This window comes from Populus alba, chromosome 2 (genome assembly GCF_005239225.2).
Source record: "Populus alba chromosome 2, ASM523922v2, whole genome shotgun sequence".
NCBI classification, from domain to species: Eukaryota; Viridiplantae; Streptophyta; class Magnoliopsida; order Malpighiales; family Salicaceae; genus Populus; species Populus alba.
The window spans coordinates 10,586,835-10,647,782 of NC_133285.1; the positions used below are offsets into that span (position 1 = coordinate 10,586,835).

Genomic DNA, 60,948 nt, shown 5'->3' on the forward strand with positions numbered 1-60,948 from the left:
AAAACAATTACAACACAACATCAAGAACACTTCTACACAAATAAACAAAGCCTTAGATGTGTTAATTGAGTAACACATTTCAATTTACTCATTGAGTTTTCATTTATAAAAATTATATTTTAGCATTTAAAAATTATTTTTCAAATATTTAAGGAATTCAATAGAAATTAGAATAAATAAATAAATATAAAAAATATTCTCATGATAGTAAATTTTAGTAATTAATAATTAAATATTAATCATACTCGAACCATAATTTAATTTTTTTATTTTAAATAAAGGTTTTCTGTTTTGTTTAAAATAATCAGGTTTTATTTTTATTTCTTAAAATTGGAAGAATGTTTTAGTTTAATTGCTTTCTTTCTTGTTTTTTTTTTTTTTGTTAATTTGAAACATTGAGTTCTTTTTCTTATGTTCTATTATTTTATTTTCTTTCAATTTTTTCTTATTTCAGCTTATTCTATAATATCGAGAATGATTTATAATATTAAAAAAGTAAAATATATTCAGAAAATGTGAAAAAATTACAAAAGATGTGTGTGGAATCATAAGTGATGTTATTGATAATTGTTAACGCCATTCCTAACGGAGGGCTAGTGATAAATAAACGGCTAATGTAAAGAGATCCAATCGACCCTTATATTAGATGAGGTACCGGTTCAAGCATAATTTATAAAAATCAACGGGTTGTAATTAAGTTTTTAATCAGATTTTATCAAGTCAATTTATCAGATCAGCCAAGTTTTTTCTTTTTCTTTTTTTTTCTTCAATTCAGTCCCATTCTAGCCGAGGGTTTCGAATCCTAGATCGATCCGTTGGACCAGCCCTATAAACAACTGTTGAGATTAAAGCATGTTTCATTCATAAAGAAACTAACAAAATCAGTAACCCTATAAACAAGTGTTGAGATTAAATAGACAAATATGTTCAACCTCGTAGCTAAAAATATTAGAAATGGCAATAGATCATATTAGGGTATGGTGTAAAACCCGTGTTAAATTTTTTAACCAAAAAACCAATAGTACAAAGAAAATTTTATAGTTATAGATGAAAATCATCATTTTGTTAGTTAAATTCTTGGATGAAATTAAAAAAAAAAAAAATTACCACACGAGAAAATACCAACAATCAGAGATTGGATAGAAATAACATGTTGAACATAAAGCAATGTTATTTTTGTAAATAAAAAAATAACACTCTCCTTGGTGGAGTTTTCGGGCAAATAAAATGATTTTTATACCTTTAAAAGTAAAAAATCATTTAACTCCAGTCATGGCTTTTTTAGGCATTTTACTTTTTTAATACACATTAAAATTACGAGTTTGACCTTGGAGTTAAAAAATTAAGCCATTGACATAGGGATATTAGTGCCTTTTCATTTTAGTTTTTTTTTTTTTTTTTTTGTAATTGTTGATTTGGTTAAAGGTGATAAAGTAATTTATTATTTAATTATTATTTTTTAAATTAAAAAAATTATTGGTGTGTTTGAGGCTTCGCCCATTTTGAGTGGCACATGCGACACCTCCTAGTGGTTGAAAATATACTTCCGTCGTCTCATTTTTTTCTTCGCCATGTTCTCTTTTTTTATGGGTGACACATGGCATCTAAAAATGGCAAGTTTATCGCTGCTAATCCCTTAATTGTTTTTCCTTTCATTTATCTCTCCTACTCCTAAAAAACTAAATCTAGCTCTTATTATTGTTGGTGTTTCAAAATCCATCATTTTTATTTTTATTTTTAGTCATTGTCTCTTTTATTAAACTTTTATTTGTTTTCAATTTAATCTTTCAATTTTAATTTGTATATATAATGTATTTTTATTTAATTCTTCTACTTTTGATTTTTTTTTCATTGGATTTTTTGTTAAATTTTTTATAGTTTTTAATTTTATCCTTCAAATTTAGTTTATGATTTTTTTTCATTAATAATAATATTAATTTTAGTCCGGTCCTTCTTCATTTTATTTTTTTTGTTTTTTTTATCAAAGTTTTCATGGTTTTTAATTTTATCTTTCCAAACAAGTTTATGATGATGATGATGATGATGATGATAATAACAATAACAGGGATAATGATAGGGTAGTGATGGTAATGATAATATAATGATAATGATACTAACAATATTATTATTAATACTAATAATAATGATAATAATGTCAATAATAGTGATAATAATAATAATTTATTATGGTAATAATAATAATGATGATGATGATGATGATAATAAAACCAATAATAATACTAATAAAACTACTAGCAGTGATGACTGATGATAATTGTAGTGTTAATAGTAGTTTTTTCTATGATAATAATAATAGTGGTAATGATGATAATAATAATAATAATAATAATAATAATAACAAATAATAATATTAGTAGAGATAATAATAGTGATAATAATAGTTTATTAAGATAGTGATGATGATGATGATAACACCAATAATAATAATAATACTATTACTATTAATAATTACGATGATGATATTACTTATTAATAATAGTAGTAATATTGATAGTTGTAATGATAATAATAATAGTAGTAGTAGTAGTAGTAGTAATAATAATAATAATAATAATGACAAGAGTGATAATGATAATGATGGTGATAATAGTGATAATACATCATTCAACATTAGATTTACTGAGGGATCGAGTTTCATTATTTTCTTATGTATGATTTATAGTCTAATAACCCGGGTTACAGGTTTAAAAGGTTGATGTGGCTCAACGTTCACTTTTATTTTTTGCATTATTTTTTTATTTTTAATTTTATCATTCAACATTAATTTTTTTTAAAATAAAAACCAGCTTATCCAGCTTTTTCTTAACCCAATTAAATAAATCAATTCACATTAAATCAGCTTTTACATAATTTCACTAGAAACGTCAAGAAATTTCAAGATATATTTTCTTGAAAATTCCTCACGCTCACGCTCTTAATGTTTTTTTTTTTATATATATTATTATTATTATAAAAAAGAAACTGGTTCGGCCCATGAACCAACAGACTAGTATAAAATATGGTACAAAGAAAACAAAAAACAAATTACAGGGAATAAGTCTAAGTAAAAGCAAAAGTGGAAATTCATGGGTGAAACATTCTCGAATGCCGTTTTAGTCATGGAGAGATTAGAAATAAAGTATGTTTTGACGTTTAATTAAGATGCTCCTATATATAGTCCAAGCACTAGAATTCTTATTGGTTCGATAATGGAGACCTGGTCTCAATAAAAAAATGTTTAGCCTTCGTCCTTGGCAAGACTTCCTGCTGGCAAGCCAACAAGAGCCGTCCTCGTACCTTAATAAAACCAATCAAGATCCGTGTGGTGAATTATACATACAATTAGAAATGTGTGCTTTATTTAACTGTTTATATAAATAATGAATTACATTAATATATTTGTTTAGTTAATTTTTTTTATTTCATTAACATGTTGTTCAGACTAGCATGTGTATATACTTTGACTAATTTTATGAATTCTAAAATTAATAATATATAAACCTTTTAATAACCTTAAAAATACTTAAATTTATCAAGGAGTAAATACAAGATCAATAAATTAAATTATCCCTTAAGTTAATAATTTTTTTATTAATATAAATATTTGGACTAGTTTGTGCGCATTCAACTAATTCTATAGACCCTGAAGTTAACGATCATGTAAACCTCTAGTGGTTATCATATTAATAATTACACGACTCGAATATAAAACTATAAAAAAACAAACTCTTAGATCCATAAGCTTTTATGACAAAATATATTATATTAATAATTTTATACCATAGCTCAGTGATTAATACACAAGTGTAATGTCAACATCGTAGCCTTTGAAAACAAATTTGATTTTGTTTCTTTTTAAAGACACCTTATTAAAAGCAAGGAAAAAAAAAAAATCCAGTTGCGTGAGTCTGTCTCATGACCATGCACCTCAGCTTTTTGGCATATAGTTTTTTTTATTGGTAATTTTGTTTTTTGTTTTGTAATTTTTTTTATTTTTTTAATATTGATTTTTTATTAAATTTATCATTTAATATTAGTTTAATTATTAATTAATTTTTATATTTTTTATTATATAATAAAATAAAAAAATTTAATTTAACGTACTAAAGTTTATAAATCAAATTATCAGGTTAACGAGTTTATGAAAGTAAATATAACCTTTTTTTTACTTTGAATGTATCTAGTTGATAAGATCGCTTCGAATCAAATCTCGTATAATTTCTAGAAAAAGGATGATGTTGAATTTTTTTGAATTATCTAAATGATAATATCAAAAGTTTTTAATTCTAAAAATTATAAATTCAACTTGCTTGCAGCGAAATGGATAAACTTGACAGGATAAAAATCAGAAATGGGGGCCTCAACGTTTGTCCCGTCTTTTTTTATAATATCCGTTTAGTTTGGTATTTTTTTAAGAAAAGAAAAAAGAAAAGAAAAGGAAAGGAGGTGCAGGGTGTGGGCGTCAAGGAACCAGATTTATGGAATGAGAGGAGAAACGAAGAGCATCTTATCATCTACCTGTTTAAGCAAACAAACTCAAGTGACACGTATGTGACAGGATGCATCATGCAACCGCGTACACGTGGCTGTCGGTTCATGACGGTGCTATTTTCTGGATGCCACTGGCAAGCTGGGACTCATTGCGGTGACGTGACCTTAATTGTGCCAGCCTCTTTCGGCGGTCAAAACTCATTGAGTTTTTTTTGGATTTTATTTTTTTAAAAAATATTTCGATGGATATTTTATAACTAAATAGAATAAGAAACTATTATAAAAAAAATTGAATAAAAATATTCTACTTTTCAATATTGACACAAAACTCATTGAGGGGTGATTGTATATCCGGAAAATTATTTTTTAAATTTTTTTATATTTATTTATTATTAAAAAAATTGATTCATAGAAAATACTTTACAGTCAAAGAAAAATTTGACTTGATTTTTAAAAATTTATTTTTCCTTTTATTTTGGATGAAAAATATTTTTCAAAAATTGTGAAAAAATTTAAAAATATCATATTATTGGTTGATTATATCAAATTTGAATCTCAAACTTTTAATTGATATATTATATCGAAAGTTTGAATTTTTTTTTTAAAATTTTATCCCTTAAAATTTGATTTAATTTAATTTTTATATTAATTTTGGTCCTCATTCTTTTGATTGTTACTTATTTTATTTCAAATAATTTATGAAATTATAATTATTATTATTTTAATTTCATTATCTTTTAATTTTTTTTATTTGTTAGATTTGATATTACATTATTTTGATTGTTATTTATTTTATTTGAGATAATTTATAAAATTATATTTTTTTTCAATTTCATTCTCATTTAACTTTTTAATTTGTAAGATTTGTTTCATTATTTTAATAAATTTGAAAAAAATTAAAATATTAATAAGCTATTTTCCAGCTTATTTTCTATAACACTACCAAATATCAAAAAATAATTCGTTTCCAAGAAAACCACTTTCAAAAAAAAAAAACTATTTTTCCAGCAAACAAACGGGCCTCGAGTTTTTTTTAGATTTATTTTTTTCTAAAATATTTCAATGGATTAAAATAAGAAACTATAATAAAAAAAATTGAATAAAAATATCATATTTTTCAATATTTACACAAAACTACGTGATATATTTTTTCGCATATGAGTTCACTGTAAGAAATTAAAAAAATTCATATTGTAAAAAAAAAAAACTCCAAAAAAAGTAAACAAACCCATTATTATATCAAAAAGGTAAACATATCATAACAATTATGAATAAAACACACGTTGATCAAAACTCATCAATGGATTTGTTTTTAGATTTAAATATTTTTAAAATATTTTATCAGTAATTTCATAAGTAGTTAAAATAAAAAACTATATAAAAAATATAATTTGAATTAAATGAAAATCCAAATATTCTATGAAAAGATAGTGTAATAAATAAGAGAAAGAAAAGCAACATGAGAAAACAAAACATATCAAAGAGAGAGAGTACTGATGAAAAAAAATTAAAGAAAGAAAATACGGTGAAAGGATGTTGATGGATTTGATTATGAGACGTGAAGAATAAGAAAATAGAAGGATAGAGATAATGGAAAGAAAATAAGAGACATGAGAGGAAAAAAAATATTAATTTGTTTTAAAATATTTTCTGTGAAATTACTAAAAAAACATATTTTTTGTTTTTGCTGCTAATTTCGTCACTAATTAGTGACAGGACCATTAATTCTTTTAATAATTAGCGGCGGAAAGTCCCTTTCATTGATTCTGTTTAGTTCGTCACTAAAAAACCAATTTTATGATTGTGACGTTATGGTGTCCATTTCAGTCTACATTTGTAGAAAAACACTGTTGTCATGTGTTTGCTTATGATATAAATACACATTACAGTTTATAGAATCCATGGACATATGTGGTTAAATTGCAAGACAACCAAAAGTAACTTCAAGTTGCCTTTTGTGCTAAGTTGCAAACTATGTTTATAAACACAATAAACAAAGACGCCGATGAAGAAGAACATGTTTAGAGCACAGTGGAGAGCAGCTCCCTCAGCTCCCCACCGGCCTTCTCCGTTTCCACCACCAACCACTACTCTTTTCCTTTTCCTTCATCTTCTGCATTCTTTAATGTTCACATGAATAGTGAAGAGCAGCTCACCGCAAATCTTTACTGTTTTCACCGCTAGCCACTGCTCTTCCCCTTCCCCTTTTCCTTCTCCTTCATCTTCTGCATTCTTCATTGTCTGAAGAAGAAGAACAGAAACAGAGCACAATGAAGAGTTGCTCACCACTGGCCTCTGCCATTTCCATCATTAACCACTACTCTTCCTCTTCCCCTTCTCCTTCGTCTTCTGCATGCTCCACTATTCACATTGTATGTTCACATTGCATGTGAACAGTAGGGAGTGTCTCCATTGTTCATGGCTGGATTAGGTTCGACCCCAACATAAATGCCTGGTATTTGGGTCTGACCCTATAAAATAAAAAAAAATCCAAAAAAACTCTCAGATATTGTGTTTTATTTGAAAAACTAGTGTTTAACATTATTCAATGACACTAAATAATTATATTAGAAGGAGATCGCATAATGATGTAGCATTTGCAGAATTTGATCGCAATCTCAATTTTTTTCCTGTTGATATTTTACCTGATGTTATTGCAAGCTTAGGAAGCCATGAAAATTGTAGTCCTTGTCGGATGGACTTCGTACGTGATGAAATTGCAAATAGTTTAATGGAACAATAAAAAATACTTTATATAAAGCATTATTTATTTCATGATGTAATAGCAATAGTTAAATGTACAATATTTCAATAAAAAAAAACCATCAATATTAATATATGTTTTTTTAGTTATTTTATAACCTCAATTTGAAAAGTATTTTTAACCAAACATATTAAACAATTTCTTTTTCAACCTTAATTTCAACTATAATTTTAACCAAACATATATTTTTCCAGACCAACCTCAACTAAAAGTATTTTTAAAACCACCATATATTTTTAAAATATTTTTATAACCACAACCACAGTAACTACCACAATAACAAACACACTCCTAGATAGGAGAAGAAATGGTGCTCAACAAGTACAAATAATGGTTTTTTACGTTGAAATAGATGTTTTTTTAAATATTTTGTTAATTAAAAATAAATTAAAATAGTTTTTTTATTTTTTTATTTTTTTTTTTACATAAACACATCAAAATAATATGAAAATATCAAAAAAATATTAATTTAAAACAAATAAAAATAAAATTATTAAAAAAAAAACTTTTAAAACACAAAAATTAAAAATTTCATAACTGTGCTGGATAATTTACTTAATATTTTTTTCATTAGGATGCTCGCATTTCTGAAATAACAAATTTTATAATTTCTTTTACTTTAACAATAAGAAAATATTCATACTAATTTTCACATATTAGATTTAACTTTCTCATTGATTGATTGAATCTTAGTCATATAGTTCACTGTTGAGATGTTACATGTCTGTATTATATATATATATATATATATATATACAACAAATTACATTTGTGTAGCCTACAATGAAGGTGTATACTATAATAGAGAATGCTATTTTTTAAAATATTTTTTATTTAAAATATTTTATTTTTAATATTTGTATATCAAAATTATTAAAAATTATTAATTTAATATTTTTTTCATATCAAACACTCTTTTAAAATCCACCCAAATAGAAATACAGTGTCAAACAATCTTTGACATTTGGCCTATAATGTGCATGTGTCCAATAAGCTACTTGTTTAAGCCTAGAAAGATATGATAATTCTTAATAGTAATAGCAATACACAAGATTCTTGTCTCACACTATGCTGATATCGGATCAAATCTTTTTGAATGTAAAAAATATCTAGGTACTAATGATGTTTTTTTCTAGTAGAAAAAAATTAAATTATATAAGGGTTGACTCGATGTAATCTAGTCAATTTGATGGGTACAAAGACAACTCAGATATCCGATAAAAAAATAATTTGACTGAACAAATTAAAAAATACATATATATTTTTTAAATATTAAAATGAAAATATATTGAATTAACCCGGGTTACCATACTAAACTTGCAACCATGGTCAAAAGACCATGTTAACCTCACAAAAAACAAATCAAAATAAGATGTGAAGTCTGATTTCCAATTAACTCATTATTGAAGGATAAAATTTAAAAAAAAATTAGAAAAAAAGACCTTGGTAAACTTGGTTTAACTTGTCATACCTATAACTCGAGTTATAAGACCAAAAAAACCTCATAGAAATCAAATAAAAATAAATTCTCAATTAATCCAATATTTAACAATTAAATTAAAAAATACAGTTAGAAAAAAAAAAAAAAGGAAAACAACTCAGATCAACCTGGGTTAACATGCCAAACTCGTGATCCAAGTTATAAGACTAGGATAATCTCATAAAAAAAATAAAACTATTCAAGTTAATTCGGGTTAACCTATTAAATTCACTATTTAAGTTATGAGGCTGAGATGATATCATAAAAAGCAAATTGAAATAAGTTATGAAGAACAATTCTCAACCAACTCAAAATTGAAGGATGAAATTGAAAAAAAATCAATTTAAAAAAAAAAACTCAAATCAACCTAGGTTAACTTGTCAAATATATGACTTGGGTCATGAGACTGAGATAACCACATAAAAGTAAACCAAAACAAATAATGAAACCCAATCCCTAACAAACAAAATGTTGAAGAATAATATCAAAATTAAAAAAGAGTTAGCCCGCTAAACTCATGACTGGATTATGAGACTCGAATAATCTATATAAAACAAAACAAAATAAATCATGAAGCTTAATTTCATTAAAAAAAAATGTTGAAGTATGAAATCAAAATTGGAAAGAAACATATATATATTAAAAATACTTTTAAAATAAATAGTGTTTTGTGAGGCAATGCACGCTAAAAACACCTCTTTTTAAATGTTTTGTTAATGTTAATAGTAAGAAGAAAAAAATCACATTTCAATTAGACTGGCTTGTATTGTGGAAAAAAAAGGAGATGAAATGAAAATCATGAAATAACAAAATCATTTCTTGCTATTTATATACAATTTTTTTTATTTTTTAAAATTTATTTTTAATATTAATAACATAGTTTAATTTTTGAATTTGCACATGGGCTACAAGCACTAGGTTTGCATGGCTGTTCGCTTATGCAACTTGGCCTGAATTCATATAAAAAAGAACAAATTTTTTAATTTTTTTTTAAGAATTTTTTGTTTGGATCTTTCAAAATGAGTTGTTATTATTATTATTAATTAAATACAACTGATATAAACAATTAAAATAATTTATATATTTTTTAAATATCTTCTTAACAAAATACTCAGAAAGGCGAATAAAAAAAATTATCTTTTTATATGAAATATTACCCTAAAATTGAGAAAATTAAAATTTCATTTAATATTTTAATAAGACAAAAAATTATTTACATGATTTCTAAGCTAATTGGTTTCAAAGGAAAATGAAGCTTGCAATCTTGAACTTGATTTTAGAAAATTATATTAAATTATCTTACAAAAAAAATACTAAATGAAAGTTAAAGCCTAAATTAATTAGCAATATAATCATACAATATAATATCTAGAACAGGTAAACGATATTTTACGAAAAAGAATAAAGTTTAGAAATCTTTTACTTATTTTTGAAAAACCAATTTTATACAAAGTTATGATAAGAATTATTTTTATATTAAAGATATTTTAGCTCCAAAACACTTTTATTGATAATCAATTGGATGCTATCCTCGAAACAAGACATTGAAATCTCATCCATATTTTACTAAGCAGACATAGATGAATTCAAAGAAAACAAAATATATATAGTTTTAGTATGATTTTTTTAACTTGTTTTTCTTTCTTTTAGATTTTTTTAAAGTAATAGAAATAACTACCATGTAAATGTATTTGGAAGTATTGTTCAGGTTACTTTTCAAAATGTTTTTTACTCGAAATTTTTTTAAAAAAATTTTTAAAATGTAAAAATAAACACGAAAGTTACCTTTATTATAATGATAGAGGAACATTTAAACTTCATTTTTTTGAAAGTTGAAGAAAAGATGAGGCCTCGTGGGATTATGAATGCTACTAAAATTTGATTGATTTTTTTTTTCTTGTGTACTATAGAAGAAGACTTATAATTAGAGGGAAAAAAAAATCATTCCTCTCCAAATCCTAGTTTTTCTCAAAAGAAATGGTCTGATCTAACACGAAGAAGGCCCTTTCCAATGGTATTATAAGTAATAATGAGTATATTAGTAATTATATAACAACTTGGAAAATAAAAAAAATAGCAACCTGCTATTAAAACCTACAAAAAGTGAGGAATAGTACGATCAAGGAGGAGATTTGATCTAGGGCAGAAATCTTGGTTTTATTTTATCAATTTAAGATGTGTATTTTCTATCTCTACCTTTTAATTGAGTTTTTGCATGCATATTATGGTTATTAAAAAAAGGTTTAGGGATTATAGTTTTATGATATTTGATTTTTAATCATTTTTAAGGAGTGTATGTTATTCTAATGAAATCTTGATTGATGAGAAATCATTGAAAGTTATTTTATATGTCTTTTGGTAGATTAATTTGAAGTAATAATGAAATAATGGAATTAAAAAAAAAATTATGAGTTGTGATTTTAGGCCATTGAAATCTAGTATTCTAGTAAGTGTTATGGTTGGAACTTGGTACCTAGGTGTGGTGTGTCATGGGTTCTTTGATTTAATAGGCTATTGACCCAAATCAAAGTTTGGGATTAAAAGTTGTGATTTTTCAAAGTAAGTCACTTGAATTTGTAATGTTTTTAAAGCCCACTCTCGTTAAAGTGGAGAGTGCAAAGTTTGTTGTTTCAATTTTTGAGCTTTTTTAATATTGTTTTGATAATTCTTATGAATTTATGAGAAATTGTTTCTAATTAGTGAAATTTAGTAGTTAATAAAATGTTTTGGAGATTGAAAAGCTTTTATAGTTTGGTTTTAATATTTTTAATATACTAAATTTATTTTTATTTAGAATTTGAATACATGGAAGGTGGTTTCATAAAGAACTTGATTTTCATATGAATTAGTTTATTTACTTAATAAATTATTTTCTAAAAATATCTGCAATTAATAACACTTCTACTTTAATTATTCTTAGAATAATGCTGCTATACTTGAAATAAAAAAGTTTCTTATCCTTTTAGAAATATAAAAAAATACAGAAAAACCCATAATCAACTCGAAATAAAAAATCTTTCAGAGCTTAAATGTGATTTTAGATATTTTCAAGGTAATAAAACACATAATCCTAACTTCTCTCATCATATAAACTTATTTGACACATAATCAATTGTTTTAGGGGTTGGAATCGTTTCAAACGACAACTTTCTTTCTCTAAGCTAAAATCCAGCGACTCTCTCTCCCCTCCACTGAAAAAGAACTAAAAGAGAGAAAAATAAAGTATGATATCAAAATGTAATTTTTAAAAAATTATAAGGACCAATTACCTGATAATTTAAAAAGATGTGGGGACTCAAATAAACTTTTCAAATAAATTACAAAGCTTGTTATTTATGCTACTCGCGTTTTACACTTAAGCCATCTTTATTTCAATTCAACTCTCACAAAAAAAAAAAAAACATGTAATTGAGCTTTAATTTGGGCTCAATTATACAAAAATAAAATTTGATGATCAAATTAAATTTTTTTAAATATTTTACTGTTACGATCAACATTGAATTGTGAGAAGAAGAAGAATAAAAAAAGCTTTTATATATAATATTAATTGTCCATCCAAATTCGCGCAATTTTCTTTCTTTAATGTTTCTTTTTCACTTAGCAAACTTTATTATTATTTTTTAATTCAAGGTCGATCCCTTTTATTTTCTCCACTTGGCTCACTTTTTAAGGTTTTTTTTTTTTTAGTTTTTAAAAGTGTTTGGAAATATTATGTTACTGTACAATTTAGTAATAAATTTGGGTCATATAAAAAAAATAACAAGCAACAAAACAAGAAAATTAAAAGAAAAAAAATTCATAAAAACTCAATGTTAAAGGTTAAAGTTGAAAAAAAAATTAAATAAATAATATTTTTTTTTTAAATAAAGTTGTTAAATCAAATTGAGTCCATAACTTGATAATGAATTTGATAGATTAATTATGATTGATTAACAATTAAATAAAAAATAATTTTAAAAAATAAAGTTATTAAACTCAATTAAGTTCATGATCTAGATTGTGAGTTTGGTAGATTAATTTGGATTAATTGACAATTAAATAGCTTAATTTTGTGAATGTTTATTTTTTATTATATAATTAAATAAAAAATTAGCTTATAATTTTTTTTTTATTAAACCTAATGGAGTTTTATATATATATATATATTACATTTTATTAATGTTCAAAAACAATTTTAGTTTAACCCGCATCATAGCGCGGTAACCTAGTTAATGTTTTCCGTCTGTTGTGTGATGAAAAAAATCATAATTGAAGTAAAATTCGATCTCCTTTCCCCTTGGTGTAAAGTTCAAATAATGTGTTTAAGCTTCCTTTCTATCTTAAAAAGTGATGGAGATTAGGTGCTTCATTTTGTTTTGTTTTTTTCTTTATTGTTTCAACAATTAACTTTTGAGTTTACTTAATTTAGATTTTTATTGAGTGTTCACAATGTGTTTCACCTTTAAGATATATGTGGATGTGAGTAAGAGGAAAAGTCTATACTTGTTGATCTATGTTTTCTTTTCTCCAGGTTTAGGTCAAAAATTGCTGGCAGAGCCGACAAAAGTTTAATTAGGAAAAGTCTATACATGTTGATATATGTTTTCTTTTATGCAAGGCTATTGCGTATGGCATCTTCATCAAATCTAAAAAGTTTGGATTTAATATGGTTATAAAATAAAAATTTTCTGTATCTGATTTGACCGTTAAATCTAAAAGTTTATAAAAATTAAAAAATTTTAAATTTTTTTATTAAAAATTATATTTAAAATACTATGTTTTAAATATTTTTTTTAAATAAAAACAATTTATAAAAAAAATTAATTATGATTTTTATACAAGATACTCCAAAGATAGTTTAAATATTTTTTTTTATAAAAAATAAAAACAATTTATAAAAAATTTAATTAGAATTTTTGTTTAGGATACTCTAAGGATAATTTATTTATTTTTATAAAAAATAAAAAAAGTTATAAAAAAAATTATTTATGATTTCTGTTTATGATACTTTAAGGATGTTTTTTTTATATAAAAATAAAAACAAAATATAAAAAAATTATTTAGAATACTTCAATGGTAGTTTACTTTTTTTTTTTTAAATAAAAAATAAAAAAAATTAATTCAAATTTCTATTTAGGATACTCCAAGTATAGTTATAATGTTTTTTTTTAATAAAAAATAAAAAAATTATATATAAAAAAATTATTTAGGATTTATGTTTAGAATAACTCAATGATAGTTTATTTTTTTTATATAAAAAAATAAAAAAATATTTATAAAAAAAAATTATTTAGAAAACTTCAAGAGTAGTTTAAATATTGTTTTATGAAAAATAAAAAAAATTAATTATAAATTTTATTTAGGATACTTTAAGGATAATTTAAATATTTTTTTTAATAAAAAATATAAAAAGCTTAATTAGCATTTCTACTTTGGATATTTTAAAGTAGTTTGAATATTTTTTTTTGTAAACAATAAAAATAATTTATTAGAATTTTACTATAGGTTAATTTTTTTTTAATGAAAAATAAAAAATATATAAACATTAATTAGAATTTCTATTTATAATACTTTAAGAATAGTTTAAATACTTTTTTTTTTTATATATATATAAAAAATAATTAAATAGACATGACAATCTGACTCAAGACTCTTGAATTTGATATGAACCTACCAGATCCAAATTGCTTAGTGTTGTATAACTATCAAACTCAAAAAACTTAAAATATTTTCTACACTCTTAATATTTTTTTATCATATGAATTTTTTTTTTTATATTAACCTGCTATGGAGAACATTCCAATATACTAGTTTACATTAATTCATGTTGTTTTACATGTAAAATATTTAGGGCAAAAAAAACAAAAAAAAAATTATATGCTGGATTGAAGTGGCATATAGTTGCAATTGTTTTTTAATATATATATATATATATTTTAGAAATATAATAAAATAAAATTTTTTTTATAATTGTTTTTTAATATAAATACAACAGAACAATTTTTTTTCTTTTTTTTTCTTGTATACTTCAGATATAAAAATGCAACCGATAATCTTTCAAAAAAAAAAAAAAAGAGAAATGCATCACACAATCATACAAGAAAAAGGTATAGAAATTAAGAAAAATCATGACGTGTCAACATAATCAAATGATAAATATATTCATATAATCTTCAAGAGTTCAAGTATTCCATAATTGAATAAACAATTGGGCAAAACTTATCACAATTTTCATTTTTCTATTTTTAAATTACACATTACAAATTTGATCAGGATTTTAACATCAGTTGTTCAGGTACCAGCCCGGAATGCAACAAAATTTGCTTATGCACCAAGACAAATAAAAACGATCTGATGCAACTCACAAGAAAAACCTCCTCCGGCTGGTGTCCATTTCCGGCTGAAATTCAAATGAGAAGAAATATGAACAGTTTCTTAATCTCACAAAATTTGGAGGGAAAAAAAGTGTCAACAAATCAAATCAATATATATACCAAGCAGAAAACATTCAAAAGCTACCTTGTGAACCCATTCATATTCACCACCTTTGGTATCAAATGTTCCATGTTGCAGACTTCTCAACTTCAGTGTAAATCTAGGACCACACTCCTGCATGTTTAGAGGAAAACTATTAGCAAACAGACTACCAAGATAATAGGGGTTCCAGACAGATTTTTGGGTAAAATTGAGACCCATAACTAAGATGGAGCATCCAAATGTAGTTGAAATTATCAAGGGCCTAGCTAAAGTTCCAGATTTGATGTTTCACTAGTGCCCTAAGGCAGAATATTAAGATTACAAGGTTTGACTCAGTTCATAGAGTTTATCAACAAGAAGAGAAAAAGAAAAGTATATCTTATGATCCTGTTAGAAAGGATATCAACTCCACAACAACGAATGCGAACAACAAATTTGATAGGGAAACATAACCTGAAGGCGTGCAATCACTTTCTGTTGAGAGATCTTCTCACCCTTGCCATCTTTTCCTTTTTTACCTTTTGAATCACTCTGCTTACTCTCTTTGGTTTCAAAGATGTAACTGTGCACATAATAGTTGGAAAACTCTATCAGAAAGGTGTTTATAGAAAAGAAAAGATTACCCACAGGTTTATTCTTGGCAAAATTTAATGAATCCAAAGCATACCGGTGATGCCGGAAGAATATATAATCACGTTGATTGTGAAAGGTTACAACTCTTCGACCCCGGAAATTCGGTTCTTGCGGGAAAAGTGACTGTATTATTCTGGATGGTACATATGAACACAAGAACGTTTTATTAAGAAGAAAACCAGCGTGTAAGAAGTCAACAAAGAAAATGACACATAGAAAAACTGTGAGATCATACAAACCACACTGAAAACATGGATAAGTTATAGAAAACAAGAGCATTATCATTTTTGTGGGAAGATAGCACAACATATGATCACACAGCTTATCCCAACTCATTGTTCCGGTCAACTATAGTGAGGAAAATTTAGATGTTTTCTAACATGCAACATGAAGAAAATTTAATACCTCCCAGCACGATGTCCCAGACGAGTTGTAAAGTTAGTCAAGACCAGTTCGGGCTCATGACTGGTGGGATTTCCATGATTCTGCAAGCAACACAAGGCAGCAAAGGTAAGAAGTTACCCTTCTAGAAACTACATCAGACAAAACTGAAATCACACTCTATACCCCGTAAGATAAAATCAGCTTATTCTAATCCATTGAAACCTAATTAGATAACATTTCTAAAACCACATTTCTCTCTTCATTGATCGATTTCTCTTTGATTAGATATTATTGCTCCAATAAAACAGGCCATGTCCACTTAAAGACCAGACAGATTAGATTTCATTGATGAGAAATTAGATACAGTTTGTTGATGCAGAATCATTGAGGACTGTAACTTTCTTTAGTAAATGAATAGAATCAATTAATTTTCGAATAGAAGGTAACATTGCATTAAATAAAAGTTATATATCAATATCCACAAGGTCAGCCATAAACCTTGATATCCTTGCGTAGAACAAGCCGTGAGAGTTTGAAATGGGCAGTAGGGCCATCAGGCAAGCCAATGATCAAGAGAGCATCTACAAACAGTGAAAAAGTGTTAAGATTCTGATAGACAATCGCAGTCACTCAAGGTTTTATCCATTGATAAATGAAATCTATTTCCAACTTAATATTTATTGGAATAGGAAATCACAGTAAGAACATGCATATCCTAAGCAATTTGGCACGTGTTCTGTATTGAAAACTAAGAAGTACCCCTCACCTGGTTCCCTGCGGTTGGTGTGAACAACTATAAGAGAAGTAAAATCCTGCTTCTTTGCATATTCTACAATCTACAAGAATGTTATGCACATCTTAATAAGAGATGAAGCACTACTGGTAAGCATCTTATATTAGAAAGAGTGAGGGAAGGAAAACCAATAAAAGCACCTTTTTCAGGTCATAAGTTCCTCTCTTGTAATAATGTGCATTTGGGATCACTTGAAGTAGTTCTGATATGAATGCCGGTCCCCTCTGTAGACCGAAAATGACATGTAAAGGCAATTCAACCATATCACAAGTGAGGGAGAGATTTAAATCGGCTTCAAAATAATATTTCATCTTCCATGGCTATTCAATGACAAAAACAAATTAAAAAGAGATTACGAACTTTACATAGAGTTTAAAACGGAAGTGATCAATATCTTCGGAGTCCCGTTCACGTTTTAAGATGGAGCTAAATTCATCAGCATCATTGCCAGCGAATAGCTATAAACCAAGAGAATTAAAACATCAGCTTCAAGAAGCATTTGCTATTTTGGCCATGAGTAGAAATATCTGATTCAATCGCAGAGCATGAGCTATGAGTTAGTACCTCATCGTCGTCCAGGCTTGCATACAGTCTCGTCATTCCTCTCTAGCTATTTTCAATGGGCGTGGAATCTCCTTGCAGGAGGCTGCACAATAACCACACTACACCAAATCAATTCTGACTAAAAAAGAACAAAAACCCTAACGCGATATTTCAATTGGGAACCTGACCTCCTCACCGACTCGGAGAGCTCAGCTTCTCTTCGGCGTCTCGGGCTTTAAGCTTCTTGCGTTTCTCGACTTTCTTTTCATGCTTGAGTTTGGCGTGTACAGCAGATCTCTTCTCCTTGATCTTATCATCTGACGGGGTATTCTCTCCTTTTCCCCATCTCCATCTCTTCTCTTCCTCCTTTTCTGTCTACCCACTCTGCATCGCTGCCATATTCTTCATCGCCTCGCCTCCTTCGCTCTTCCTTCTCTTCCCCCCCATTTTTTTGCTATGTTTATTCGCTTTATAATCGATACAACAGTTCATACACCGTAGAAGAAGAAGGAGAAGTCAGTGAAACTAGGGTTTTTGAATCGTGCAGGGTTAGAGAATGAGATTTGTTTATGGGCCGAGAGGCAAGCCGTCAATGCGTAGGCCTTTCTTATGTAGAAGAAAAGACGACATGTAATTTGGTTGGGGTAAACGACTGCTGAACTAAATGACTATTCGTTGTTCCCTTTTAAAAACACGTGTCAGTCAAGAATATAAAGCAGAGTTCCCTGTTGGGCGTTCAAGGATGCCTGCTGTCTTATCATTCTAATCTTTCAATCATCTAGTAGATTTTTTATTGGTTCCAATTGCTTACAATTTTTATCAAATTAAGAAAATATTTTTAATTATTAATTATTTTTTCATCACATTTATTCTTATAATTCTTATTTAATGAGAACACTCAAAGGAAAATATTTTTCATTCATTCGAAAAAGAAGTTAACAGAAAAGAATAATTATACTAGATCTTTTTAAAAATATAATTGAAATAATAACTTTTTGAATAAATTTGATAGCTCCATGCATACGTGATTAGATATCTTGATACACAAATATGTCTCAATTTTTCAGTTTTAATCTTGTTAAATATCATAATGTTTTTTTAATATTTTATTAATAAATATAATTTTAATTATATTATTAACCAACTATATCATCTTTTAGTTTACAATTAATTTTTTTAGTGATATGTAAGTACTATCTACTTATTTGTGTCATCCTTTTAATTACACAAGTGGAAATTGAAGTATAAATTGTAAGCATCATTTAATTTTTATTTAAATATGAGTACATGGAAATTGGGGAAGAAGTTAAAACTCAGCTAAAATGAAAATACCAGGCAATGACTTCTCTATAAATTCAAATGGCGCTCGTTCATGGCAACTCGAAAACTTTTTTGCCCTCCAATTCACTGCACTGCCTTGAATAAACCAGCCTCCTTCCACCAAAGAATTCACTTAGAGAGAGCATTTATTTATGGATTACTCCTTGAAATTGTTGCTGGCATCTGTGCTTCGCCTCGTCACGGTGCTCCTCTTCCCCGCTAGGTGGCTTGCTTCTCTCCACAATCCCCTGCTTCAATTGCTTACCCCAAAGTAGAATGTACAGACCTAGTATAACCAGGACAGAACCCAGGACACTGTTCGTTAAAATGAAAGAATGTTAGGAACAGTAAATAATCTGCTGTAAAGTAAAAGCATAATTACATGCATGAAAGGAAACAACCTTTCCCAGATAAATTTGTTCGTGGGGATGGAGAAATCAAACATGGCAGCAAAATCTGTGTGAAAAGGGGGTGAATGCTGATGTGAACACAGGACCATAGCTTTCGTTTTCCATGCGCAGAGCACTGCAGATGACAAGTACCAAAGAACATAGCAAAGAGCTTCAGATCCTATAAAGTGATTCCCTGTAATGAAACAAAATGAAACGGTAATGTTTCAAGCCTCCTGTAAACATGAAACACCAACGAAGCACCACATTTAATCGCATTGAAAAGGACTACCAACGGAGAATAGACTTACGTGGAGAGCTCCATAAAGGACGCTTAAAAATCCATCCAATTCGTGATTGTTCTCAAGAATCCTCACATGGGAAAAAGATCCTTTCAATCTCTTAATACTCAAGATAGCAGACTGGAATCGCGCCCAAGAAGGACATAAGGCAGCGGTGCAATAGCACCTAGAACAATCTCTTATTGGAAATAGGGTAACTTTTTATGGCCAAATTCTATATCTTGAATGTATGGAAACAACAAAAATGACAACATTGAAAGCAGCAATTGCAATGAGAACAGTATCGGGAACGAAGAACAAACTCACCCTTTGTCTCGTCCGCTGAGATCAGTAGTGGGTCAGAAATGGTTATATGGCATGTGATTTTGTTTGAGTATTGAATGTGAATTTGTTATGGGATTCACTTATATGAAAGATTACCATGGCAGAGCTATACTCTCCACCATGTCATATACTAGTGCACCTAACACCTTTGTTGGTGGGCACCTGGGGCCTTGCTTGTCAGGCTGCGGCTTTTTGTCGTCGCTATGACTGGGCAAAGGTTTTATAAGACCACAGGTATACACACGAGAATATCATTTTTTCGAGTCAGAAAACTGCAGTACTACTACACTGCCCTTTTGCTGCGCGAGCGCCGAAAATTTAGTGCTAGCTCATGAGAACGTGTACAGAGGAGCCGCCTGTGTTGAGGAATGCCACCGGCGAAGGTACAGATATATCTACTCAAGGTCCTTGAGGAATAATATTTGTTGAGAGTTAACCTGATAGACATCAACAATTCTCAGAGAATCAGAGTCTCTAGATACAAATCTGGAATTGTAGTTATCATATTGCACGCTCATAAGCATCAGAGACCATCTTGAAGCAAATTACAAGTATCATGGTTTAGACTATACCCGAAAGGGCACCGAGGAAGAGGTTGGCAGAAGATGAGAAAGCTGTTAGCACTAGGCTGCTTTTCTGCAATCAAACTAGCTATATACAGACCCTTGTAAGAACTCTCTGTACAGTCAAAGAAGCTCATGGTCGCGGATAGCTCCAAACGTTGGTGAGAAATATTTCAATGATAGGAGCAACAGAGAAGAAATAACTAAGTTGAAAACGTACCAAAATCAGGTGCTCACAGCTAGGACTCTAAAATCAAAGCAAGAAAAAATAATTAGCGCAGGCAGCAAGAGAACCTCACCTTTCCCAGTAGTAAGGAAAAGCAGGCGGCCCAAAGTTAAATGTAGCAGAAGATTTGATAGTCCCGGTATCCGTAGCACAATATAACCATAGATTAGCTGTTCGTGTCCTCTGACCTCCAGAATCTTTTTCAACAGCAACACATTACACTTTTGCGAAGTGCAAAAATTAAACGACCATTATCCCAACAGAAGGGCATCCATTATGGTGCCTACCGTATCGCACTCATATGCTACCTGTCTTTCTCTACGCAGTGCAGTATAAAAACTAAAATTATATATTTTTGGAGGAAGGCAGTAGTTGAAAGAGACAGTTAGTTCCTCCGACCTAAAGAGATGCCAGGGAGTGTGGTGCAATATGGTGTGTTTATACAGGACTGAGAGAACTTCACTATATAGTATATATACTAGGATGCGATCACCACTTCCCACGAGGGGAATTAAAGCATGATTACAAATAATAGTTTACGCGAGGACCGACTTTCCATTTCTTTAATCAGTATCTCATACTTACACACACAATATCTTTATGAGCACAAGATAAGGGATAAGAATATTATCCTTGTTTTTTTGGTTTTTTATAAGTCGGTGAAACAAGAAATCAATGCTAGCTAATATTAAGCATCAAGTAAGAACCAGACCTCATAATTTGTCAATACGACCTCCATTAAGCTATATATTGGGGTTAATTATATAGGCAGAATGACCATATATGTTTGCAGTAAGCTCTCAACTGTGTGCACTTAGCGCTTCTTCTGCTATTACGAGCATAAGGTAGCGATTATAAAATTCAGTAAGCAGATAACCATCTTTTGAAAGTTAGGTAGCTCAGAATAGTGATCGCAAAGACTGATCCACTTTCTGCTAAGTTATCATAATACTTCGCGAGAACCAAGATCACCTGCTCAATTCTCTGGTCAAGCTTGGTTAGAAATGGGTGGGAAGAATCAATGTGTCAAATGTTAAAGTAATAATTTAGTGGCCAAAATTAAATAATGGTGGTGCTTTGTAGCTGTTAATTGTTCCAAAAGCCACTGTCTTTCTTTTCCCTCGTCGTGTCAGCGTCATTTTAGAAAGCTGGTGAGAATTTGAGAAAGATTTTGCTATATTGCACATCAACAGAGATTCAATGTACAAAAAAAAAATTCACGGACAAGATGTCTCCGCAGATAGTAAGCGGCAGATGCGGATTAATATTATTTTTTTCCATTGGGTAATTTTATCGTGAATATTTACCTGGATAGTTAGGAGTTTTCCAATCTGGCTAATAACCCGGTTGATATATAAATAGAACAATCCGTTGGTATATTACCTGGGGTGGAGCCGAAATCTGCAAATTCAGTTAAAAAGAAACAAAAAAAAAAGGCAAGTTGTGCTCGATGACATGTCAAAGCTTGTTTATTGTGGATAAGTTTTACTGATGGAAAACATTAGTGGAGAATTCCACAGGCATACGAGGTTAGGTCACTATAAAGGTAGAACAATGTCAAAAGGAAAACTGGTACTCAATTATATTTACTAAATGGAGTCGAACTCGCAATATAAATAATCCTGTTCCAGGAAACAATTACGATCGGGTAACTACATTTAATATATGACAGAGGCATCCACTCACGCCGACCCTCTCCTTCCCTATTTCTCTCCTTCTCAACCCGCCCCCTCAACAATTACAAACCCAAGCTCACCTCCCCTCAATTAACATCCCCTATCATCTCAACACAAACTTTTCTAGGTACTCGAAATCTGAGTTTGATTTATTAAGAATTTAATTTTAGTAACATAAAATCTATGCTATTTTTTATTTTTATTTTAATAGAATTTTTAAAAGTTAGTTTTAACATTATTGAATGTTTTTTTTTAGTATATGATTATTTATTGTTTGGTGTTTATCACATTTAATTTATTGTTTTTTTCTAAGCATGTATTAAGGCATTTATAAATTATTGGTATAGCTATGTTTTGTTTGTTAGGGATTTATATATGATATGTAAATATTGTTGAAAACTTTATGTTGGGGGATTACCAACAAATTAAAGTGTGTCTCGTGATGAAAATAAAAAGTAATGGGCGTTGTTGTAAAGACAGGTTTGTTTTATTTTTTCTAGGCACATTTTATTTTGATTTGGTAATATCCAGATAAGTTAATCCGGGCGTATAAATTTAGGTATGTACAAATAAAAATAAATATTGATATCAATATGAAGTAACGTAAGATAAGGAAGTTTTGACATAAGGCTATGGAGGCAAATAATCTGAACCAATATTTTTGCAAATCCTATTTAACTTAAAGAGTATCACCCGTTTAATTTAATACCAATTTTAATCATCTACTTTTTGATACGCAGGGTTCGGATGATAGAATTCACAGATGATTGTTCTATCCGGAGTGGACAGAGATTCCACAAAGACATCAAGGGAAATTGCCAGATGAAATAGGAATTTATTTGGTCGACCTGAGGGGATTTAAATTTTATGTAATTTTCTACAAACATATTATTCCCGAAGGTAAATAATTCAGAGGAAGGTACATTAATTAGGATAGATGTCCACTAGGTAGAAGAGGGCCAATGGTGATAAAACACTAAAAAAAATTTCTTCATCATTAGATGATTGGTAATGGACTGCTCCTATCTCTAATACCTCCACCAAAGAAAGGTATAAGGAGGCATACTATTACATCCGGTAAAGGGGTTTCATAGAGGAAATTACTTGGTGTTTGGGTAATATGCCCCATCTATAAAACTATTTATTGTGGTGTTGTCGTCACGGAGACAATGGCTAAGAAGGATATAGAGAGTTCAATTCCAAGATGCTACCAACATTCCTGGAGTATTGTAAATGACAACAATAATTTACCATTGAATACGATTTTGCGATCGCGGTGGAGAAATTGCACTCAAGGTAAATAAACACTCAACTGAGAGGTCATCCAGGGGAAGGAGACACCTAATGCCAATCCGACGCGAACCAAGGTTTTTTAAAGCCTCTCCGCTGAGAAGATTATGAGAACTCTATGTTGGGCGATGGACCTGGCCACAAAATCACATCAAATTAATCGGATTATTTGCATATGGTGTATTCCCCATCAAGAGTCGAGGAAATTATAAGGATTGAACTTGTGAAGGCACTGGAACATGTAAAATTGAGTATGGGGAATTTGGTAGAATGGACTGATGTAACCACCCATCCTCCTTACACTTATGAAAGAGTGAGTAACTCGACAAGACGAACTTTCCTATGTCTGCTTAAGTTTCATGATGGAAACCCTCGGGTTAGCGATATCCCAGAAAATTAACTAGGTGTGTGTCGTGGTAATTTGGTTATTGTATTACCTTGAAATATCTAAGTTGACCGATTGGCGAGTAGATATGGGGCAATATATTACTATATAGCAGGACAGCACACACGCTCATATGGAAACTAGTTCGATGAAAGATTCTGTGTAGCATAATAATAAGAGAAAACACATATAGAATACTTTACCCAAAATACAGACGTATAGAATTACTACATATAAGTTATTCAAGTCAATCAAAATTTTGTTAAGAAAGCACAGACCATCGGCACACCGAATTCCAACAAAGTAGCAGCCATACAGAGATGGACCTGGAGTGGATGCATGTACTTCCTCTTATAAAATACGACAGGGGATATCGAACGCTGAGAAACAACTTTAATGCTGTAACTCCTCACCCTGTTTCAAAGTTGAATCCAAAGAACTGGTCTCAGATTATCATGTTGCAAATTAATGTCATAATTGTGCGGAGATTTCAAAATCTATTTGGGTTCATTTCTGCTCCCGGCAAACGGAGCCCGCCTTATAATTCTTGTTAGCTAGGGCTCAGTATACACCTCATAGTTTACAACACTGTCACTGCAGGGATGTATAATGTGATCCGCCGAAGTTTCTGTTTTTTTCGGATCCAAAAGTCATAGGCTTGGTCCCTAAAAAAATAGTGCTCGGGGCCCCAAAATGCTTGTCTTCAAAACTATTAATTTTAATGAGTTGGGCGTAGTTATTAGGTTTCTAATACTGCTTTGACTTATGATGTATCGAGAGCAAATTAAAATTTTCTTATGAAATGGTAGCTTTAAATGTGGGGGCTATCAATAGATTATTTCCAGTTTATGAAAATGGTTTTCTAGTTAGAGCACACGCATGGAAAACTAGCATATGATTTCCAGTTTATGAAATGGTTTCTAGTTAGAGCACGCATGGAAAACTAGCATTCTCTATTACTGCATGGAAGTAACAACAAGGCTTTCACGTTAACAAACGAAGGTAAAATCATCTTTTTTTAATTTGCTACCGGGTAGGGTTTCTTGCCAACAAATTCACAAAAGGACATAATGATCAACAAAGGAAGTAAAGATATTTAATTTTTAGTTGGCAGAGTAAAAAAGAACATTCAATGCACCCTATTAGTATCTAGATTACAAAAGGGTGTGTCAGATCAGAAAAAGTAGGTGTGAATGAGTTTTATAATTACACAATTGGGGGTATCGGAATCTAGATGAACATGGTGTCAGAGTACGATGAAATTGGTGTGGTTGGTTTTTTTTTAAATTCAATCTTTCTAAATAGAAGTTTTCCCCTAGTTTTGGTTTGAAAACCCTTATCACACTAGGTAAAGTGAAGTATAGTTTCCAATGAGCTTTTTCTATTTGGAAAACCAATCTCTCTTCGGGCATAACCTTTACGTCATGCATATACGAAAAAGAACGTGTTTTAAAAAATATTTTCAACACGGTCATGGACGTGAAGGGGAAGACAAATGTCACAACATCAAAGCTAGACATGGCCATATAAACATGTTGTTTTGGTAACCATAAAAATATGTAAGTGTGGTTTTTTGATTGGTCACGGGTTCGCAAAGCCTAGAGCAGCTTCGCTTTAAAGAAAATGCATAGCTTACTAAGTCTACCAATGGCTTAAGAGTTTGCATTTTGCTGATGAACATGCCTTGAAAATATACCAAGGTTTTGGTTAATCTAAAAAAATACAGATGCATGGAATGAGAGCCATGACTGCCACATGTTTATCAAAACCATTCATTTTATTATCTTATTGTGATTTATTACAAAGAAGATATGGGATGCACTTACAGAGATTAGTCATTTCTTAAGGATATATGCTTTAAGCAAGTTGTAGACGCATCACATTAAGCGCGCTTGAAAACAAATATCGTCGAGACAATATGCAAATTTAAGATGATATCCCCCTCTATTATTTTTTTTGACTTGATGGAGCATCTAACCATACATTTATCGTATGACGAAAAAGTTGGAGGCCCAGGTCCAGTATAGATAGATGTATCCATTTTTGAGAGGTTAGATATTATAGATTTTTTTAAATTTAAAATGTATTTAATTCAATGCAGGTAACATGCTCAATTTTTTTTAAAAAAGTTAAGAACAAGGTGCAATGTTGGAGGCTTCGATATGTGATGCTATATTATTGAGGAGATCTCAACATTTATCTCGTACTATTTCGAGCCTCATTTGAGAACAAGAATCAATCGCGCTTCCATGACATGATGGTGGTGGTGAAGTGTCTTACTGGTGAGAACATTGTCATATATTCTCTAATCTTGATGACCCATACCTAAAAGTGTTATAAGGGGAATATATTTGTCTGAAATATAATTTAAAAAACCACATAATTATATGTTATTTAATTTTGATGAACTGAGACCTTTTATTTAGTAAATATATATATATATTACTTTAAACTTTGTTATAAATGGACTATTTATCTATTGTAATATCACAAACTCATGCAATTTTGAAAACCTTATAGGTAACATTGATAATATTTATTGTCTAGGAACTCGAAGCTGACTGATCCCAAATCTTTCGATTACAAGATGAAACAATTTATTCACGTGGTTTCAACACATATAAGTACTATCATAAACTCATTATTTATCATGGTACTTAATTTTGTTACATAATTCTCATTTACTGTTCATTGTTGTACTTGATTGTACAATGGTTTATTAAATGAGAAATGAATGCTAATGTTTTTCATTGTCTTTACTAAGCTAGATCCTAAAAGAAAGTGAAGCTGCTACAACGTGTATTTTGTAAATGAATATGTGTTTCATACTAAAGAATACGAGCATGAAAGAAATACATATAATAGTGGTGTTTGTGTTAAGGGATCAACTTGTAATGATTTTGAAGTTGACTATTATGGTAAATTAGAAGAGGTCGCTTGAATTGCAATATCATACGAACAATAATAGAGTGTTTTTTATTCAAATGCTATTGGTATGACACCACTGATAGAGGAATCAGAGTAGATCCCCACTATAGTTTGATTGAAATTAACTCAAAAGCCAGACTCCTTAATGTAAGTGATGTCTTTGTTTTCGCCAAATAATGCCAGTAAGTTTATTACACATATACCCATTCCTTTAAAAAGGATCGATTAAGAGTTGATTGGTTATCCGTTTTAAAAATGAAACCCATGGGTTGTGTCGAGGTTGTTCAAGATGAGAATGAACACACAAGTGTGGGAGATGATGTTTTTCAAGTTAGTGAGTTGGTTAAACCATATCAAGTTGCTTCATTGCTTGAATTAGAAGAAAAATTAAATTTTTGCATCTTCGATAGTAGTTTTGTTTGATGTTTAATGAGTTGAATGTTAATTTCTAAGATCCAGCGAACAAGCATTAAGTTGATGAAGATGAAAGATGATATCAACAATGAAGATTGCGATGGAGCTGATTGATGATTCAATTGAAGAAGAAGAGAGAAAGATAATTCTAACTAACTATCAGAGTATGAAAGTGTTAAGGAATTTTTTATCATGTAATCATTTATGGATGAATTCTATACAAATAAGTAATTATTTTTTATAATTATTATACGTACTGATGTTATTGTGTTATGCGTGAAGCTTTCAATTTAAGTGTTTGTAGGGAGGATAAACATGCAATACAGACACAATTTGTCATTCATTGTGTATATCATTGATGGAAACATTGATGGACTGTGTCCGTTGGTGTATTTTAGAGACGAAGGGAACTGTTTCTATCTCACATCACCGATGGGAAACACTGACGGACATATTTTAATCGATGTATCTAAAGGCGAAAGGAATTGTTTCCCCGATCCCGATGAAAACACTGATGAACATAAACCATCGGTGTATTACAGAGGTGAAGAGAATTGTTCCTACATCACCGATGGAAACACCGATGATTTGTGTTTGTCGATTTTTTTTCAGAGGTGAAGGAACTATTCACATCCCATGTCGGTGATGCCAGTTAAAAACCTCTGAGTTAGTTGCAGGTTACTGAGAGGAATTACCACGGACCACTGATTGGATCGTGTAAACCTAAAACGGCGGGTAATTAATGCATCTCTAACTGTGTATACTTTTTAACATTAGCGAGGGAATTATTGACGAATCAATAATGGAATGAGAAAATTTTGGAGGGCTTTTCAAAAATTTAAGTGCGAAATTGAAATTTGAGAGCGAATTTACCAATGGAATCATTAAAGGATTAATTAAAAATAATACTATTTATTTTTCTAAATTTTATTGTTAAATTTGTATAGATGTTAGCTTATAAATAGGATTTGTTTTCTCTATTTTATGATTAAAAAATTATATTATTTATATTGAAAATGAAATGAAATTGAATAATCTAAAATTTCTGGTATAAATAAAATAAAATTAATTGTTTTCTGGCATATATCTTGTTAATATTTGCAAGTTTGAACAATTTGGATAATATCCAGTATAGAAGAGGTGCTTCCAACTTTTTTTTTTTTAAAAAAATCAAATTTGATTATGTAATTATTCATCAAATTTGTGTAGATGTGTAAAACAAAATCAACAACATGTCGTGAGCATATGGTCACAGCTAGTTTTTCTAGCAGCGATGATGACGTGACCAAGAAGAGGCAACTGCGGCGACTAACGACGCTGCTTCTTCCAATGCAAGTTCCACATGTAGAGCGATGTGTCTTCACAACCGGGTTAATTCACCTGCAGGTACAAGAAACATTGGAAGAACGACCTTTCAATGTAAGTTTGTTTTGATTTTAGTTTTTTTTTTCTTTTACGTAATTTATGGACAACTAATTAATATTTCATTAATTTTATTGATTTTTAGGTTCACAAACATTGAGGCTGCCCAAGTAATAAAATCAGGGTTTAAATTGTCGATGAAGATTCTATTGTTTCAATGGAGTCAAGTTTCCAGACATCCTGATGTGAGATCTTATATCGATGCATGGTTTAGAAGATTTGAGGTTAGTGTTAACTTTAATTTTAACTATTTTGTATGTTATGTTTGAAATTATTGATTTATTTTTAATAAATTATTTATACACAACACAATTTCGAGTAGGATAACACGAATGACAATATTACGAGGAGGGTGGTGGAGACTCATGTGACAATTAGGTAATATTGAAAACGATATGATATATATTTTTTAAAATTTATATATTAAAATCTAATTTGTCATTAACTCATATAAAATTCGTTTATGGATATAGGTTGCGTGGCTTTTGTTATGAAGCACAGAAAAAAGCAAAAAAATAAGTTGGTGATAACGATCTACAATGCTGGAATAATGTGGCGGTTTGGAAGGATTTTAGGTTGCCATACATCCCAGAGGATATATGGGCATAATATATCTAGCACGTGATATTTGAGCGGTTTACATGACACTTTATAGTCTAGTGCCGATAACCGAAACTGATAAATTTACGGTTCGGTTACCACGTATACTAGCGGCTCCATTTCGTTCATTACACATGCAAAGCGGGTGGTAAGATTAATTTTAATAACATCTATCTTTAATGAATTTGTTGTTATTTATAAATGTATTTAACTTGTAATTTTTTTTCTTGCAAGCTACGTCTCTTGGATGTGAGACGAGCCTAATAAAGCTTTTTGTATAGACGTACGTGCGGAGGAAAGACCGTCAAAAGAGGGTGCAACAGTTTATCGACAACCATGCTCAACACTTTATGGTATATTTGTTCAACTATTTTCTTTCGTTAGTTATTATTTTCTTGAATTGAAATTGATGATTTTTTTATAAAATTTTCAGGAGATATATAATAGCCGGTTGAGGGAGAGATATGAGGACAATCCTTCGACCCACCAGGATTTGAATCCGAATTTATGGATGGAGGCAAGATTGTTTAGTGGACCCGATAAAAATTAGGTGTACAGACTCTTCAACACTAGGACTGAGAATTTACAGGCGACCTGGAGTGTCTCAATCATTGGAAGCTTTCAATCAGTATCGAGCACTCAATCTCAGAAGTTCGTGGCCTTACAATAACACACGATCATCTCACCAAAAAATATGAGCAACTTTTGGCGGATTATGAACAACTCCGCTAAATGGTCATAAACATGAGATCACGGATGAGTGGTATGTTTGCGCCACCTTTTGGCCATATGGTACCGGGAATGACGGGCCTCTTTCTCCTTTTCCAGTGTCACCATTGTTCTAGTTTAATTTTTATTTGTACAAATCAAATTGTAATGAATATTTAGATTTTATATTATTTAATTTTATTTTTAAGTATTTCAGCTTTATACAATTTTATTTGCTTATTTTTTTTATTATTCTATAGAATTTTATATTAATTATTTTATACAATTTTATTTTTTTTAATATTTTTTAATTATCATCGATGGATTTACAGAAGGATGATATTTGTCGATATTTTGTATAGAGTTGTAAAAATTTTATTGCATATGTCACAATCACCGATGAAATTATTCTGTTGGTGATTTACCGATGATAATAAAGACAAAACCAATCTGTTAGTATATTAAGAAAAAAAATTATTGTACATGCCATTATTATTGGCATATATTTTAACACAAAAAATTATTTAAAAAGTAATCAAAACTACCCTGCCAAACAAGTAACCCTCTAGAACAAAGAAATGTAGTTTCTTTCAGTTTTTTTCACCAGCACAAAACATTTGCTAACTTTCATGATCATGTCCGTAGCTTTCATGGTGAAGTGATATCCTTTTACATAGCATAGTATAATATTGATGATGGGCATGAATGATGTCTAGATGGGTCCATGTCAAGCAAGGTCCACGAGAAGCTTGTAAGCTTAAAGTTTTAATGGAACATGAAGTTTATTCATATATCCTGCTCCGTATATATCATGTCGCTTCTTGCTCCACTCAATCTAGAATCAACCACCCATGTGACCTGTGCTTTGTTGTGGGTCGTAAAAAATTCTATATATATAAGTTTTTTAATGTATTTTTATAGTTAAAAAAATATATATACATATATGTAATTAAATAGACTAAAATTTGTATGCCGCTAATAAATAAATAAAAAATCATTAATAACACCTAAAAAACAAAACTTGAAAATCAAGATATTTAATCTTGAAAAATAAAACATTAAATTGATTGAATAAAAAAAATATATATAAGGCTACACATATTAAAATATAAATATGAAAATAAATATTTTTTATTTTCAAAAATATAGTTTATCTATATAAAAAATAAAAACAAAACCATAAATGAACTAGAAAAATCTCTCTGAAAATTAAACGCATAACAAAAAAAAATCAATATTATTTAAAAGAGACCTTATGAACAAAATAAAAGAGATGGAGTTTTTTTATTTTTTTTTGGCTTTTAGTTTTTTAATTAGTCATGTCATTTTCTTTCTTTTAAATTGCATTTTTTAAAGTTAAATTTTTATAACCCAAGCGTCTTGGGTCTGGCAACCTGCCCAGATTCCAATTACTGTGGTGATAAGAAAATCATAATCTATGTTTTTTATATCCAAAACCTATTTTTTCAACCCGTTTTTTTACTTAAAACACCCTAAAAAACCATGAAAAACTCATTCATGACCTCAAAAAATCCAAAAACAACCCGAAAAACCAAACTCAACTAGAAATAAAAAATCAATCCGAGCTCAGATATGTTTTTTCACAAATTTTTAAGGTATAAAAAACCTAATATGAACTCCCCTAATCAAATGAAACAATTTGAAACAAACACCTTTTATTTTGGTGGCCTAAATCGGTGTTAATGACAAGTTTCTCTCTTTACCATCGGAATTCGGTGACCTCTCTCTCTCTCTTATCTCTCAACCATGGATAAAAAAAATAACAAAAATAAACCTCTATTCCAAAATTAAATTGGAACAATTTTGAGGAACCAGAATTGTATAATTTGAGTGATTGTTTAAGTTGGAGGACCAAAGTGAATGTTTTCAAAACTTATAGTATGCCACCTATATTTGCTGTATTTTTCATTTTAAACCCGCTCTTCCAATCCCACCCTTTCATAAGAATTTGAAATTAATTCTTCCTTAAATAGGTCTTGATCACTCAAAAGAAAACTTTGAGGACCAAATTGAAAAGAAACAAAATTTTACACAGTAATAATTGTACATTATACAATGAAAATTCCACACGTTGTAGCAAAGAAATAATGGTTCATCCCTTAGAAACCTCTTTGACCCAACAAGCCCACTTTCTCATCTCCAAATTATACATAATATATATACTACAATCCATGAAACAATAAATTAACTATTAAAAATAACAGTCACTTGGCTCACCACTAGCAGTCACCTTATAATAAATTTGCTCAAATTAATAAAGGGTCTCCTGCTGGGTATATCTTCTAATAAATTTGTATCGTCAAACTCCATAACCTTGGCGTGCATGGTGGTAAAAGAGTCACGTTGCTGGGCATTAATTGTCAGATTTCGGCAACTTAACTTCTATTAATCATTGATGTTCTTCAAGACATCATGATTAGTAACGATAATGAACTCCTTGTATACCAAATTAATAATGATTTTAATGCTTTAATTAACTGCTAAACAATGACATCAAGCTGATCAAGACAGTAATTTCTTTTGGCTGCGGACACCTTCAATCCCGTACCCTAGGCATCACAATTAACCTCGAATAATTTATCAAGATCAAGAGAGGCAAGGATTAAGAGCTTCCATCATCTTCTACCTCGCCGGCTGAAACTGACTGCAACTTTCTCTATCCACCAGAAAGTTTTTCCTTTTTGAAGCACTCGGTGATGTATGTATGCGATAAAAAAAGTTGAGATGGCGATTGAAATCACCTAGAAAAGGAGGTCAAGTCATGAAAACCCCTCACATTATAAATATTCTTAGGAGTGGGCCACTCCACAATAGCTACCACCTTGCTGCTTGATGAATCTACACCATCAACATATATCAGAAAAGCAGCCACTATATATATATATATAATATATATATATATATATATATATATATATATATATATATTAGCGAGGCTTCGTTGACTGTGCAGTGTGCATTCCACTTCACCACGTACGTAGCTATGTGCTTCCTGCTTTTTTTCTTCCTCTAATTATTCTCCATCCAATATCTCCATATCTGTCATTCATCCACCCAGGATCATATCCTACGGATCTTCTCCCTTAGCAATGAATTAACAGTGAAGGCAATCCCAACAAACAATAATGGATAATATTAAATATGATTACTTGCTAGAATATCCGATCGACAAGCTGTATCTGGTGCAATGTGATAATGTTGAGTGCAATAGCGTCTGCCTTATTGTGATATGTAACAGGTTGTATCTTTAGTTAATATCTAAGTATACGACGTTTGATAATTACACCGCAACTACATCCTTGAATCCTGTAATGAACTTCGTTGAAATGCAACGAGCATCTTAATTACAATTGGATCTTAAAAACTGGATATATTATGCTGCAGCACGACAAAAACAATTAGAATCTGCAGTACTGTATCGATCGATCCCAGACTCATGGAGTTTTTGGATTGTTTCTTAGTTCTGATGTGGGGCATCTTTCTGCGTTTATGATTCAAAACGAAAAGCATCATTGAGGGCTTGGTAATGGAGATCATAACGGAGATTCTGTCACCCTACCCAAACATCTAGTTGAACCACAGTAGTATATATTCAGTCTCTTTTTACCATTTCCAGTCTGGAATAATTAGGAGCATGTCAAAAGCTTCCCTGGAGTGTATTGCGAATGATGCAGGCGGCGATGGTAGGAATGGTGTTGGAATTGAAAAGGTATCAAAAGATTATAATGCCTTTGAGATGCCACCTCAGTGATGATTCATGCAACTCTGTCGTGTAAAGATGAAACGCAGAAAAGTTTTTACACAAAAATTAAAGAGCTGTGTTTTATATGATTCAAGCAACGATCAGTGATTCAATGCAGTAACGCTCTCCAACTATTGTTCAAAATTCACAAAACAATTAAAAATATATATTTGTTTAGTTTATAACATGTAAGAATATGGTAAACTTGCAATCATGATGAAAAAATACTACTATACATACTACACAAAATTTAAATCATGCATAAAAGATTGGAACTATCTTCTATCATGTATCCTAAAACATATATTTTGAAAATACATTTAAAACAAAACCAATAAAAAATACTTATTTATTGATAAATTTAGTATGTAGACTGATCTGAAATTTATTATTGTTGTCAATGATCAATTATGTGTTTTTAAGACTTTATAATTAATCCTCACTTAATGCAAAAGAATTAAAATCAATAAATTTTTTCAAAATTCCAATAAATTTTTTTTTATTTATATTTAGATGAACTCCTAAATAAAATTGAATGAACCAAGAAAATAAACTTAGGAACCCTTTTACATAGACTGTCAAAAAGAAACTATTTAACTATTCTAATACTCTTAGAAGGTAAACAAAGAGCAAAATAGGAACCAGAGAAATGGAGGAGCTAACTAGAAATTTAGATGAAGAAGAGTGTCAAAAATTCTATAAACCCAAAACACTCTTCTTTACCTTCTTATATAGATGATTTTAACTAACAAACTGATATAGATGTCTTTTGAATTTAAAAAATAGACAAAACAATTATGAGACATTTTCTCTTTAAAAGCTTAGGTATATATTCTTTGAATTTAGACAACACCCAAAAAAATTTGTTTTTTTTTTCTTATGTGGAATAAAGTTTTTTAGAGTGTTCACTAAAAAATATCAACAAAGAGTTATTTAAGATCAATTTCTTATTTATCTATAATTTATTTATATCATGTTAACATTTTATGTTAAAGAACTTATATTAAAAATTAAATTATAACAAGATTTTAATCTAAAAAAATAAATAAATCTCACTTTTAATTTCACCTCAAATATTCACACTAACCATGTATTAAACAAATTTTCCAACATTAACCTAAAAAGAGTTTTGATCTTTATTATAATAGTTACAATACACGACAACTGTCTTGTTGAAGATGATTTAGCCAAAAAAACTTCTATTTGTTTTATGTTTCAAAAGTGCTTTTAATTATCTAAATTTTTTTATTTTTTTTTTATTTTAAATTAATATTTTTTTGATATTTTTCAAATTATTTTAATGCACTAATATCAAATATAATTTTTAAAAAATAAAAAAATATTTTAATATATTTTTAAAAATAAAAACACACTTTAAAAAAACAACTATAATCATCTTTCAAATACTCTTAAAAATGTGGGTCACACTACTGCGAGTAGCTATATACTCCATCTTTTTTCATGGCATCGCTTAGCCTATATAAGCATTAATCCATCCTGTCATCCAACACCCCACTTCCAGTACTTCTTCTCTCTTTAGCTTGAGCTTAACAAAATCTTTTGCTTGGAATATCCTTCTTTACATATCATCCTAATGGCCACCTCTATGATAGTTGAATCCTTATGTTTGCTCGTCTTTTTTTCCGATCTTTGCTTGTCAATGGTTCAGTCTCAAGGTTATGGTAGGCTCGAATGAGATAAATGTCCTAATCTCAAACCTGTTTGTTTTTGTATTTTAAAAATATTTTAAAAAATTTAAATTTTTTTATGTTTTCTTTGTTTTAAATTAATATTTTTTTATTTTTTTAAATTATTTTAATATACTTATATAAAAAATAATATTTTTAAAATAAAAAAATATTATTTTAATATATTTTTAAATAAAAAATACTTTTAAAAAAATCATGAATACAAGAACACAAGTATATCATTCGTAGCCCTGTTTGGGGGACTGATGGTGTCCCACGCTTTCTGTAATGGAGTGGATGTTGTCAAGAAAGGGGAGTCCATAAAATATTAATGTCTGCCCCATCATCCCCCATCTTCCTTGTAGTCCATAACTAGAAAATTGATACACACTCACAACATATATATATATATATATTTGGGTGTAAACACTTTATTTATCAAAACTGTTGGGTAATTCTATCAATTATTTTTGTATTAATGGATGGACCAACAAATTATTATCATTAGTGATAAAAATAAGCACGGATCATTCTACAAGTTTAGACTAACAATTTTTTTTTTTAACTATAATTTTTTTTTACATAAAAAAGTTATTATTCCAGTGAAGCGTGTACAAGTTTAAAAATCGTTTGGAAACACAATTCAACCCCATGTTTTCAAAAAATTCAAATTTTTTTTTACACTAAAAATTAAATTTTTTTTGTTTTTAAATTATTTTAATATGCTGATTTTAAAAATAATTTTTTTTAAAATGAAAATATATTATTTAAATATGTTTTTAAATAAAAAATATTTAAAAAAAAAAACTATAAACACATTTTCATACGATTTTAGGATATTTCTGAACACCATCCAGCCACCTTAACCTCTGTAATTGTTTTCGTACATGTAAAGATTTGGAGGCAAATATTAATAAATGTGAATAAGACTAGACCTTAAGTACATTCAACCTGGATCCTCTGAGGCCCAAGAATCGGAGTAAGATGGGCCTGAGCTTCAATACAATTTACCCACTACGCTTGCTTTTTTTCTCTCTCCCGTTGCTTCGGCCTTCTGCTGTTTCACCAATCGAATCGAAAACAAGAACCGTTTTCCCCTCGCCCCGTCTCAATATTTTCCCAATTTTTAGAGTTAGGTTAGATCTACCGATCCTAAAACCTAAACAAAAAATTAATCCATGTCGAAACTCTCAGCAATTTTCACATGCATCACAATTTTCTTATTGAGTAGTCTCTGCTTCCCGATCGCGCTATCGGAAACTGGCGCTGGAATATTGATTCAAGAAGTCACAAGAGAGGATGGTAAGGGTGATGTATGCGCAGGATTAAAAGCACCCGCTTCATGTCCGGTCAATTGTTTCCGTGCGGATCCCGTGTGTGGCGTCGATGGCGTTACTTATTGGTGTGGGTGCGCTGACGCTTTGTGCAGTGGCACTCGTGTTGATAAATTAGGGGCTTGTGAGGTTGGGAGTGGAGGGAGCTCTTCTCTTCCTGGTCAGGCACTTCTTTTGATTCATATTGTCTGGCTTATCTTGCTTGGGTTTTCTCTCTTGTTCGGGTTTTTTTAATCTGACAGATTTACAATTTGACTTTGATTCTATGATTATTCACCCTGTATATATTATTTGTGCTGTTGTGCTGGGGCTGAGATGATTAGGGTTTGTGCGAGATTTTGTGTGCGTGTAAAAATATTCATTTGAGTTAATATCATAATTGTTTTATTCTTTTTTACTGATATTATTTCTATGGTTCTACGTGACTTGATCATCTTGGTGCATATGGGCATCGTATTCGAGGAACATAAGTTTCATTGTAATTTACGTTTTGGATATTCTCTTTTGTTCTTTCCAGGGAGGTTACCTTCTGTTAGTATGTAAGAATCCTTCCTGTTAGTATGTAAGAACCTATTTTATTTGCTGTGCTTGTTGATCTTTACAAGGAACAATATCATTTAGAGTTCAGTTGGTATGTACACGAATATCGAAAATTAGGCTCATATAGAAACATGTAAGGTCCTTGCGGAGGTATTTCAGTGGGGGAGGGATGGCACCACTCTCTCCACATTTTATATGGAAAAGGATAGTCTAGAATTGTCTTTGATGCATCAGAATTTCTTCAAAGGTGTTTTCAGAAATTTGTGTAATGTGCCCACCTTCATTTCAAATTTATTTTTATCTGATTTATCGACTATCATGCTAGCTCTCTTTTTGTATAGAAAGATCGACTTACAATAAAAATTGCTAGCTGCTCCAATTCCAAATACTACTCCTAGTTTATGGTGTTTTTTTTTTTTAAATAAAAAAAATCATTGATCATTCTCACGGTATTAAAGGGGGCTACATCTTGATGGTCTCTGCATTCACTGTTTCATGCATTGAAAAGGACCAGAAAATTTGAAGAGCAAACTTTCTATATGAAGTAGCTTCACTATAAATCTTAAACTCACGGATTTTTGCACAGCCCCATTTTTTATTGTGTGCCTCGTTTTTTAGTTTTCCACACCATTTTCTCTTCTTTCCATTGCAATTATTTCGGAGCAGGTATATTCAAAAAATAGTTGGCCTCTAAGAAGTGCTTCAGAATAAACGACAATAGAACCAGGCCAAGCATTGCCAGTTACACGCACGTACTAGACAAGGATATCCTAGTTTTTATCAAACAAACATCAGGGTGCAAGAAGATGTTCCGTTTAATTATGTAATCAGACACAAAAACCACTACACTAAAATTTATAAGTTAGCGCAATTGATAATTGCTTCCCCAAATCAGTTATTAAACTTGGCGGCTAAGTGGCAAAGTCCTGGTTGATTTAAGATAACTTGAAAAAATAAAATAAAAATTATATTTAAGGTTTTAATATTTCATAAAAAAAAAGTTTTGAAATAATATATGTGAATATAGACTATAAAAAATATGAGACATGAAATGTAATATAATTATTTCACATCAAAAAGTTAAGACAATTTATGTGGATTTCAGCTATAAAAAAAAATATAAGGCATGAAATATGATATAGTTATCTCATATTAAAAAATTAAATAATTCATGTGAATGTAGGTTATATATAACTATCTCACATGGAAAGTTAAGAAACAATTCCATGTGCATACAGGGTATAGTTATTTTATATTGTAAAGTTAATAGACAATTTATGTGGACTAAGATCTCAAAAAATGTAAAACATAAAATGTAATATAATTATTCAATATCAAAAAGTTAGAAAATAATTTCACATTAAAAAAATAAGAAAACAATGTAGTGTATGTATGCTATAAAAAAAATGTGAGGCTATGAATTTATAAATTACTTTTTTATTTTTAGGGTTTATTAAAAATATATATATATAAAATTAGATTTCACTCAAATTATGTTGGGTCACTAGGGTTTTAAATTAATTCGGGGGGTTGTTTAAGTTTGACCGGGGCAATTATATTATTAAGTTTTTATGATTTGAAACCGACCAAGAGTTCAAGAAACTTAGATCCTAGATTAACCCAGGTCCATAACCATGCTCCAAAGCACGCCCAAGCAGTCAGTCAAGTTTCCCAATAGCCACCCAACATCCCAAAAGGATGATCTTGCAACAGTACCAATGCTTTCATGGTGTGAACAGTCTTCAAATCCACTTCTGAAAGGATGATAAGCAAAGCATATTTCATAGACACCTCTAATAAATCATCATCAATAATTCACCAGCAAGTTTTCCATGCCACCCAAAGGACATTGTCGATTATAGTAACACCGCACTTGCAAGAAGAATATCAATCTGATGTTACCGTCACATTGGTCTTATCAATTGTGATTTGAGGGGGCAATTCAAAAAACTCTCAATTCTTCCACTCTCCAGCGTAAACAATAGTAAACTCATATCTACCAAAGGAAGCACGCAAAAATGTCAGCTCTGTTATTTTGATCCCAAACAAAACGACAATAAGGATCAGCGACAGTTAATTACAGAGAAACATATTGCCTTCTGGTGCACAGGACATTAAAGGGACAAATCAAGATCATTACGATCCAATACATTACCTACTGGCTTCACCATTCAGAGTCGGAGATTTAGGATGTATGCTGCCGGTCCATGCTTCATATTGGCCTCTTCCTGATGATTTTTTCTAGTACGTTATGCAGAGACCACTGAAAGAAGAGTAGAGAGCAATAAGTTCCAGAGATCTCCGATCTATTAAGGCTAACTCAACAGATAATCGCGAGTAGTACTCTTATCTAGTAAATCTCTTGAAGGATTGGTCAATTTTCCATATGTGTAGGTGTCTGGTATTGGCGTTTTATTGCTACTTGGATCCTGCTACCGTGCATGGTGGGCAGTCTCTCTGGATGTTGGCACAAAATAAGAGATCAAGTCACTAAAGTAACCGAGAAACAAGAGGCAATGAAAACCAGAAGCCAAGACCCAACTAAACATTTTTAAGTACCTCTGTCTCATCAGCATTGTAGAGCGATTTGTTCAGTGCATTACATGCTTAACTGGAAGATTTGTCAGTGCGATTTTCATTGTACAGTTGGCTATTAATTCCAATCTGGCGTTCCAGTCTGTTCCATTCTGCATTCTGCTGGTCAATAACAGCAACAGAGTGGCGAGACATTGACTTGAACAACTAGTTTATGGCTCTACATGGAGCCTGATCCAACCCAGGTATGGTACAAATGCTCGCTTCAAGATTATCTGGAAGGAGTTCTTGAGAGAATTATTCACTTGCTGGCACAACTAATTCTTATGATCCTTGAACCATTCTCGTGAGGAAAAAATTGTTTCAAGGAGAATCATCTTTTTGGCGCATAATTGATGCCTTTTGGTACCTTAGTTTTTCAATCTCTTTTGCTAGAAAGTCCAAAGTCGTGTCTGTGATATGGTTTGGCAAGCAGCCTGCGTCCAACATCATTTTTAAGAATTTATATGCGTCTTTCAACCGACCTGTCTTGCTATGAACTTCAATCATAATATTATAAGTGACCACATCAGGATTTAATCCACTAGTCTTCATCTGTTCAAAAAGATTGTTAGCTTCATCAATCCTACCAGCCTTTCCCAGTGCATCAATCAGGGTGTTATACATAACAATGTCAAGGTAACCACCTTGCTTCATTAGCTTATCTAGAACGGAGCTGGCTAGATCTGCTCTCCCCATTTTCCCCAACCCTTGAATCACCAAATTGTATGTTGCGATGTCTGGTGGGCAAACCTTTTCACCCATTTCATTAAAAACATCCCATGCCCTATTGAAATAACCCCTCTTCACAAAAGAACTCATGATAGAATTGTAAGTGTAACTCACAGGGTCCACGCCCATATCAGTGAATATCTCAAACAATTTGCAGGCTAAGCTCAGCTTTCCCTTGGCCAAAAATATAGACAAGAACGTATTCACCATATCAATATCAAAAGAGCCTGCCCCTTTAGCTTGAACTCTCTGGCCCCTAGACAGCGAAAATAGCTGAGAAGAAAGGTCAGTGGATTTTGCTTGATTGGCCAAATGATCCATGTACGGAGATGATGACCACTGATCAGTGTCAGCAGACGAACTCTTCTCATCCTCAGTCACACCATCATCTGACCTTGACTTAGGGGAACTTATTGAACTCATAATTTCCTGGAGGCCACCAGTAGATGGAAACATGGGAGTATAATCCTCTCTACTTCTTGGAGGATTTTTCAATGAAGCATCCATATCTGCCCTCCATTTGAGAACATTTGGTAATAGATTAACATCCCTTATGTGCTTCATCAACCTTTCTGTGCAATCCCACCTACCTTGTTTATGAAATGCAATCAAGAGCGATGTTATAGTAATTAGGTCAACAACAAACCCTCTTTCCTCCATTTCTTCCACTAAGTGCAGTGCTTCCTCAAGATGACCTTTCCTACAAAGTAGCAGCACAACAGTGCTGTAGGTAACAGCATCCACAAAGTGACCCTTCTTCTTCAAACCACAAAATAAATTGTAACCAGCTTCAGCCCTGCCATTCTTGCACAACCCATCAATCAGAATATTGTACGTCCAACATGAGGCCCTTACTCCATCCTGAACCATCTTCTCGAACAACTGGCATGCTTCCATAACTTTCCTTGCCTTGAACATCCCATCTAAAAGAGAATTGTACACTACGGTATCTGGAAGGAACCCATTGTACTGCATTTCACTAAAAATCTTTGTTGCATCTTCCATTTGATAAGATTTACAGCACCCTTGTATAAGTATTCGATAAGTAAAGGCATCAGGCTCATGACCAGACACCTTTAATTCCTCATACACAATCACCGCGTCCTTCACCTTCCCAGCCAAGCATAGAACATGAATCAGGCTATTATAGGTGCACAAATCAGGATCCAATGACCCAGAAGCCAAACTCTTTTCCTTCATCTCTTTAAAAAGCCTCAAAGAAGTAGTCAGATCACCCCAACAACCAAATGCATGAATGCAGATGTTATAACCCCATGTATTCAACTCGAACCCCCTTTTTTCCCTCAATTTAGCAAAAACAGTTTTGAATTCTACTTTCATTTCTCCATTTCGAAGCGCAACCAACAAAGCGTTGCATGCAACGGAGCCCGGAAGTGAAACACCAACAGCATTCTCTTCATTACCATTAGAAGCTTCTAGAAGCTTAAACATTATAGACAACGCTAAACCCACCTGGTTTTTCTTAGCAAGTGCAACGATAATAGAATCATACATATGGGGGTTCGGGTTAGATCCTAATTCCTCCATGTGATCAAGAATGTCAAGTGCAGAGTCAAACTTCCCAGATCGAATAAATGCATCAAGCAACAACTTAAAAGTCTCAGACCCAACAACAATACCATCATTCTTCATTGAATTTAGCAAATTAGGAACTTCTTCAAGGTACCCAGTACGGCACAAAGTGGAAAACATTTGAGAGTATGTGCTCACCGAGTGTTTGTAAATATGCCGGAGAGAACACCATTTGAAAAATTCCATTTTCTTAGAGCTGTCAAGAGAGTTCCTCCGTAGGATTTGGAGAACCAGAGATTCTGATAGAGGTATTGAATCTGGGTCCAGACTACGAGTGCCGGACTCGGAGAGGGTCTTGGTTAGATAAGCCACCAGGAGTATGTTTCCCATTTGGTACGATGATGATGAAGATGTTGATAGAGGGGTTCTTGCGTGATGTAATGTGTTTGGTTTCGGGGTTTCCTTTGGGAATCCAAAACATGAATGTCTTAGTTGTCTGGTTGTTGTTCTGCATCTTGACATTGCTGCCACCTGATTCTTGTTTGAAAGGATTAAAAGGCTGTGAAGTTGAATTGATTTCCAAGTAATAAATTTTATTTGATTTCATTTCATTAAAGAATTCTAGTGTTTGGAATGAAATCTTAGTGATAGAACTAGCCTCGGTGCCTGGTTTTACCGCGAGGCTGTATTATTTAAAAACAAAAAAATAATAAATTCAGGCATTTAAATGGGATAAAATAATGATATAAAAAATTAGTTACGATAAGATTGTAACAAGGCTGATTAAAGTTAAGTTAACAAGAAATATTTTGTTAAACACGCTGTACAAATTATATAATTGAAATAACTTTATAAAAATAAAAAAAATTATAATTTTTTAAAAAATTATATGTTAATTTTTTTAAATATATAAGTCAATTCATTAGAGTTGTCACATTTAATTTTAAAAAATCACGAGATTTAATTTTTAATAAATTAAATATTAAATAATAAAATAAATTATATACAATTTTTTTAAAAAAATAGCAATATAAAAATTATATTCAAAACCATTACTACTACTATTATTAATAATTAATATAATAATAATAATAATTATTATTATTATTATTATTATTATTATTATTATTACTCCTTATTAGTAATAATAGCAATAATTTTATTGATATTATTATTATTTTTATAATTATTATTATCACTATTATAACTATTATTATTATTATTATTAATATTTTTATCATCATCGTTATTATTATTCTTCTTCTCTTATTCTATTATTACTATTACTACTATTATTATTATAATAATTACTACTATTATTTTTTATTATCATCATTATTCTTCTTCTCCTACCCTATTATTATTATTATTATTATTATTATTATTATATAGTAATAATGGTATTAATAATAATAATAATAGTATTGATGATGATGGTATCCCAGCACAGTTCCTTGTAACATTTTTCTTTGTAGCATCAGGAAATTATCGAGCTTCACCCTTGTATGATACAGTTGCAGGTTTCACTAAGGTGGCTTCTCAACCGAAGGCTTTTAGTCCTACGACACCTTCCCCGCAGCAATTTTCACAGAATTCACAATATTTTCTGCAGCATTTTTAATACATTCTATATGATTTATGACTGAATATCACTAAAAAGGAATGACTGAGTTCAACCAGATGTTTGAGAAGGATGACATTTGACAGAGTTTCGGTCATCCCCACTGCAATTCCTTCAATTTCGTTTTCAATCCATCGGTGTAGAAAAAAAAATCATCAGTAATTAAGAAGAAATAATTCAAAAGGTCAATGTCTTCGACTCCCAGATGTTTTCCAACTTTAAATCTCGTGTTTTCCAATCAAAACATTATCAAACTATGCTATTTCGTTAATAATTTTTTAAAACTGTGATTTTGGCTAATGCTTCTTTTTTTTTTCTCTAAAAAAAGTGTTAATAAACAAAAATACCCAATATTTTATGATAAAATTTTAGAAATTTTATTAGAAGAATTACAGAACCTTCCTAAAACATGATTATCCATTATTGTCTGATGTAATTACCTTCACTGTTTACATTTACTTCGAGGCCACGTATATCAAAATCGATGAATAAGGACAAATATGTGAAACATTTCCGCTTCTTCCTTCCTCGGTGTTAAGCCATCTCATGTGCTCGTTACTCAGGGCTGCCAACCTGTTTCTTTCTACGGGCTCCTGTTCAAAGGAAATGAAAAGGAGTCAACAAACAAGGGATGACTTGAAACAGAAAACAGGAACGCATCGCCTCCAACAAAACATTTGCGAGTTAATTCCAATGTGTCTTTTTAATTCTTATAGGTGCAAGTATAAGTATTAATGATATGGTTATCCCATTAAGTATCTAGAATTATCCATAGACTAGTATAAATGTAAGTGTTGAGAATATTGTAATCCTAGTCCATAAAGAGAAACACAGAAGATGCCAAGAAAGTCTAGGTGACGGTTGACAGGTTCTTATATAAGAGATGAGGTGGTACAAGAGAGACCCCATATGAAGAAAAGAAGAGAGAGCTCTAGCTAAAAGGGATGGAAAATGGACAGGGAGCCGTGATGGAAGGCAGCAATCTGATGAAGCGCTGGGCAAATACAAAGGTCACTTGAAAAACCAAATCTTGAAAGAGAGATGTTTGACTAATGAAATGTGGCAATAATGACAAGAGGAGAAAAATGAGTAAGAGTAGCCATGTTAAGACAAATACAATTGCTAAAGCAAAGAGATTGAAGAGATGCTCAAGATGAAGATGTAAGAAAAAGGAAATTATGGCAGCAACGTAGTCTTCTAACCAACTATAATGAGACAGTAGATACAAGCCTACAACAAGGCAATGATTGTGTGCCAAGGGAAATGGTAACAAGAATAAGAAGGTTTGCAAGAATCGGCAACACATTTTTAAATTTCAAGGATTGTGAGATTTTTAAATTAAGGGGGTGTTGGAATTAATTTTGAAGTCTACATCAAGTGTCTTTTTACTTCTGCAACGAGTATATATAAGTATTAATGATATTGTTATCCTATTAAGTATCTAGAATTATCCATACGCTAGTATAAATATATGTGTTGAGTGTATTGTAATACAAGTCCAAGTCCATAGGGACTTCCTCTCATTTAAGAGTAATATAATACAAGTTAGAGTTCCCTTCCTACCTTCTCTCCTAATGTTCTCTAACAACAGTTACTGACATCAGAGAAACACATGGCAAGTGATGTAAGAAGGAGAACATGTGCCTCACTTTGGTATGAAATGAGATAGAGCAGGGGAAACAATGTTCCTGGGATATATCTTTTCATAATCAAGTGAACGGGGCAGAGAGAAATCAAGCATGGTTTTTTGCAGCATAAAGCAAAAGTGAACAGACTAGCACTGCACGCATTTCCAAGGTCTTATGTACATTGTTGCTTAAATACGAAACATCTGTAACAAAAGAATGACAACAAAAATAATTTGGTCGTAACTCATAGTGTTAGTAGAGAATTCTGACAATTGAATAAGTCATTCTATCCAATAGGAACATTTTCTCTATCATATTTATATGAAGAATCATCAGGATTTTAAGCTTCTTATTAACAGGAAATGGATTGGGTAATGTGCACAAGTAATATCAGCCTAAACTTTCAATGAGCTTCGTGCACCCATTCATATGCTAAATTTTCTATATTTATGGGTTGTAGATTATGGTCCTTGATATTTAATTACACAGCCTTTCATATGCTAAATTGTCTAAAGTCATGGGCAAGAAGATCATGGTAGTGACATTTAACTACACCATGCAATACAGTAATTCAAGGATGAGAAATATGAAACTTAATATCAATTGGAAATGGCAAGTTAACAAAGAACATTTTGATAAAAAGATGAACATAAATTAGTATCAGCCAGCACTACAGGTCATTGATCTTAAATAATTTAAACGGTTTCAATTCTTTGCCAGAACACATGCAAGAAAGCACAAGGCACCGATATGCCAACATACAAAGAAGAAAGCTTCAATTTTGCAGGTCCTACCAGTTCTTGGTGACATGCTCCGCATGGATGTCCTTAAGAGATAGTATCCATTGTATGCCTAGTAAAGTTTAAAACATGTACAGATGACTACTTAAGGGTTGATCAGCAAGCACTTACCTGCATGGCTCTTGCTCCAAAGGACCTGACCATCAACAGTGGTAAGGTGTTCATCATCAAGGCGCTTCCATGTTTTGATAGACTTGACAGCTCCCCAACTTCCTTGCTCTGTCTTTTCCAAAGATGCCAACACCACCCTCGCCCTCCTTGACCACCCTGCCTTCCCATAGGCATGGTATCCAAAACCCCCAGCATAACAAAGTTGTATACCAGTAAGCTCACCACAGAAGTCATTGAGATGATCATGTCCGGTGAAAACAGCTTTCACATCCCCAGCTTCTACCATGGTTGTGAAGAAGCCCGAGTTCACAGAAGCAGAGCTAATGCCTTCTTGTCTCACTCCTGTGAAGTTTGATGAATCGAAACTTGCAAACTCAGGCAATGGGATGTGAAAGTACACCAGCCCAGGTGCAGGTCCTTTCTGAGCCTCTGGCTGTCTCGTGTATGCTCTCTGAATGGAAAGGGAAAAATGGGAATTTAACAGCTAATAATTAAGCTAATGCACCTTTTAGAAGTTATAACTATGCATAATGTAGATTCTACTTCTGTGTAGACAAACTAGTGATTCTTTTCACTGATAAATGATGGAAGTAAATCATACAGTGACCTACAAATTACTTCAACCGCATAAAAGAGCTGTGTTATTACCCGAAGCTTCGCAGAGGTGCGTTGGAACCAAAGCTGCTGAGAGGGTTTAATCCAACCATAGCCAGGGATTGCCGGAACTGTGGAGTAGTCTCCGCTATCAAGGAAATAAAGATTAAGAGCTGATTTATTTTCAAATCGAGAACCTTTAACCCCGCCAATCTCCAGGTTATAGTTCCCAAAACCATCAATGATGTGTACCTCCGCAGGATTGACTTGAGAGAGAGTATTCTTAAGGCCAGCAATATGTTTCATAACCCCTTCCCTTGACAAAGTGGATTCTTGGTCATGGTTCCCCAAAATAGCAGCCCACGGGATGTTTGATGCAATTGCAGGCTGAAAGGCAGCACTCAGTGATTTTGCAGCATCCGTGGCATCAAAGCCAAAAATGTTATCCCCTGTTTCCCAAAGTGCCAACAATACTTCCATTAATGCTCAGATTGTGGAAGGAGCATACTTGTTAGAGCTTACCCACTACAAGCCATATATACTGTTACCAAATCAGGAAACATGCTTCGGTAAACAAATTAACAACTGGGTTTTGTTGTTTATATCCAAATTTCAGAATAACAATCATATATAGACCACCAAAAAAAAAACAAAAAAATCAGAACCAAGAACATAACTAGGAATTAGAAAAGGAAAGGGTAAATAAGAGTATAAGGGGTACCAGTGAAAACAATAAAATCAGGCTTCTCAGCTTGAATCATGCGCTCAACAAAGGCAGAGGTGTTGAGGTCAGAGCAAGTAGGCATCTGATTGGGGAACACATCGAGGCAAGACGTGGTCTTGCCATCCGCAAAGTGCATATCTGCCACTTGCAGTATCTTGAACTCTCCATTTTTTGTAAATCGCAGCTCTTTTTTCTCACCCAACACAGATTTTGGAACGAAGAAGCAGAGAGAAAAAACCACAACCCCCAAAAAGTGGGAGAGTGAAATACTTGGTGTGCTCTTCTTCGCCATCGTTGTTATCTACTTAGAATCAGCAAACCCGATGCGTTCAGCATTGTCTTCCAGCTACAGATATAGGGAGAGTGAGTCTAGTCCTAGTTTGGCGTGTAGCCTAGAGCTAAAGTGTGCAAGTCAAAATCACATTCAAGACAAAGGAAGCTTCACATACTGATCATCTTCTTATTAAAATCAAATATTTAATAGTGCCCAAAAGGATATTCCTTTCCTTGTTGCGTGGTCATTGAAGGGTGTCTTTTTTATTAAAAAAATATTTGTGTTAGAATCAGTCGAGGAGCCACGTGGTGTTAAAATAGAGCAATTACCTCCTTAATTTTTTTTAAATATATTTTATATTAAAATATACAATTATCCCTTTAAATTTTTTTTTCAAAATACTTTTTATATTAAAATATTAATAATATCTTAACATGGTTAAATTTTGTTTTGCTGACTACTAATTAACCTAGGGTAGCTATTATTAACTCACAACATAATATAATATATAATATATATGTTCAGCACATTTCATTAATTTTTTTTTTATTTTCTATTAATTAACCAAGAGCCTTTCTTTTTTATTTCAAGCTACTATTCTTACTTCTCTTTCTTTTACAAAATTTATCCTCAAGTCCTAAGATATTAATTAGTTAAGTAAATAATTTTTTATGCTTTATGCTTTAGGTAAGTTTTCTTCCTCTTTTTTATTTATTTCATTGTTTAATTTAGTTTTATTTTTTTATAATTAGTTATTGAAAGTATTAGGATTTATAATAATTTAAGAGTTTGTTGAATTAATATGTGTATGAGTAATATTATATATACATATGGATATAAATTGAAATGAGTTTTTAATGAATTAATAACTACTTTGCTATGAATTTTATATTGAAAATGAATGGCGATGAACTTAATACTGATTACAAAAAAATTAAAGACACAATAGAGAAATAAAAAAAAAAATTAATATTTATGTTTAACTAATATATATAAAACAATAAGTCAACAATAACAACATCAGTTTATCATGACAATCCTTTTAAGTTATGATTTTAGCTACTCTCTAATATATGTTTGCATAAAATTGTTGTCAAGAACTTCATTAGTCCTTGAAAGATTTAGAAAACACAAGTATTGAACCCCCTTGAATTAAAAATAGATAATTGATAGTTTGATTGTATATATTAAAAAAAATATCTTTGATGAAATTGATAATAAAGTTATTATGAAACAATTTTAAAATGTAAAACTTAAAAAGAACAATTATAACGTAAATTTTTTTATTTTGAAAATATTTTTAAATTAATTTTGTTTGATATGAATTAGTATATATATTTCAAATTGATTTCTCAATATAATACATGTTTACATGATAAATAATATCAAATATTTATTAATAATTTGTCCCTTTATTAAAAATATCCTAACTCTGGTATCGGTTAGAATCAAACAGGATTTTTGGGCAACACGAGATGAAGGATGGGACTATTTTATGTTCTAGCTCTTTTACTCAAATATTATTTTATTTGGATCTTAATTTTGTGAACTTAGATCAATTAAAAAAAAGTATTTGATCGAAACATTAAAAATATGATGAATAAAAAAAAGTTCATGTATTTTATTAAAATAAAATAGAAGGTTATAAATAGTGATTTCAAACTTGTTTATTTTTGTATTTTAAAAGTAATTTTTTGAAAAATTTTAAAAAATTAATATTTTTTTAATTTTAAATTATTTTTTGAAGTTTAGATTATTTTGATATTTTAATATTAAAAATAAAAAAAATTTAAATTAAAAATATTTTAAAAAATAATTACTATATCCTTTAAAGTTAAATGATGTGTTATCAAATAATAGAAAAATTAATGAAAGATAGGCGGAAACACTTATATGGAAATGTTTTTTAAAAATCGATGTATTTAAATAAAAAATGTTAAATTTCATATACTCGATTAAAAACGAAAAGAAAAGATAATGTACTAATATTGTAATTAGCCCTTTATTTATTTACGACAAATTGATTTTTTTATGTTCGTCGACGACAACGTGATGCTCTTTTTAACTTTAAAGGAATGTCGGTAATTTGTTTTTATGGATTTTACGTGAAAATTATTAAATTAATATTTTTTTATTAATTTTTTAATAATTTTAATATATTAATATTAAAAATAAAAAAAAATCTGAAAAAATATTTTAATATTATGATTCAAGCAAAAAAAAATTTAGAAATATTTTAAACCACGATATAGTTATATCCTCTTTCAAAACAACTACAAATTGCTTCAACATTTAATGAGTTTTTTAAATATTAATTTCAATATGAATTTAGAAGTGTTTGGTAATGTGGATAAAATATTTTTTTGTTTAAAATTTAAATTTTGTGTAAAATTAATTTTTAATATTTTTGTATGGTTTTAATGTACTAATATTAAAAAAATTAAAAAATTAAAAAAAAATATTTGGATACTTTTTAAATAAAAAAAAAAACTTTAAAAAACCATCTCTAAAACGGATCTTGACATGTGATTTGGTTGCACATGTAACGAGGCTCATGGACCAAACACAAAAATAAAATTAACTGGCAAAGTCCTTTTCAATACTGGTTGTGTTCGATCATGGATTCATTTCCAAGTCCAAAAAGAAGAAAAACATCAAGCAATCATTATTAATACAACCATTATTGATACAACAGCTTTGATGTGGAGATTAAAAATAAAAAGTCCGCTGCGTTGACAATGTCAAAGGACCTTGAAATCTCTGGATTCTTTTTCTTTTTCATTAATAGATATTCACGGACCTGTATTTAGATCCAAGTTGTTCTCTAACCGGGTCCAACGCAGGCCATCTACCCACAACCACCGTGAGGGAGCAGGCTACTTTCAGCCGGATAAGCCTCAAAGTATAAGGCCATCTATATTAACAACACCGCCGGGCTGCTGCTACCATTGGCGAGCCTTCAACTCACACGACCAGCCCTCCATGTTCCGCAAGAGTGGAGGGACTCGGATGCTTTCCTGAGATGGCAACTGATAGACAGAACTGACAGGGAAAGAGCAAGAGACCACGATCTATTTGATGTCTTCTCCACTGGGAATTCAATAAGATTTCCATATCTAGCATGTAGAAAAGACATCTGTTTCAACTTTCTAGTTTTCTTTTTAAGTTGATCGAGCAAACACGATATGTTTCTAAACAAATAGGTTTTCTCGGATTTGAAACATCAGTATTGCCTGAGTCACCTGCATTCATTTCAGGTGATTACAATCACAAGGGCATCGATCAGTTTAGACCCTCTTTTCAATTGTTAAAACCTTTCCTGTTACTAGGGATTATGCAGAGCAGAAGAGTGCCCAGCAGCATTCCCTTGCTCTTGATGGATATGATTTTTGAGGGACTCGCCGTTCTGTGAAGCAACACCTGTTTTTAAAACTAGTTGATCAAAAAGAAAGAATCTACTGCTAGAAACCCATAAAAGAAAAAGAGAAGGGTCCCTAGTTTCAAGCTTGTGCTAGCTGTCCATTACACATCCTTGCATTACGGCATTATAAGAAATGTGAGCTTCATCCATAACCATAAGGGATTTTGTTACCTCTATTCCGTTGTTCTCTGATTTTACAGATTAGTTTTAGTTTTATCGATGAGGTCAATATTTGACAGGTTCACGGGTTTAAAATGAGGGACCTCACCAAACTGCTGATAGGGATTTGACACAGCTCATGCACGCCATTAGCTTCTCACAAGTCATTAAAACTCGGGTCACGCGCCGTTCAAGAATGTTAGAGAAGTTGAGCAACAGCACCTTAAGAGGGAGGAAAGCTACTTCCCACGAGTAATGACATGTTAGAACACTAGCAAAAGGAATCATGAAACCTTTAGAAGAAAATGACAATACCTCAACATTTAGTACTTGAAAGACAATATATAGGCTAGGGGACTGCCTCTGCACTCTGCAGTATGTGAATTGGACTAGAGCATGTGCGGCTAGTCCTTTCTCCATTTCTATTAATGGCAATTTGTGTACGTATTTGCTGGCTCTAAAGGGATCGGGCAAGGAGATCCTCAATTTCCCCTTACCTGTTTGTAGTAGCAATGGAAGTGCTTTCTTGCATGCTGAGTAATGATTAGGGATAATTATTTTTAATTTGGTTTGGTTTTGATAAAAAAAAATAACTAAAATGAATTTAAAAAAAAAACTGAAATCGATTCAAACTAAGTGGTTTTGTTTCGGTTTAATTTTTTAAAATAAAAATCAATTCAAATCTAAGATGAAGATGTTGATAGAGGGGTTCTTGCGTGGTGTAATGTGTTTGGTTTCGGGGTTTCCTTTGGGAATCCAAAACATGAATGTCTTAGTTGTCCCGTTGTTGTTCTGCATCTTGACATTGCTGCCACCTGATTCTTGTTTGAAAGGATTAAAAAGGCTGTGAAGTTGAATTGATTTCCAAGTAATAAATTTGATTTGATTTGATTTCATTAATGGAATGAAATTTTTAATGGGTATTTGTTTACGCGGTAGCTTCTGATTTTAAAACTGACCTCATAAACATGAAATTTAGTAACATAAAAACTTATCTGATTTTTATGTGGGGCCATGTATATCTGCAACCAGCTGAATATAATTCACTTAGGCACTGTTTACCTAGAGTAAATAGTGTCCAGGTGAATATAATTCACTGGTTGCAAACGTGATGCACTATTCACTGAAGTGAACAGTACACAGATAAATATAATTCACTTTGGCACTGCTCACGTGAACAGTGCCAGGTGAATAACTACTTACATTAAAAAAATTATTTTTTTTAAATTATATTTTACTTGAAAAATTAGTATTTAATATTATTTAATAACACTATATAAATTAGAAGGAGATCGCTTGATGATGTAGCATTTACAGAATTTGATTGCAAGCCCAATTATGTTCTTGCCGGGTCCGACCCAGTTAAAAAAATTCAGTTTTTCTTTTTATTTGTAATTGTGTTTAATTCAAAAAATTAGAAGGAGATCGTTTGATGACGTAAAATATTCAGTTTTTGTTGTTGCGCACTTAAGAAACCATGGAAAATATATTCCTTGTTGGATAGATTTCGTACATGATGAAATTGCATATAGTTTAATGGAATAATAAAAAATATTTGATTACAATATTATTTATTTCATGATGTAATAATAGTAGTTAAATCTACAATATTTAAATTAATAATCATCAATATATATATATATTATAACCTCAATTTGAAAAACATTCTTTTAACCAAACACATTAAATTACTTTTTGTTCAACCTCAATTTCAACCATAGTTTTAACCAAACATATATTTTTTCAAATCAACCTCAACTAAAAGTACTTTTTATAAAACAATTTTTTTCAAACCACAACCACAATAGCTACCACAATACTGAACACACTCACCTCCATAATTAGTGATAGAATAGAACTAGCCTCGATGCCTAGTTTCACCGCGAGGCTGTATTATTTAAAAATAAAATAAAATTCAAGTATTTAAATGGGATAAAATAATGACATAAAAAATTAGTTATGATAAGATTGTAACAAGGCTGATTAAAGTTAAGTTAACAAGAGATATTTTTGTTAAACATGCTCTACAAATTATAAAATTGAAATAACTTAATAAAAATAAAAAGAATTATAATTTTTTAAAAAAAACAAATATGTTGATTTTTTAAATATACGAGTCATTCATTAGAGTTGTCACACTCTATCTAAAAAAGTGAGATTTGATTTTTAATAAAATAAATATTAAATAATAAAATAAACTACACACAATTTTTTTAAAATAGTAATATAAAAAATGATTTTCATCATTATTATCATCTTTGTTGCTTTTAATATTATTGTTATTGGTAGTAATAAAACAATTGATAATATTATTACTTTTATGATTATTATCATTATTATTGCTATTATTACTACTATTATTATTAGTATTTTTATTATTATTATCATTATTATTCTTCTTCTCCTACCCTATTATTGTTTATTATTATTATTATTATCTTGGTTATAATATTAGTAATAATGATATTAATAATAATATTAATAATGATGATAATAATAATAGTACTGGTGGTGTTGATATTAATATCCCAGCACAGTTCCTTGTAACATTTTATATGTAGCATCAAGAGATTATCGAGCTTCACCCTTATATGATACAGTTGCAGGTTTCACTAAGGCGGTTTCTCAACCGAAGGCTTTAGTCCTTCTACACCTTCTCCGCAACAATCTTCACAGAATTCACAATATTTTCTACAGCATTTTTAATACATTCTATATGATTTATGACTCAATATCACTAAAAAGGACTGACTGAGTTCAACCAGATGTTTGAGAAGGATGACATTTGACAGAGTTTCGGCCATCCCCACTGCAATTCCTTCAATTTCGTTTTCAATCCAACGGTGTAGAAAAAAAATCTTCAGTAATTAAGAAATAATTCAAAAGGTCAATGTCTTCGACTCCCACATGTTTTCCAACTTTAAATCTCGTGTTTTCCAATCAAAACATTATCAAACTATGCTATTTCGTTAATAATTTTTTAAAACTGTTATTTTGGCTTTTTTTTTTTTTTGTCTCTCTAAAAAAAATTGTTAATAAACAAAAATACCCAATATTTTATTATAAAATTTTAGAAAGTTTTTTAGAAGAATTACAGAACCTTCCTAAAACATGATTATCCATTATTGTCTGATGTAATTGCCTTCACTGTTTACATTTACTTCGAGGCCACGTATATCAAAATCGATGAATAAGGACAAATATGAGAAACATTTCCGCTTCTTGCTTCCTCGGTGTTAAGCCACCTCATGTGCTCGTTACTCAGGGCTGCCAACATGTTTCTTTCTACGGGCTCCTGTTCAAAGGAAATCAAAAGGGGTAAACAAACAAGGGATGGCATGAAACAGAAAACAGGAACGCATCGCCTCCTGAGCAACAAAACATTTGCGAGTTAATTCCAATGTGTCTTTTTAATTCTTATAGGTGCAAGTACAAGTATTAATGATATGGTTATCCCATTAAGTATCTAGAATTATCCATAGACTAGTATAAATGTAAGTGTTGAGAATATTGTAATCCTAGTCCATAAAGAGAAACACAGAAGATGCCAAGAAAGGCTAGGTGAAGGTTGACAGGTTCTTATATAAGAGATGAGGTGGTACAAGAGAGACCCCATATGAAGAAAAGAAGAGAGAGCTCTAGCTAAAAGGGATGGAAAATGGAAAGGGAGCCGTGATGGAAGGCAGCAATCTGATGAAGAGCTGGGCAAATACAAAGGTCACTTGAAAAACCAAATCTTGAAAGAGAGATGTTTGACTAATGAAATGTGGCAATAATGATAAGAGGAGAAAAATGACTAAGAGTAGCCATGTTAAGACAAATATAATTGCTAAAGCAAAGAGATTGAAGAGATGCTCAAGATGAAGATGTAAGAAAAAGGAAATTATGGCAGCAACGTAGTCTTCTAACCAACTATAATGAGACAGTAGATACAAGCCTACAACAAGGCAATGATTGTGTGCCAAGGGAAATGGTAACAAGAATAAGAAGGTTTGCAAGAATCGGCAACACATTTTTAAATTTCAAGGATTGTGAGATTTTTAAAATTAAGGGGGTGTTGGAATTAATTTTGAAGTCTACATCAAGTGTCTTTTTACTTCTGCAACGAGTATATATAAGTATTAATGATATTGTTATCCTATTAAGTATCTAGAATTATCCATACACTAGTATAAATATATGTGTTGAGTGTATTGTAATACAAGTCCAAGTCCATAGGGACTTCCTCTCATTTGAGAGTAATATAATACAAGTTAGAGTTCCCTTCCTACCTTCTCTCCTAATGTTCTCTAACAACAGTTACTGACATCAGAGAAACACATGGCAAGTGATGTAAAAAGGAGAAAATGTGCCTCACTTTGGTATGAAATGAGATAGAGCAGGGGAAACAATGTTCCTGGGATATATCTTTTCATAATCAAGTGGAACGGGGCAGAGAGAAATCAAGCATGGTTTTTTGCAGCATAAAGCAAAAGTGAACAGACTAGCACTGCACGCATTTCCAAGTTCTTATGTACATTGTTGCTTAAATACGAAACATCTGTAACAAAAGAATGACAACAAAAATAATTTGGTCGTAACTCATAGTGTTAGTAGAGAATTCTGACAATTGAATAAGTCATTCTATCCAATAGGAACATTTTCTCTATCATATTTATATGAAGAATCATCAGGATTTTAAGTTTCTTATTAACAGGAAATGGATTGGGTAATGTGCACAAGTAATATCAGCCTAAACTTTCAATGAGCTTCGTGCACCCATTCATATGCTAAATTTTCTATATTTATGGGTTGTAGATTATGGTCCTTGATATTTAATTACACAGCCTTTCATATGCTAAATTGTCTAAAGTCATGGGCAAGAAGATCATGGTAGTGACATTTAACTACACCATGCAATACAGTAATTCAAGGATGAGAAATATGAAACTTAATATCAATTGGAAATGGCAAGTTAACAAAGAACATTTTGATAAAAAGATGAACATAAATTAGTATCAGCCAGCACTACAGGTCATTGATCTTAAGTAATTTAATTGGTTTCAATTCTTTGCCAGAACACATGCAAGAAAGCACAAGGCACCGATATGCCAACATGCAAAGAAGAAAGCTTCAATTTTGCAGGTCCTACCAGTTCTTGGTGACATGCTCCGCATGGATGTCCTTAAGAGATAGTATCCATTGTATGCCTAGTAAAGTTTAAAACATGTACAGATGACTACTTAAGGGTTGATCAGCAAGCACTTACCTGCATGGCTCTTGCTCCAAAGGACCTGACCATCAACAGTGGTAAGGTGTTCATCATCAAGGCGCTTCCATGTTTTGATAGACTTGACAGCTCCCCAACTTCCTTGCTCTGTCTTTTCCAAAGATGCCAACACCACCCTCGCCCTCCTTGACCACCCTGCCTTCCCATAGGCATGGTATCCAAAACCCCCAGCATAACAAAGTTGTATACCAGTAAGCTCACCACAGAAGTCATTGAGATGATCATGTCCGGTGAAAACAGCTTTCACATCCCCAGCTTCTACCATGGTTGTGAAGAAGCCCGAGTTCACAGAAGCAGAGCTAATGCCTTCTTGTCTCACTCCTGTGAAGTTTGATGAATCAAAACTTGCAAACTCAGGCAATGGGATGTGAAAGTACACCAGCCCAGGTGCAGGTCCTTTCTGAGCCTCTGGCTGTCTCGTGTATGCTCTCTGAATGGAAAGGGAAAAATGGGAATTCAACAGCTAATAATTAAGCTAATGCACCTTTTAGAAGTTATAACTATGCATAATGTAGATTCTACTTCTGTGTAGACAAACTAGTGATTCTTTTCACTGATAAATGATGGAAGTAAATCATACAGTGACCTACAAATTACTTCAACCGTATAAAAGAGCGGTGTTATTACCCGAAGCTTCGCAGAGGTGCGTTGGAACCAAAGCTGCTGAGAGGGTTTAATCCAACCATAGCCAGGGATTGCCGGAACTGTGGAGTAGTCTCCGCTATCAAGGAAATAAAGATTAAGAGCTGATTTATTTTCAAATCGTGAACCTTTAACCCCGCCAATCTCCAGGTTATAGTTCCCAAAACCATCAATGATGTGTACCTCCGCAGGATTGACTTGAGAGAGAGTATTCTTAAGGCCAGCAATATGTTTCATAACCCCTTCCCTTGACAAAGTGGATTCTTGGTCATGGTTCCCCAAAATAGCAGCCCACGGGATGTTTGATGCAATTGCAGGCTGAAAGGCAGCACTCAGTGATTTTGCAGCATCCGTGGCATCAAAGCCAAAAATGTTATCCCCTGTTTCCCAAAGTGCCAACAATACTTCCATTAATGCTCAGATTGTGGAAGGAGCATACTTGTTAGAGCTTACCCACTACAAGCCATATATACTGTTACCAAATCAGGAAACATGCTTCGGTAAACAAATTAACAACTGGGTTTTGTTGTTTATATCCAAATTTCAGAATAACAATCATATATAGACCACCAAAAAAAAAACAAAAAAATCAGAACCAAGAACATAACTAGGAATTAGAAAAGGAAAGGGTAAATAAGAGTATAAGGGGTACCAGTGAAAACAATAAAATCAGGCTTCTCAGCTTGAATCATGCGCTCAACAAAGGCAGAGGTGTTGAGGTCAGAGCAAGTAGGCATCTGATTGGGGAACACATCGAGGCAAGACGTGGTCTTGCCATCCGCAAAGTGCATATCTGCCACTTGCAGTATCTTGAACTCTCCATTTTTTCTAAATCGCAACTCTTTTTTCTCACCCAACACAGATTTTGGAATGAAGAAGCAGAGAGAAAAAAACACAACCCCCCAAAAGTGGGAGAGTGAAATACTTGGTGTGCTCTTCTTCGCCATCGTTGTTATCTACTTAGAATCAGCAAACCCGATGCGTTCAGCATTGTCTTCCAGCTACAGATATAGGGAGAGTGAGTCTAGTCCTAGTTTGGCGTGTAGCCTAGAGCTAAAGTGTGCAAGTCAAAATCACATTCAAGACAAAGAAAGCTTCACATACTGATCATCTTCTTATTAAAATCAAATATTTAATAGTGCCCAAAAGGATATTCCTTTCCTTGTTGCGTGGTCATTGAAGGGTGTCTTTTTTATTAAAAAAATATTTGTGTTAGAATCAGTCGAGGAGCCACGTGGTGTTAAAATAGAGCAATTACCTCCTTAATTTTTTTTTAAATATATTTTATATTAAAATATACAATTATCCCTTAAATTATTATTTTTCAAAAATACTTTGTATATTAAAATATTAATAATATCTTAACATGGTTAAATTTTGTTTTGCTGACTACTAATTAACCTAGGGTAGCTATTATTAACTCACAACATAATATAATATATAATATATATGTTCAGCACATTTCATTAATTTTTTTTTTTTTTTCTATTAATTAACCAAGAGCCTTTCTTTTTTATTTCAAGCTACTATTCTTACTTCTCTTTCTTTTACAAAATTTATCCTCAAGTCCTAAGATATTAATTAGTTAAGTAAATAATTTTTTATGATTTATGCTTTAGGTAAGTTTTCTTCCTCTTTTCTATTTATTTCATTGTTTAATTTAGTTTTATTTTTTTATAATTAGTTATTGAAAGTATTAGGATTTATAATAATTTAAGAGTTTGTTGAATTAATATGTGTATGAGTATTATTATATACATATGGATATAAATTGAAATGAGTTTTGATGAATTAATAACTACTTTGCTATGAATTTTATATTGAAAATGAATGGCGATGAACTTAATAGTGATTACAAAAAATTAAAGACACAATAGAGAAAATAAAAAAAAAATTAATATTTATGTTTAACTAATATATATTAAACAATAAGTCAACAATAATAACATTAGTTTATCATGACAATCCTTTTAAGTTATGGTTTTAGCTATTCTCTAACATATGTTTGCATAAAATTGTTGTCAAGAACTTCATTAGTCCTTGAAAGATTTAGAAAACACAAGTATTGAACCCCCCTGAATTAAAAATAGATAATTGATAGTTTGATTGTATATATTAAAAAAAAATATCTTTGATGAAATTGATAATAAAGTTATTATGAAACAATTTTAAAATGTAAAACTTAAAAAGAACAATTATAACGTAAATTTTTTTTATTTTAAAAATATTTTTAAATTAATTTTGTTTGATATGAATTGGTATATATATTTCAAATTGATTTCTCAATATAATACATGTTTACATGATAAATAATATCAAATATTTATTAATAATTTGTTCCTTTATTAAAAATATCCTAACTCTGGTATCGGTTAGAATCAAACAGGATTTTTTGGGCAACGCGAGATGAAGGATGAGACTATTTTATGTTCTAGCTCTTTTACTCAAATATTATTTTATTTGGATCTTAATTTTGTGAACTTAGATCAATTAAAAAAAGTATTTGATCGAAACATTAAAAATATGATGAATAAAAAAAAGTTCATGTATTTTATTAAAATAAAATAGAAGGTTATAAATAGTGATTTCAAACCTGTTTATTTTTGTATTTTAAAAGTAATTTTTTGAAAAATTTTTAAAAAATTAATATTTTTTAATTTTAAATTATTTTTTGAATTTTAGATTATTTTGATATTTTAATATTAAAAATAAAAAAAATTAAATTAAAAATATTTTAAAAAATAATTACTATATCCTTTAAAGTTAAATGATGTGTTATCAAATAATAGAAAAATTAATGAAAGATAGGCGGAAACACTTATATGGAAATGTTTTTTTAAAAATCGATGTATTTAAATAAAAAAATGTTAAATTTCATATACTAGATTAAAAACGAAAAGAAAAGATAATGTACTAATATTGTAATTAGCCCTTTATTTATTTACGACAAATTGATTTTTTTATGTTCGTCGACGACAACGTGATGCTCTTTTTAACTTTAAAGGAATGTCGGTAATTTTTTTTTATGGATTTTACGTGAAAATTATTAAATTAATATTTTTTTATTAATTTTTAATAATTTTAATATATTAATATTTAAAATAAAAAAAAATTATGATTCAAGCAAAAAAAAATTTAGAAATATTTTAAACCACGATATAGTTATATCCTCTTTCAAAACAACAACAAATTGCTTCAACATTTAATGAGTTTTTTAAATATTAATTTCAATATGAATTTAGAAGTGTTTGGTAATGTGGATAAAATATTTTTTTGTTTAAAATTTAAATTTTGTGTAAAATTAATTTTTAATATTTTTGTATGGTTTTAATGTACTAATATTAAAAAAATTAAAAAATTTAAAAAAATATATTTGGATACTTTTTAAATAAATAAAAAAACTTTAAAACACCATCTCTAAAAACGGATCTTGACATGTGATTTGGTTGC

At 30.8% G+C, this 60,948-nt stretch overlaps 5 protein-coding genes across 9 annotated transcripts; 1 reads left to right on the top strand and 4 right to left on the bottom strand.

The window, feature by feature from the left end:
• Nucleotides 1–14,847: 14,847 nt before the first annotated feature.
• Nucleotides 14,848–17,329, bottom strand: LOC118044424 (uncharacterized). The gene is made up of 8 exons (XM_035052691.2): nt 17,142–17,329; nt 16,975–17,044; nt 16,707–16,789; nt 16,230–16,309; nt 15,859–15,957; nt 15,645–15,753; nt 15,234–15,323; nt 14,848–15,114 (listed from the first exon to the last, which is right to left on the bottom strand). Exons 1-8 carry the CDS (start codon nt 17,310–17,312, stop codon nt 15,076–15,078), a joined length of 741 nt encoding a protein of 246 aa, XP_034908582.2. The 5' UTR covers nt 17,313–17,329; the 3' UTR covers nt 14,848–15,075.
• Nucleotides 17,330–36,594: 19,265 nt separating this feature from the next.
• Nucleotides 36,595–37,277, top strand: LOC118044436 (uncharacterized). The gene has a single exon (XM_035052703.2). It carries the CDS (start codon nt 36,721–36,723, stop codon nt 37,108–37,110), a length of 390 nt encoding a protein of 129 aa, XP_034908594.1. The 5' UTR covers nt 36,595–36,720; the 3' UTR covers nt 37,111–37,277.
• A 1,541-nt stretch (nt 37,278–38,818) lies between these two features.
• LOC118044447 (pentatricopeptide repeat-containing protein At4g01570) lies at nt 38,819–42,926 on the bottom strand. Of its 2 annotated transcripts, XM_035052721.2 has the most exons (4): nt 39,976–42,926; nt 39,761–39,873; nt 39,572–39,679; nt 38,819–39,412 (listed from the first exon to the last, which is right to left on the bottom strand). In XM_035052721.2, exon 1 carries the CDS (start codon nt 42,775–42,777, stop codon nt 40,315–40,317), a length of 2,463 nt encoding a protein of 820 aa, XP_034908612.1. In that variant the 5' UTR covers nt 42,778–42,926; the 3' UTR covers nt 38,819–39,412; nt 39,572–39,679; nt 39,761–39,873; nt 39,976–40,314. The 2 variants fall into 2 exon arrangements, with proteins under 2 accessions (XP_034908612.1, XP_034908611.1); XM_035052720.2 differs by having other exon boundaries at nt 38,819–39,679.
• A 1,282-nt stretch (nt 42,927–44,208) lies between these two features.
• LOC118044448 (probable inactive purple acid phosphatase 29) lies at nt 44,209–48,171 on the bottom strand. 2 transcript variants are annotated; one of them, XR_012169025.1, is made up of 5 exons: nt 47,731–48,171; nt 47,064–47,458; nt 46,416–46,866; nt 45,526–45,707; nt 44,209–44,469 (listed from the first exon to the last, which is right to left on the bottom strand). XR_012169025.1 is itself a non-coding variant. In XM_035052725.2 (4 exons), exons 1-4 carry the CDS (start codon nt 48,023–48,025, stop codon nt 44,432–44,434), a joined length of 1,179 nt encoding a protein of 392 aa, XP_034908616.1. In that variant the 5' UTR covers nt 48,026–48,167; the 3' UTR covers nt 44,209–44,431. The 2 variants fall into 2 exon arrangements, 1 of the variants encoding a protein (XP_034908616.1); XM_035052725.2 differs by lacking the exon at nt 45,526–45,707 and having other exon boundaries at nt 47,731–48,167.
• A 6,445-nt stretch (nt 48,172–54,616) lies between these two features.
• LOC118044449 (probable inactive purple acid phosphatase 29) lies at nt 54,617–58,593 on the bottom strand. 3 transcript variants are annotated; one of them, XR_004686782.2, is made up of 5 exons: nt 58,151–58,593; nt 57,484–57,878; nt 56,836–57,286; nt 55,945–56,127; nt 54,617–54,882 (listed from the first exon to the last, which is right to left on the bottom strand). XR_004686782.2 is itself a non-coding variant. In XM_035052727.2 (4 exons), the coding sequence occupies exons 1-4, from the start codon at nt 58,443–58,445 to the stop codon at nt 54,845–54,847; spliced, it is 1,179 nt and encodes a 392-aa protein (XP_034908618.1). In that variant the 5' UTR covers nt 58,446–58,590; the 3' UTR covers nt 54,617–54,844. The 3 variants fall into 3 exon arrangements, 1 of the variants encoding a protein (XP_034908618.1); XR_012169026.1 differs by having other exon boundaries at nt 55,859–56,127; XM_035052727.2 differs by lacking the exon at nt 55,945–56,127 and having other exon boundaries at nt 58,151–58,590.
• Between the last annotated feature and the right edge of the window lie 2,355 nt (nt 58,594–60,948).

What these genes read in the sequence shown, in the direction of transcription:
- LOC118044448 (XM_035052725.2), bottom strand. Translation starts at nt 48,025, where the DNA reads ATGGCGAAGAAGAGCACACCAAGTATTTCACTCTCCCACTTTTTGGGG. An exon ending in TGATTTTATTGTTTTCACTG is followed by an intron (nt 47,459 to 47,730) that starts GTACCCCTTATA and finishes TTTGGGAAACAG; the next exon opens with GGGATAACATTTTTGGCTTT. An exon ending in TTGGAGCAAGAGCCATGCAG is followed by an intron (nt 44,470 to 46,415) that starts GTAAGTGCTTGC and finishes TCCTTTGAACAG; the next exon opens with GAGCCCGTAGAAAGAAACAG.
- LOC118044447 (XM_035052721.2), bottom strand. Translation starts at nt 42,777, where the DNA reads ATGTCAAGATGCAGAACAACAACCAGACAACTAAGACATTCATGTTTT.
- LOC118044436 (XM_035052703.2), top strand. Translation starts at nt 36,721, where the DNA reads ATGTCGAAACTCTCAGCAATTTTCACATGCATCACAATTTTCTTATTG.
- LOC118044424 (XM_035052691.2), bottom strand. Translation starts at nt 17,312, where the DNA reads ATGAAATATTATTTTGAAGCCGATTTAAATCTCTCCCTCACTTGTGAT. An exon ending in GAACTTATGACCTGAAAAAG is followed by an intron (nt 17,045 to 17,141) that starts GTGCTTTTATTG and finishes ACATTCTTGTAG; the next exon opens with ATTGTAGAATATGCAAAGAA. An exon ending in CTGGGACATCGTGCTGGGAG is followed by an intron (nt 15,958 to 16,229) that starts GTATTAAATTTT and finishes TGTACCATCCAG; the next exon opens with AATAATACAGTCACTTTTCC.
- LOC118044449 (XM_035052727.2), bottom strand. Translation starts at nt 58,445, where the DNA reads ATGGCGAAGAAGAGCACACCAAGTATTTCACTCTCCCACTTTTGGGGG. An exon ending in GCACCTCTGCGAAGCTTCGG is followed by an intron (nt 57,287 to 57,483) that starts GTAATAACACCG and finishes CTTTCCATTCAG; the next exon opens with AGAGCATACACGAGACAGCC. An exon ending in TTGGAGCAAGAGCCATGCAG is followed by an intron (nt 54,883 to 56,835) that starts GTAAGTGCTTGC and finishes TCCTTTGAACAG; the next exon opens with GAGCCCGTAGAAAGAAACAT.